Source organism: Solea solea, chromosome 16, assembly GCF_958295425.1.
Source record: "Solea solea chromosome 16, fSolSol10.1, whole genome shotgun sequence".
Classification (NCBI taxonomy): Eukaryota; Metazoa; Chordata; class Actinopteri; order Pleuronectiformes; family Soleidae; genus Solea; species Solea solea.
This window is the reverse complement of record NC_081149.1, coordinates 23,756,669-23,828,757: the sequence shown is the minus strand read 5'-3', so window position 1 is coordinate 23,828,757 and position 72,089 is coordinate 23,756,669. Positions and strand designations below refer to the sequence as shown.

Genomic DNA, 72,089 nt, shown 5'->3' with positions numbered 1-72,089 from the left:
ACCACTGGAGCTGTAAAACATAGAAGATGAAGAAGAAACATTTAATACAATCTACACCAGATTTCTGTCACTCCACGTGGATCAGCAAAGCAGACAAAATCTACATCTCCACACAACCAATTATTGTATACATGCAATAATTCACAACTGAATGATTCTGTACAATTTTAAGTTTAACAGATGTGTGTTTACATTTGCTTACACATTAAACTACATTATGACTGCCACCACTAAACACTTCCTTCTACCTGGCTGGTTGTTGTGGTTCTGTGGCTGCAGCGCTCGGCTCCTCTTTGACCTCCTCCGGGGGGATCGGGACAGCTGCTGGGGTTGGGGCAGGGGCTGGGGTCGGGGTTGTGGCTGGAACAGCTGTCGACGTGGAGCCAGAGTCCTGTACAGGGGGCTTGGGTCCGTCTGGGACTGAGGTTGAAGCAGCAGCTGCAGGCTTAGGCTTTAGCCAATTGAAAAGAAGATGCTGTCAGACAGGCAACTTCATAGAGAGACTGCTCAACATTATGATTAGTAACATAAAGACAGAAAGTATGCAGAGAGCACAGACTTCAATCAAGGCCACTCAGTGTCCCACAGTGTCAGAAACAATGAGACCCAAATACAAGCAAAATTAAAACAATTAATTGGGCTATAACCTACATCCCCAAAAACCATAAACCTCCTTGGTGGAGATCATTATATGTGGCCCAATTATTGAAAACAGACAAGAAAGGATATCAAACCCTCCCCAAAAAAGCTAATTAAAGTCACTATTATCAGCAACAATTACAACAAGATCTCACCTTGGACACCATCACTACAACAAAGTTCTTCTCATCAATTTTGTAGTCTTTAATGGGCGTGTCATCCTGCAGGATTTTACCAGCGTAAATCAGCTTCTGCCCAGACACGGGAAAGTTGTCTTTGCCTCTTTCTGTTTCTATCTTCTCTTTCAAGGCCTTCACCTGGTGATGAAGAGAGGAATCATATTTGATATGCATGGATTTGTGGGAATTGATCCCACAACTTTAATACATGGGCCAGCGAATAAAAAAGGGTCTTTATTTAATGATTATTTTCACAATTAATCAAGCACTTGTTTCGTCCATAACATGTCAGAAAATGTTGGCGCTTTGCAGACTTGAAAATGAGGATGTTCTCAAATTACTCTTTGTCCACAAACCAAAATGATTCAATTTGAATGATTTATTTGTGGATGGAGCAAAGAAAGCAGAAAATATTCACATTTAAGGGGCTGAAACATCACAAAGGCTGTTTTAATTGTTGGAAAAACACTAAAGCCGACTAATTATTATTATTAGTTGGCAAGTAATTATTATCGAAAAAGTTGACAATTAATTTAGTAATTGACTAATAATTGATTAATCGTTGCAGCCCAAGAATAAATTAAACTGTGGACAGACCTTTGACAATCATTTTGTTAGAATAGTAACCCTGAGCAGCAATAAACATTAGCTCATAGGGTATTACATAGCATGACAGTGCTAACTATGACTGTACATTAATGATAATAAAATATTTCCTCTTAGCATTTATCAATGTGACAACTACTTAAGCAGCACAATATAATATTCACTTTATATTTGCCTTCGCTACCTACATTGGCAAAGATGTGGCCATGCTAACAAAACTTGAGCAGCTTCTTGCTGCGCCCCCTGTAATGCTAATGATATTTGACACAGGCGTTAGCATTAGCATTAGCATAAAAGGCAGCTTGTGCTCAACAACCACAACCACGTCCACACGCGAGATGCTACCGAGGAGCAGCAGCGACAAGGTAACCGCGTTTCTAACTTAAAACAAAAATAAATGAACCGGAAATACGTTTGTAGCTGTGACTTTGTCAACAGGCAGCTAAGCTAAGCTACCCCACTAGCCTCTGCTAGTAAGTGAGCTTTCGCGTCATATTGTGCCTCTCTTCCATGTGGCTAACTCGCGTGAAATTCGCACGGTTACTAAGACACATTTGTCCAAAACTACTATAAATGATGTTTTGATTAGTGTTGTCACGTTGCGCTGCTGGGTCTGTGTCAGAGAAGTTAAAACACGGGTCGCGCGGCTCGTACTGTTAGCTTTAGTTAGCCAGTTAGCTGCTAGCCACTCACCGTTTGTTCGGGGTCTATTTCAATTTGAATGGTGTGCTGCTGCAGAGTCTTCAGTGTGATCTGCATGGCGGCGGCGGCTGACGCGGGGTCAGATGTGCTTCCAGGGAGAAGAAGAGCTGCTCGCTGAGCCGTTAATTTGTCTGCAAAGCTGGCGATTCGGGTACGTTAGCAACTAGCCGAGAAATGTGTGTATCCATGAGCACTCAGCAAATCGCCATCTTTGGTGACAAGTTGCTGTTGCGGCGAGAGAAGCTCCGCTGGTTGCTGCGACGAGATCTCGTGATGTGCGACGAGACTATAGCGAGGAGAACTTTTGTGAAGGCCCCGCTGTTGAATTCGGAATTTTTGGTTTGATACGCAATGTTATTTGATGACCCTCAAAGACACTAAAGATCAAAGAGCATGACAGTGGCCGTGGGACGTAAGCAAACCGTCGACTTTGGAATCCTGCTGAGTCAAGCTCCATCTGTTTTCAATGTAAAACAAACTGTTCTGATATAGATAGAGAGAGGGAATATGGAGGACTATGTAGCAGTGCCGTGCACAGGCGTTTGGAGGGGCAGGGGCGAAAATTAAAAGGGCACCTACTGTAAAGATGCCACTTAGTAAACTTATGGCAGTCATGTCCAAATGTTTGAACTGGAGCCACGTGGGCCTTAATACAGTACTGAAATATTCTTCTCAAGTAAAAGTACTGCTATTTTGACAACATTTTACCAAAGTACAAATAAAGGTATGGTTCTAAAATGTACTCAAGTTAAAGTAAAAAAAGTAAATTTACTTCGAGTAAAAGTTACTGAGTTACTTTTTTGTGCACTGCTGGGTAGTGTAGGAGTTTTCTAACAGAAATCAGCATGATGGATGCAAGCTGCAGTTGAACCCTGTAGAAGAAGAAAAGGTCACCTTTTTCTTTCTTTCTTTCTTTCTTTCTTTCTTTTACAGTAAAATGTATCAAACAGCAGAAGTTGACCATTTTATTCGACCATTGTTTGAATATTCTAGTCCCTAACCCTAACCCCCTAAGTCAATGAAGAACAGTTTTGAACTTAAATATTTAGAGATGACTTTGTGGATATGGCCCAGTGGCTTAGATCATTTCATGATAGATAATTACATTTCTGAGTGAAATCAGATTCTGTTCCACACACAAACTTGTCTGGCCACAAGGGGGAGATGATGAGCCAGTTGATGTCCATCATGGACAAACTAAACATCTTTTAATTGTTGCTGCTAACTGAGGACAACATAGGTTCTCCAACAATCTTAGGAGGGTGAGGTGAGGGATATTCAGCTGCAACATCACCAGTAAATGTTACAAAATGTAATTTCTGCAGGACAGCTGTGATTTTTTAACACAGTCATTTTAACAAAGCTTGTCAAGAAAACCTATTAAAGTGTTTGGTTATTGAAGTAAATACATATGTAAGTATAATAAGATCTCGCTCTGTCACACTATTTTTTAATTAATAGGAAAAATAGTAATAGAAATAATAAAAAGGCTTGTTACTGCAGTCCTTCCTAAAAAAAGAATTTCAATGTGATATTGGACAGATTGATAATAACATGTTGTGACCATTTCAAGGTCATTTCAAAGTGACATGAGGTCACAAATGTAACCTGGATGATGAGTAATTTCAGCACCTGATCTAAACCAGGATGAGTCACTGCACACAAAGTCATGGCCGGCTGCCTGAAATGTTACCAAACCAGGATGAGTCACCATTACACGACAGGTATCCACTTACAGGTTATCAAGGCATAACAAAACATCTGATGTCATGTTGTATTACTGACGCTAACTCTCCTGTGGCTGTTGATACAATCCTGCTCTGTGTAAACTCTTAACAACCTGCGTGTAGATGACAGGACATGAGATGACTCGTAATATGGTCCTTAAAGAGGAAAATAATAAAGAGTTGGGTGTTTAGACAGTGGAAACACTACAGTGGTTTTACTCTGGCTGCTCCAGTTTGCTCTCTCTGAATTAGTATATTGTTCCATTATTATTCCATATATCACAAACTACCTAAAAATATGGGGAAACGTATAGATCTTATACAAATTCAGATTTTACCTTTAAAAAAAAAAAAAAAAAGATAACGCTCATCTATTTTTATTTAATGAATGATTTAAAACAATTTTGTGATTTAATTGATTAAGATGACACATACAGTACCAGCGGGCTGAGGAACAGCTTCTGTCCCAGATTGACATATAAGATGTCTTGTACTACTCGGCGAATATTTCTTTATTCTGACCTCATTTACACTTTTTAAAGTAAATATGTTGCTGCTGTGTTTTTGTTGACTTTCTTCACATCACTTTTTGTAAGAAAAGGAAAAATAGCCACAAGAAACATCAAATAAAGGTGATTCGGATCATAAATTGTATCAAATCCATATTAATTGTTACCACATGAGCTTAAATGGTTGTTGAGGCGAGAATTAGTGCACGGAGTAAATGTGTGTCAATAAAAGGGCTTGTTCTGTGGATGTGTAACAACGTTGTTATTGAGAGATAAATAACTTACTTGAGAATTGGTCTGTTGAAAATGGAGACAGGAGATTGTAAGAATGTAGTGATTTGTAGGAATGTAGTGATTTCTAATTCTTTAATGGTCCTGTGTGTGGAGGAGTTAGTTAGAATGATGATTGTGATAAGGGTAGGTGTTCACAAGCTCAGCTTCAGCCTACACCTTTCAGCTCATTTGTTGTGTTTTGTTGCTTTTTTGTTTTACTGGAAATATGGATTTCAATCATGCTACATTTAAGAAGACCAGAAACTAGTGTTGTACATCATGAAACCGTCAGGAGAATATACATCAAGTAGTGGGATCTAAAAGAACAAACATATCTTTCTACACCACTCTCTAGAGGAACAAATAACATTATGTACAGTATTATATATTATCAGTATGCTCTATCACATGTATGGAATGCCCCTTTTTCCATTTTATTTATTTAACTTTATTTTAAATCCATTTGAGGGAATGATGAGGACAGGTGAACGATGAGGACAGGTGAACGATGAGAGCAGGTGAGTGATGAAGACAGGTGAATTGGCATTAATTAAAGTCCCTGAGTGGGCGACATTTGTGACCTTTGACCCATTTTGACTGATATATTATGTGTTCACATATTGCATTTGTCAGCACTTTAATTTGTAAAGTTTTGCCTTTAATTAAAAACTATTCATGTGAGATTTGTGTTCCCTTGTCCTTTTTGCACGACACAAGAAAGAACCTGGTTAAAAAAGTAACTTTTTAAACTTTTAACTTGTACATTTTTAGATCAGTACTTGTACGTAAGTAAAATGTGATCAAAATAGTGGTACTTTTACTTGAGAAAAATATTTCAGTACTCTTTCCACCTCAAAAGTAAAAACCCAGTTTTAGCCTCAGTTTCTCCACATGCAACTTGAAAGACAGAGAGTCATCAATCATAACACCTAGATATTTTTAATACATGTGAACAACCTCTATATCATTTCCCTTAAGAGGTACTTAAGCGTCTTTGAGTGTCCAAAAAAGCGCTATATAAGTATGATGTATTATTATTATTATTATTATTATTATTATCACTAGAGGTACAAATACAGTGTAATATTTCAAAAGAGTTACTGCTTCAACGCTTTATTTTGGCAGTTTCCTAATGTGGTCAGCAGGGGGCAGAGTTTGACAACTCAGACACAGGCAGCACTGCAGCAAACAACTCAACAGAATGGATGGAAAAGCAGGATTCTTGTTTTAAAAAACAAATCTATATAACGCATAACCAATATGTTATGTGTTCTTTTTTTGAGGAGCCGATGATTCATGTGTCGATTGTGATTTGATTGTTTGACACTGGCTCTGGCTGCACATGATGGTTTTACATCATAGGCGTAAGGATGGAGGGTGAATGAGTTCACTCACCAAACTTATGCAACTGTTGAGAGACAGGGGATACGAGAATAGCTCTGGCTGCTCACACGCTGAGCGTATATACTACGTCAAAGCTGAAAGATCAGTAATCATTACAATGTATACTATTCACTAATAGGAGCATAGGACTTACTGTGTAGATGTAGAAACACAAGAATCTCATTATATTCCCTTATTGCAAAAGACTAGGGCTGAGACTTTAGAATGACTAAATTAATTTAATTAACTGTTGGTTCGAGGGTTTTTCATTATGAAACAAAGTGTTCAGATTTTTCAGCTTCTTAAATGTGAATATTTTCTGGTTTCTTTGCTCCACAAAACAAAGAAATCAATAAAACTGAAACATTTTGGTTGACATTTGAGAACGTCATCATTTCCAGGTTTGAGAAACAACCATTTTATGCACCAAAAGAAAGAATATTGGACAGAATAATCGACCGATGAATTTGTTATGAAACTAATCGATTGTTACAGCCCCACTAAAGACAGTCATAGAATACTAGATTACAGTGAAATACAAATAATGTACAAAACTATCCAGAGATTGTTTAAAATGAGGGTCAGTCTTTCTCAGTCTGTGGAAGATCCATATTTGGATATAAAACAACAATAATGTTAAAAATCAGGGGTGTCTGGGGAATTTAAACTTGCAGTATACTAATAAAAATGTAATTTAATGGAAATATGTTAAAAAAAGTGCTGACACAAGCTATTATAGTTTTTTGTTGTTGCCTTAACTATGTTTTTGTATGATTTAGAGTAAGAGATGTCGTCGTAAATGAACGTTAGCTTTTATTGTGGATTAGAAATGATGCTTACTACTGCAGGGATTACAGAGATAGTGTCAGATCTGTGTACGATGAGCACGGTGGCAGCTGCAGTGTCAGCATGGCAACAATCACAACAATAACAGACTACCTGTGTGATTTCATTCATTTTATCCTTTTCTTTGTTCTCTTCCACATCACCTAATCACGTACACACACACACACACATGCAATGCACTGGCTGTGACCACCTCGTAAAACTCCCAGCAAGCATTGCGGCATAAATATTTGATTAAATTACCCCTGACCTATCACTCAGTGGCAAGTTTGCCAGGGTCTTCCCACCTCTCCTTTCTCTCTCTCTCACTCACACACCTTCTTCAATCCGTCTACCTGACACAGTCTTTTCTTTTGTGGATCATTTTAATTTGGGAACTGGGCTGAAATGTAGGAGGAACCATGTAGGAGGAGAGTTATGGCAAGGAAGTGAAAGGAAAGTTGATTTGCGGGAGGAGAGGAGAGGAGAGGAGAGGAGAGGAGAGAGGACAGAATGCTGATGGGAGATTGTCAGAAAGTGGACGTGGGATGAAGGAGAAGAAAAAGGGAGAGACTGGAGGGAAAATAGCAGTGTGTGTGCCCTAAATGTGTATTCATCTGGGTTAATTCTCAAGGACAGAACTATTAAAGTTTTACAACAAACCACCATGTTTTATTGAGACATGCTGCATTTGTGGGCATATGGCTCAACACAGACCTATTTAAAATGTCTTTGTTGTGTGTGTGTGTGTGTGTGTGTTTTCCTCAGGCGTCTTTTTGGCTCAGGCAAAAAGACCGTCTTTTCTGAGAAGCCATGTTGTGACCTTCGTGTATCCATCCATGCATTATGTAGGAAGATAAACGCGACATGTTGCAGTTATGGAACAGATCGTTGAATATGCCCAATAACGGACTTCTGTTTGACTTCATGTCATTTCTCCCACTCGGCGTCTCTCAATCGAAACAATAAGAAAACACCTAGTTTCATCCGTGGACATCGCGAGGTGCAGCACAGTATGTGTATATATCACAACTCCACATTATGATAAACTGCTGACACACACACACACACACACATATAAATGCATACTCGTAAAAACAAAGAGTATGTGTTTAAATTTAGTTGTAACTGGGTTGTTGGCAGAGGAACCACCGACTGCAGGGCCAATCCTCCTCCTCCTCGTCCTCCTCCTCCTCCTCCTCCTCCTCCCTGTTCTGTCTTTGTCCTCTGAGAAAAATCATTCTATTTCTCTGTAGGAACACCCCCACAGTAATGTATCATCTGCATATCTGTGTGTGTGTGTGTGTGTAAACTATAGGGAGTGAAGACATTTTGGTTGGTCCTCACAACGTTAAAGGGCTTTTTGGGGGTTAAGTCCTGGATTTAGGGTTAGGGTTAGAATTGGGTTTAGGTTAGGTTAAGGTTAGAGTTAAATAGTATCTGATTATGGTTAAGGTAAAGGATAAGGCTTTGTTTGTCTGTCCAAATTAATGGAATTGAATACAGTGTCCTAAGAAGAATAGCTGCACACACACAAACACACACATGTGTGTGTGTTTGTGTGTGTGTGTGTCACCAGTGCAATGAGTATGTCATGGATACAACCCACAAGGGTTCTCGTTAATATGAGACCATTGAGACCCATAAGGCCTACACTACACTCACACACACTGTGTAGCATGATTATAATTTATGTCTCTGGTATATTTTCATTTGTGCCTTTTTTATACATAAAAACCATCCACCTAATTATAGCCCTGACTCATTGGAACAATCTCCTCATTCGCCGAGTATAACTCTCAGCAGTGAAAGTAAATCAGCAAAAGTGCCTCTTTTTTTTTTTCTCTTTTCTTTTTTTTTAAGCTTCACTGCTGAACGCTTCCTCCCTTTGCTCCACATCTGAGATGTTTTCACGTGTAAGAAATCAACGTTTTAAATGGTTGTAAACTGACACATACCTGTGGGCGGGAATAAGAGAAGTAAGACAGCATTTTGACAGGTGTAAATACTCATAAATGGTTACATGTAGCTGTTTTCAGATTCTGTTTTCAGCTGTTTTCCATTGAGTTCAATAGGTTTCACCTCTCATCCTCTTCAGTTGTGACTAACTAGTGGGAAGAACCAGGTATTTAACCTCTGAGGCTGATCTAGATCTCAGATCTAGATCTACATCTAGATCTGAGACCTGAAGAAGCCTCTTGGATGAGAGGTGGAACGTATTCACACTCAACTCAAGAGAGTCCAGTCACCCACAGCTGACGACTGAAGAAGTTTATTGTTAAGTTTTATTCTCAGACTGAAGCTGGAAGAGTGACCTTCACCTGAACTCTGGTGAACTCTCTCTCGCTCTCTGAACTGCCGTGTGATTGGTCGATGTCTCCTGTCATAGACGAGACTAGAGGAGGTGCAGACGTAATGAAACGCTCTACCACTGAGCTCATGTGTTTGTTCATGTTACCTGGCAGTCAGCTGGTGTGAAAAGAAACAAAGTCTGTTCACCAAGTTAAATTTAGCTCGTCTATATTTGATTATTCAAGTTTCATGTAAAGCTTCCTTTGGTTACTGTTTGTTACTGATTAATCAGATAACTACAACACTGAACACTGCTGCTTTTGTCATGAATTTGCCTTCAAGACTTTGCACACACTCTGATCTTGAAGAAAAAACCTTAATTCTGTCAAATATTTTCTGTCCGCTGACTCACCTCTAACGTGCTACACAGGCTGCGTTTGAAGGTGACATTCAGGCAGCATTTGCTGGGTCTTGTCGGTTGCCGTGGCGATGACGGATGCACGGCTCCCGCGGTGACAGCTCGGAGGCCGTGCTGGGTAAACACGGATTCCCCTGAGAGCGGGACAACTGGTAATGACACCACAGAGGAAAAAACACAACACACACACACGTGACAGTGATGACACACGGGAAATTCACAGGAGACGCGGCTGCTTTGGTCATTAACAACCCCAGCATCTCCGTCTCTTTCTTCCTCCCCCTCATATTCTCACCTCCGTCTATATTTGTCCTGTCTATCCCCGACCTCATCATCAGACCTACTGTATTCGGCTTTATTCAGCCAGAACTGGGCCATAGAGCACAACCCTGTCCCAGCTCTCACACACACTCTGTGTACACATGTACCCACACTTAACACTCGCTCACACACACACACACACACACACACCAGGAGTCAACGCTAATTAGCTCTACAAACAGGTCTTGGCCTGCTCTGCGCGCGTGTGTGTGCGTGTGTGTGCGCGTCGGGGTGAGAGCGGGGCAGTGTGTTAACTAACTAGTGTGTCACGGATTTCTTTTTCTGTCCTCGTTTACGGAAATGAAGTGTGCCCCGCGAGTGACCCGTATCTCCTGACACATGAGAGGAGGAGGAGGAGAGAGGCAGAGTGTAAGCAGGAACGGAAAGATGTGGGAAAAGATATTATTTTATTTATTTATTTATTTTTTAAACAAAAAAAACATTGCATTTATATGTGGGAGACATCAAAAGGAAAGCAGGAGATGAGGGATTACAACAAAGTGAGCGAGGCTGAGACATGTGGACGGACAGGAAGGCAAGAGAAGAGAGATGAGTTATGACTAATGTTTACCAGTCAGAGTGGGACCTCTCCTTGTAAGGCCATACTCATCGCTCTGAAGCAGAAGTCAGATGGTACACGGCTCAGTGCATACAGTACGTCCTCAGGAACCACAGCTTTAATACCTTCTCCATATACAGCCTTGAACATAAAACCTGCTGTCCTCTTAACGTCTCTATTGTCTTTTATTTCCTCCATTCATCCCATTTGTCCAAAGAATATTAAAGGCCCTGGTATACTTGCCGCGTCGAATATCGCGGACCCTCGTATACTCAAGGTCCTGTAGTAACCCACTTCACCATCGGGTGGCGGTACAAGTCTGGACGCAGGGAATAGGACGCATTCCTACCAAAAATAAAAGAAGAGAACGATGCTACAGATAGCTCAGTCGGGGTGTCCGTCAGTCCGAGGGTCACCAGGTCAAGGCTCGGATGACTATCCTTAGCAACTAATTCTTCTGTTGTCGAAATGTTTTAAGTTAAAATTCAGCGTCGGATAGTTTGACAGCGGAGAAACGAGTGTCAGATAGATTTAGGAGTGTTTTAGATCACATCCATATTGGGGATTTTTGAGTCACAATAGTTTGTCATCTTTAAAAAGTGGGTCCCCATATAGAAGGTTTGGGAAACACTGGTGTACATAATAAAATAAATAGTCTCACCTAGGGCACCAAAAATGCATAGTTCCGGCCCTGCTGGTGTTGCTACCCTGAGTCAACACAGTCGGTGAGTACTCGCCTGATAGAGCAAACCAACCATTTGTGTTACAACGTGACAATGAAAGAATCTCAGGCCTGACTGGTTTTCATGACATAACCTCACATGCATCTTCAGTGACTGAGAACTTTGTGTCTGTGCAGGAGCCACATGTCACCCTAACATGCAAATTCACATCACATTCAGTGCTGTTGGAGAAAATCAGGCTAATAATAAAGACAATAACAATGATCATCTTATAAATGTGCTCTGTTTTGTATTGTTTCACAATGATGGTGAGTTACTGATGGGTACTGACGTGTTACAGTAGAGCCTCATTAGCCTCACACTGAGAGACAAGGGATAGGCTTGGAGGAAGCGTGCCACCTGCACGTATGAAAACAAAACTATTAATCATGGGATGAATTGGAAATCACCCAAAATGTGTTACATGATCATTTGGAAATCACCCAAAAATGACATACAAACAAAGCTGAGAAGTCCCAAAACAATGTAACCAATCAGAGAAAGAGGGTGTAAACCCTCCCCTTACAGGTTTTTAAAAAAGGAAAAAGGGTCAGGGATAAAGGATAAATAGTTGTTTTTCAGTGTACTTGGATGCTCTCACTGGGTGTTTTATTTGTGGATCCCCAAATAAATACCTGTTTGGCCTCAAGTCTTTGTTATTTTTCCAGAGTAAGATTTTTGACTGCTCTAATACTTAAAAAAAGACTTCAACATTTGTCCGAAGTCCACCACGACAGCACCTTTAGAGTTAGTGGCATGTGATTATTATTATGAACACAGTGAACCATCCATTTGAACCTCCTAACAAATGTACAGAGTAGGCGTGTGAGCTCACATATACTGTATTTACATACATTGTTTCCTGGTGTCTAATGAGCTGCACTGCTCCACAGCAGCAGCATCGACTTTTCACACCAGTTTGCCTGATTTGACGTCTTCAATTGAGAGACGTCATAAATCAGGACTGTCAAAAGACAAAGGGTAGTTTTTTTTCCTGCTCAAAAAGGAGCCTCGAACCATGGCTGTCCAAGTGCCACACACCAGCCATCTGGTGTAGCCTAGTTTTAGCACAAGGACACAGGACTGCGTTTGCAAAACCACACTGTTGCTCCACAAGACTTTTCTCTGCAGTGCAAAGATGATAAATAAAGTCTCAGGGAGTTCATCAGGATTATCTTGTCATAGAGGCACAAATTCTGACCTGCGTCGAACACGATTTCTTCTGAAGTTTATTTGGCAACATTTTCTGGTTCTGCAAAGATGGGGAACTCGTGTGCCGCATGGCAGTTTTGTTAGATTCTGATACTGGCCTACTGGTGTCAGATGTTTAGTATGTAAATTGTATTTTAATGAGATGTTTTGAAGTTTTGAAGTCAGTGTTGGCTTCATATCTGGTGCCTCAGCAAACACCCCTCCACCCCCTCAGCCACCATGGTCAGCTGTGCCTCTATAATCTCACCTCACAGTTGATCTGGCTGTGTGTGCTCGTGTGTGATTATTGATCTTGCATCACTGAGCTTGGATTAATGCTGGGTTAATGGACGTGGCGTCAGTGGAGCTTTGAATATTATAATATTTAACTTGAGCAGACAGCATCTACATATGGAGCTAAGAGGCTTGTGGATTTACTGGCTGCTTGTGCGTCTGTGATTATCTGGACTCACTATCGGATATTTTTTCCCATTTTTGAATAAAAACAAATAAGTAAACAAATAAAACACCTGGCTCTCACCAAATTATCTTTGCTCTCTGTTTTTGCTTCATGCAAAACGTCTAATTGGCTTAGCACAGCATGACAACTGCGAGCCCATTGGTTTTCTGTCTGATGGTTACAAATCTGCCCACCAGCACAGTGAAGCTTTGCAATTAACGTGTTTCACATCATTTGGCGAGTCTGTGTCTAAAAGCAGCGCGTACAAATGTTACTGTGCTTTTAATCGGAGTAAAAAGCCATTTCTGTTCTGAGCAGTATGAACTATTTAAATGATGCTAAATGTGAGCGTGAACCAGAGCGAGACGAGCTGGAATTCTTTGTTATTCACCTTTTCACAATTATCTTCAAATATCTAATCCGCCATGAAAACGTGGTCAAGACGATCCACTGAAATTCACACCAAGCATCAAAATAGGGAAGAAAAGATCGAAGTGACTATGAACATGGACTTAAAAAAAATATATATATTGATTGAGATAAGATAGTAGGTTTCTATACACAGTATACAAATACAGTATAGTATAGTATGTACAGAGTGTTTTTTCTAGTTTTTGTTCTCATTTTCTCTGCCTTTAAAATGACTGACTGTAAGTTTTTGAACTCCCGTGTGTCTGGACGGTCTGTTCATGCACAAATGGCGAATCAACATCTTGAATCTGGAGTGGGTTGTTGGTGCCAGATGTCTGAGTATGTCAGACACTGCTGATCTACTGGGATTTTCACGCACAACCATCTTTAGTGTTTACAGAGGGAAAAAAAGAAGAGAAAATAGGCATAAATACTGTGTTGGTGTCAGAGGTCAGAGGAGAAAGGCCATGAAGCAGATGGGCTACAGCAGCAGAAGACCACACTCACACACAGACCTGTTAAAATGATGATGGTTAGATGCTAAAACCTCCCTCACAGTGGTAGTAGAAGTCATGTTAGTTCATTTTTGTCGATCTTTATTCTCACACATTCGCGTCAAGTTCAATTTATCTATAAAGATTTTTCGACAGCAGAAGGGAGACCAAAATTCAAATACTTCTACGAAGCTGAGCAAATGATTTACAGTATTTCACTGCTGCCCGGAGCTGGCGCAGACTTGTAATAACATTTCGGTTTCTTGACAGTTCCATCTGGATAAAGCAGAGTGTTACGTGAGTGTCTAAGCTGCAGCGCTGGTGGATTAACCCTTGCTGCGATAAAGAGTGTAGACGGTAACCCCGAAGACGAGGGAATCCATTACTGCAATCAGCCGATCAGCTCAGTAATCTCCAGGACCGGGCAGGGAGAGCAACAGAAATGCACATGAATCTCACTTTATGAGGAAACCTTATTCAGAAAATTATACATTTCACATTTTGAGTTAAGGGTGTTACAGCAACAGAAAGCTGGAATGCTTTGGAATGCCCAAAATAGCCTAGATCTACGTCTAAGAGATAAAAACCAAACAGACCCTTCTGGTTTGCTTCTGTGGAGCAGTTGCACACAGCTGTTTCTGTGTTCTCTCTGCTATAAAAAGTTTCAAGTCAAATCAGATCATTTATTTCATTATTTCAGCTGCTGAACTGTCCGACGCTAGACGCCACAGATAAATGAACATTTTTCAGGCTGAATGAAAGTATTTTCTTTTGCTATCTCATTGTTTTATTTATTTATTCATTTATTTATTTCGGTCATGACATTTAGATCACTCATCACACAGCAGTGCAATTCACACAATATACATAACCGAAAGGGAAAGCGGGAGAAGCAAAGCTTATCTAGTCCCGCCCCCATTATCATCATACATTTCATTTCATATTTTTTTTTTTTTGTTTGTTTTATGACATTTTGACAAAGAAAACATGTTTCAGCATCAGGTAGCACTCAGAGATATAGTCTAGCTCTAGACAGTCAAGTCAGACTCCATGTGTGTCTCTACATGTGTCCATGATATTCCGTCACGCGTGACATTCTCGACTTGTTGCCTGGCTATTCAATTTCCCAAAAGTCACAAAATAATCCAATCAACAGAGGTCAATGCATCTTTTTTTTTTTTTTTTTTTCCCCTTTAGTCATCCATCTCATCTGTAGGATTCGCCTCGCTTTGCTTCTCCATTCTTTTCATGTGCTCGAGGGTTGTGGAGACGTCGGAGCGCATCCCAACCATGACTCTCTTTGTTATTGCGCTTTCCACCTTCATATTGATCATCATACTTTCCTCCTGGGTAATTCTGTATTGTTAAATAGTCATATCTACATACTACACACTCAGTTTTGCAGATTTTTTCATCTCCTCATCCAGATTATTCCACTGTCTGACCCCCGTGACCGATACAGTAAGGGATTTTAATGTAGTTCTTACCCTTCTCTGCCTAAACCTCATGTTCCCTCTTAGATTGTGTCCAGACAAGTGATTGTTCCACACATAGTCGGCTGCACTGGACATCCACAGCTCAACTGTGACTCTGTTTATGTGTACTGTGTGCTGTGTGCACTCACACAGCTCTTCTCTGAGTGTGTGTGCGCTCACACAGCTCTTCTGTGTGTGTGTGTGCGCTCACACAGCTCTTCTCTGTGTGTGTGTGTGTGCGCGCTCACACAGCTCTTCTCTGCGTGTGTGTGCGCTCACACAGCTCTCTCTGTGTGTGTAAACAGACATTATTTCCCCGTCTTTCCTCTGACTCGGTTCATTCTGTCTCCGTTTCTGTTATTATATCTAATGTTTACAACGTCTTCCTCTGTTTTTTGGTGTTTGCGGGGGAACTTTTTGAAAACGGCACAGAAAAAGATTGTTTGCGAATCTTCGTTTTATGTCCATGTGACTATTGTCTTCCACATATTTGTGATGGAAATCATTGGGAGCATATTGAAGTGTGTCAGTGAACAAATACTGTAGCAACAGACCTCTGATATTTACATCTGTCTTCAGTAATCTAGTAACCTACCGTTCCCTATGTGAAAAGAATCATGGAACACAAAAGCTTCACTATCACACTTTAAACGTATTATTCATTCATAACAGTGATGGCCGTCTTTCTTTTCTCTGTCACTTGTTACTACTATCACCATAGAGAGAGAGAGAGAGAGAGAGAGAGAGAGAGAGAAGGTCTCTGAAAGAATGGATTAAATCTCTCAGATTAGGTGGCATCTGGTGACCTCAGCAGCACAGAGAGCAGTCAGCCTGGTGTGTGTGTGTGTGTGTGAGAGAGAGAGAGAGAGAGAGGGAGAGAGAGAGATTATCAACACCAGCATAATGTGCATTAGAGATTGGTTCTGGTCCACCTTTGTATACAGCATAAGTGTGTGTGTAGTAGTCATAGTAGTGTTGCAGGTGCAATGTTAATCCTAATCCACTCATGAATATATATGCTGAAGGGCAACAGGCCATTAGCCTCATTTTTGTGTGTGTTTATGAATACATACAAACGCACACATGCATACTGGGATGTAGTGGTATGCACGTGTGTGTGTGTGTGTGTGTGTGTGTGTGGCTGTGAGCATGAGAGAGTAATCTGAGAGTGAATGGGGGTTAGAGGGCCATTAACCAGTGCATTAGCTCTGACGGCAGACAGACTGAAGAAACACAGTAAGGCCAGGGGTGTGTGTGTGTGTGTGTGTGTGCGTGTGCGTGTGTGTGTCTGTGTGTGCATGTGTGCATGGAGGAGAGCTGATGGTTTGAGGATTTCAGGGGGAAAAGGACAATGGGGTAAGGATGTAACAGCGAGGGGGGGATTGAGTGCATTAGTGAGAGCATGTGTGTGTCAGTGTGTGTCGTAGGGATTGAGGGGAGCTGACCCATAAAAAGCAGACAGACACACCCTCAGTAAGTCAGAGTCAGCCGTTCCATCATCCCTCCTCACTGTTAAAAACATGAATACCTATAAAGACAACACAAGATAAGAGCAGATAAGCTTTTATTGGAGAAATTCAGTCTTTTTAAGTCAATTTATTGTGTGGTTGCATGTGTGGTACCGGCACATGAGGGTTTTTCTATGATACAGTTCTAGCACGACTCGACTCGACCCGATCGCTATCAGACATGCCGTTTTCCATCACTATAAAACCGCCTCAGCGTGGCCGGGTCGTCAGAGCACAGGTCTGACGTTTGTTTTTTGAAGTAGGAGAGAGGTGAGGAGGGTCAAATAAGATTTATATTTAACCCAACATCTGGAAACATCTGGTCCTCTCCCTCCTCAGAGGACCTCAGACTGTTCCACCAACATCCTAAAATATGTATAGAACTGCAGCTGGTAGAGCTACAGCGTCTGAGTGACTTTCTCTCTTCTTCTATCTTGTACAATCTCTTGTCATGTTGATAGATAGTTCAGTTACTACTGAGGGAAAAGGAAGTGGATTCTCCTTTGTTTAACCCTTAGTACACAGAGTAGTCTGCTTTTTTCCATGACTGTGTTAAAATGTATATACAGAGGCTATAAGAATGTGCAGTATAGAGTGTCTTATATTCTTTTTTTCCTGCACAACTTTTAGGCAATCTGATGAAACATTTTTTTTTCATTTTCACCAACTACAACAACACATTAGAAGACGAAAAAACTTATTTTGTAAAGCCTGAAGATGTGACACACACCCCAGGATGTCCATATAAGGAGTTGTGTATTATTCCAGCGGCAATTTACCAAGTGTTCACCTGCGGCACAGATCTGAGCCACGTGAGCACAAAGGGTTAAACTCTAAAACACAAAGTTAGGGTGGTGTTGAGTCAGTGGGTTGTCTGTCATCTGGAGGGTCGTGGGTTCAAGCTCAGGCTCTGCTAGTCTACATGCAGATGTGTCCCAGGGCAAGACACTTAATCCCAAGTCGCTCCTGACATCTGTGCTGCCAGTGTATCTTGTAAGTTACTATGAGCCCTTTTTGCCACACCACGGCACGACACGGCACAGCACAGTTTAGGTTGGTTTTCCACTACAAAAATAGTACCTATTCAATGTGGGCGGAGTCATCACTGCAGAGCTGTATGAAACTGCCGTGACTTCGTTTTACACGCGACACACACACAAATGAGCGACTACTGACTTGTAAAGCAGTTGTTTTCAGTGTAACTGAATCATTAGAATCATTCAATATTTCCTCCATAAGGACTCCATCTGACTGAAACACAGCGGCAGAGTTTGTGATGCTGGTCGCGATCAGCAGCGCTGTCGCTAAACGCACCAGACTCCTCTGTTAAATATTGAGATTTTAGACATTTCCCTGGTAATTGTTGGAGATTAACGCACGTTTTTAGGATTGTTAAGTCTTTTTAACTGATCTACAGTTCGGCATTGTTCGGCTTGATTCTTGTGTCGGACGTCTCTTCCTGTGACGGCATGTATAGTAGCCTACTTACTCAAAAGTACCCAGTACCAGGTAATGGAAACACAACTTAACCGTGCCGTACCGAGGCGAGTCAAGCTGGTGGAAACACTGTTTAAGGCTTAGTTTAAAGCTATAAAAACCAAATTATGTTTTATTTTAAAGTGATTATACACTCCAGCAAACTGTCAATAAACCACCTTAAGTGTTACACACGGGACCATGTGACATTTGAGTGATAGCCGCTGTAAGTCAGGTGAATTTCTGGCATCCTAAAATCAATTAGCTTCGGGCAGATGGGGCTCATTAACCTAGAATCGTAGCCCATCTGGGAGAGGGGAACAATCGGATTTCAACCCTCCGCTGCCTTGTGCCTTTACCCACCCACAGAAAAGGCTTTGGGAGTAAACCCTGAGGAATAATGTGGAGACAGATTCCCTGAGGCAATCCAACACTGACATCAGTGTTCTGGAAACTTCTGCAATGCCACTGGGACTGAATTATATCAGCCTTTGCCTTTCCTTTGGATCTGTAGAGGGGGGGATCGACTACCAAGCTGCAGTTGGTCCTTGGTAAAACATGCTCAGGTCATCACACATGGTGCTGTGCCTAATGAATAGGGAATGTTATCCAATGGTGAGACCTGACAGATGGAGGCCTCCCTGTCTAAGTCAGAAAAGGCCCAATACCAATGTTAACCCTATACCCCCCTTTGGACCATGTGCATTTGTTTTCAACGGAGCCGGCGACCACGAGCCATGGAGCCATGAACATGCCGGTCGGTATCTGTTTGGAAGCTTCTGTGTTTTTCAATTCTCCCCGTTTTTAATCGGCTGGTCTGATGTAGACGGTTGTTTCCTCTGACAACACTTTTCTCTGCTTCTTTTTTGCCGGCTCGACCACGATGAACGTCTAAAAGCCGGCGACTCTCCTGATTCTGACGACTCTGGGTCGGTGGCACTGACTCAGGCAAATACTGTACATGCAGTGGCTGCTTTTCTGCTAACGTTAGATGGAAAAAGGAGGGGAAAAAACATGCTGGGATAAACAGAGGGGCAGAGCGAGAGACCAGGAGGCCCTGACAGGGTGGAAAAAGTGAGAGTCCTCCTGTGTCTTCTATTATTCATGATTTACCACAAGCAGTGGAGAGAGGAAGGAGAAGCTTTCGATCTCTCCCTTCAATTTAACCATCTGTAAAGCCATGGCCTCATCCTTCTCTTCCACTTTCATACTTTCATCCCTTGTCTTGTAAGTTTGAACTTGTAAGATTTGACAGAGCAAAGAAACCAATGGAAATGTGATGTCTGAAGAGCTGTCGAGGTGCCATTTTTGTGGTGAAACACAGATGCTGGACAATCTTTCTCTGAGCTGAAAATAGCTCCATTGACGACTGCCTGTCCTATTTCAAAGATATTAAGTCTTTTGATGTTGGAATTGAGATATTTTCAGTGTGTGTTTAGCCCCCAATTAGCTACAGTATAACCTGCTGGCTTTCAAATACAAAGATTACTGATGGCCACAAATATTAACCCTTTAACACCTGAGCCTTTTTGCTTATTTTAACCATAAAAGGACCAGAAAATGTCCTGTGAGTAAGTGTTTTTGCCCATTTTTCCAGAATAACTTTAGAATAACTAAAATACTGTATTAACACTTTCTAGTTTTCACCAACATCAGATTTGTGTGTTAAATTTGAGATTTGAACAGTATAAAACACATTTAAAATAACCTTTGTTTGAGGTTTTGTCACAATGTCCAGAAACAGGCAAACCAATTGCAGGAGTGGAAACAAGGCATAAGATATAGATATAAAAACAGTAAAATAGGCAATAAGGTGGAATGAAATAAAATATTCGATAAAAAATAATAATACAATAATAAAGTAGAGAATCTGGAAATATATACAATATACAAATAGTTAGCAATAAAGTGAAGATGAGAACAAAAGTTAAATAAAAGGCGTTCAGTTACTTAGATCTTCATGTCAGTGATCCTCTGTTGGAAACTTGTGGCTGTTTTGCATCCTCAGCTGAGTTTATCTTTCCATACTTTGATCCCTGTCTTTTTTCTCTTTTTTTACTTTTGGCTCCTCCTTGTCTGGGGGGGGGGGGGCACCACATCTGATGATTTGTACGCCAGATTCCCTTTTCCACCCAATAATCTGGGCTGGGACTGGCACTGGGAGTACACTGGATAGTAGCCCCCATGGCTGGGGTCCATTTAGAATGTCCAATTAACAATGAGCAATGGGGATGAGGCACCTGGCTCAGGGGCAACCCAGCACTTGACTAGAACTGATTTGCCAATTCTGCTTAATATTAACAACTTTGGGTTTGTTTTTTTATGTAAAGCCGCTTCCAAATATTGGTAGTTGCAGGTTGCTTGTTGCTAAAGTGTAGTTGCATTTATGGGCGTCTTCCCAGCTCCATGCGTTTGAGAGTTTACCCACAATGATTGGGAACCTGGGAAATCTTGAGGCTTGTCTGATTCTGCCGTCCCTATTATACAGTTTCCGACACTTGTCTGAATGTCCTGGCTTAAGTCACTTTATACTGTCTTCTTTTATTGGTGAGAGAGATATTTAAATATCTAAAAGAGCGGAAATCTGAGTTTGGTTCTGTTTTATATTGGACATATTGGATTGAAGTCCTGGAGCTAAAAGGAAAAAGATGAGCACATAAAAAGTAATGATACATTTGTGGATTCAGGGTGATATTTATGTGTGTGAGCAAAGTTTAATTATCAGAGTTTTACCGTGTATATAATACACTTTGTACAATAGTCTAAAACTGATTGATAGCAAATGTTTATATCCCATTTGTTAAATAAATGTTAAAAGCTAGTTTAAACCTTTACAGGGACAGTTACATTTTTGTAGAAAACAAAGGTCCATGAATGTACCACGTATGGTTCCCAGCCACTATTTTGACGACCAAAGTAAAATGAATATTCATTTTAACATAGGAAATGTGTTGTTTTTCTGGGAGTTACAGTGCAGTCAGTGTTTTTGCAGAGCTGCTGATCACTGAGTGTGTTTTTGAGTAAACTCCTGTGCGACACTAACAACCATTCCTCACTCAAAGTCACTGAGATCATATTAATCCTCTGTTCTGATGTTCTGGAGCTCCTGACCTGTATCTGCGTGATTATATCCACTGCACTGTTACCACATCATTGTCCTGATTGAACAATGGCATGACTAAGCAGGTTTTTAATTAAGTGCACAGTGAGCGTGGAACAAAAAAAGAAAGAAAAAAAAAACGACAACCAAGCTGTCTAAAAATTGTCTACTTTATTCAATAACATAAATGTTTTTGTTTTTTTGTAAAACATTCAATAAAAAAAAACAATCTTTAATTTATTGCTCATCGTCATCTTTACACTAGGACTTGATCGGATGCATAATAATTTTTCCAAAGCACTCTCACAGGGAATAATGTTGCTAGATATTCAGACAGGTTTTTCTGTGGTCATTATAATAGTAATAACATACACACGTACACATGATGTTCTTATTATATAAAAACAAACCAAACAAGTAAAGTTACAGTAGCCAGAGAGCAGGGACGGAGGCAGAAACAGGGAAATGCTCACACACTGTACTTTGCAGTTGTCGTGTTACTGTTGGTCGTGTAAGAACTGGGAAAACCTCAAACCTTTAAATCCCAAAAAAACAAAAAAATGTGGTGAGAGTAAACGTAAGAGCTACAAACAGGTTTTCCTCATGTCTTGGTCATTTTAAAAGTCCCTTTTCTTTCATTTATCATTAAATTACTATACTTAAAAAACATGAACCTAACCTACAATTTACCTAAACTATTAAAATAAAAAAGAAATGGAATAAAATGTAACGTATGAGCTAAACTGGGGTGGAGTTAGAGCGTGTACAGCCCGTCTGTATATGATTTAAAGTTAATGATGCACACATGTTTACTGGACCTCTTCTACGTTCACTGGCGCTGCTTAAGGCACAGTGACACACTTTTACATTACACCACCTCAGTAAATGTTAAACAATGTTCTCGGATGCAAATGTCCAGCAGTTTTAATCGTGACAGTTTAGAAGCACAGCATGGACCGTGGAAAATTAACGGAATAGAACCAAAGTCCTCGAAGCGGCCAGTTCATAGTTTCTACGTCCTCATGTCCACTATAGTCCACACATGACTGACAAGTGAATGTCATCGTCCACCCGCGTCTGTGATGGTACGTCCTGATGCAGTTTCACCATGATACATATCAGCTGCACATGCTTAAGGTACGACAGTATATATTGAAATGGAATAGAACATGCGTCTTTTAGTACAGATGGACGCGCAGGTGTGTGTAGTGGAGCGAGTACTCTCTGCAGACATGGAACGCACAAAGTATGAAGAGGCCTTGAGTTGGCTTAAGGGAACTGGGTCATCTTAAAGAAAATGTATATCATGAGACCCATTACAGTACTGAGATGATGGGAGGCTCCTCCGTCCCAGAGTCATTTAGAGAAGCCCACGTCCCTGCCACTCCTCACCTCATACACGTGCTCGCCAACCAGTGTGTGTGTGTGTGTGTGTGTGATGAAGCTGCATATTTGACCTTTTTAAAAGAATAACACACAGACACACACACACACACACACTCACACAGAGCAGTCCTGAGGTCAGTGGTGTCGTCCCAACCTCGTGCCACGTAGAGAGTATTTACATTCTTAAATCAGCGTCACCGCGTGTGTACAAGGCAGCAGAGTCGATGGTAAACGGGCGAGGTGTCGTCGAGTCGAGAAAGAGGGAGCGCAGACAAACGAAAACACGTGCGAGAGAAAGGTCTTGTCAACGAATAAATAAATAAATAAATACACCACCAAAAAAAACCAGCCTCGGTCAATAAATAGAATAAGTTAAAGGGGTCTGTCTGTACATGTGTGAAGACACGTCCTGTGTGTTGTTTGCTTGCATGTCGAGCGTCTGTGTGTGTCTGTGTGTGTTGTTCTGTAGCTAAGGAGAAGCATCACAAAGCTCCTCCTCCTCCTCCAGAGACGCACAGCTGACACAAACACAAACAGAGCTGCTACGACACTCTGTGACCTACTGACAAGAAGCTCTATCTTTGATTTTTGCCATGCATTTAAAGTAATGACAACATGTGTGTGAAGAAAGCACTGAAAACTGCTGGTGAAGTTCCAGCATTGTCGTTTATTTCCATGTAAAAGCTTTGTTGTCTAGTGTGTAAGAATCAGTGACACCTAATGGTCAGACAGCAGATTGTAGTGATGAAGCACGGCAGGGGACGACAGTACCAGGAACAACGTTGTCTTTCCTTGCTGCAGAAACACGAGGGTGTAAAACGGCCCCTGTCTTGAGTTTATATATAAACGGCTTATTTAAGGCTATGGAAAAGCCAATGTTATTTATTGTGTAGTATATGCATTTTTCTGCATATCTAAACTTAGTGTTACAGACTGGACCTTTAAGATGCCAGTGTGCTTCACATGCAGACGCTTTGACATTGTTGAACAACAACCATCTCTTCCTACAACTTTCTAAACTTTCCCGACATGAGACTCTTTTCACTCTTACGGTCACTTCTCATGTGTACAACCATCTCCAACACTGTCAAAGCCTCAGAGGACATCATTATTATGACACAAAGTACCTACCATTGGTCATTTTAGATCAAAAATGATTTAAATCATGCTTTAATGATCATGAATGCACCATAAGAAACCTTAATATGGACAGTTATTATAACATGTGTATAACATGTATCGTGCTGAATGAAAAATGGCTTGGAAACACATAAAAATGGCATCTGTACTAACTCATTACATGATTGTAGGATATGTATAGTGTTCAAATTTAATCAAATACAAGTGGTGATTTTAAAATGGATTGGCGTCTGATTGAGTAGAAGGTGCCGTGTACCATAAATAAGGTTCACCATGCAGTTTAATCTGTTACTGACGCCCCTAGAAGCAACGGTGATTATCACGTCGCATTTGTGATTTGTGATCTGGCAAATGCAGACGCATCTAAACCCATAGTTTAGTATTTCAAATGATTCCAAATTCTTACGGAATAGTCTAAAAACGTGTTTTCGTTTAACGGCGGGTGATCATTTCGTACGAGGGTGACGCAAAGAGTGGCGCTCAGAAGAGATGAAGAGTCAAAGAGAAGAGAAAGCGGCTTGTGACTGACAGTGGCATAAATACATGTTTTCATATAAAGTGTTGGGAGTACCGTGGCACGAGTAAACTTGCAGTAAAAGGTGTGGCAGTCAGGTGCATGTGTGTGCGTGCGTGCATTAACAGGAGGGTTAAGGTCGAGGGGGGTTTTACATATCAGTGGTTGTACATTCAAGGTGAGAGGTTAGGAGGCGCTGTCCTGCTATGGCCTTCACAGGCGAGTAAGGGTCAGGTTCAGGAGTCGTCTGTAGGTGTGTGTCGGTCAGCATGGTTACAGTTGCACACTCATGGCAGGGTCAGTGGTTTCATCTAGAGAAGGATGCATTTTCCTTTCTCCACCCACGGGTTGTTCTTCATCAGCTCGGGATTCAAAAAGGGATCCTCCGGAACGCCGTCCTCGATCCACTTTACCAAACTAAGAGACAGAGAGACAGAGAGACAGAGAGACAGAGAGACATTTTTACTATTCACGAGGAACTTTATTACCACAAGTCCTCCTCTATCCTCTTTAGTGTTTTCCGGTAGATAAAACCTGTTCATTAGTGAGCTTTAGATGAGTAGAACCAGGATAGCTGGTGATTTCTGTGCCTAACTAAAATGCTAAAGTGACAACATCAACTAATCTACAAAAAAAAAAAAAAAAATTCAAATCAAGTTCAGAGCTTTTATTCTGAAAAAACATGAAATGATTCAAATAGATTCTGTCGCTGTGGAAACGAGTGGAAAGTAAAGCTGGTCACCTACCCTGCCTGGCTGACTGTGCTCTCACTCTCTCACTTTATCATGATAAACGTGAACGTGTGAGTTTCTGAGGACATCCTCAGGTGGATGTTTAACATTGTTATCACATGTTCCTGTAGCCTTTATTTTAAGATGACCTGGTCTGCACTTGATAGTCCCGAGTCTCTTTGACACAGTTCTACGTGTAGTTCTGTGTTTAAAAATAAACATACAATTAAACAATGGCGTCTGAAATGCACGCTGTCTGATTACAGAACACGTCTGTAGAAATAAGTAAATAAGTAACGTCTTTTGGTTTCCAAAGAAACGTAAACTGGCAGCAGGATTGGTCAGTGATGTGTCAGAATTATTCGCATTCATCGTGATCAGAAGATGTTAAACTGGACGACGCACTCAGTCACGGTTTTGGAGGACTTCTCTCGTTTGAAGGCCAGCTGGTACTTGAGGCTCTCCACCTCCTTCTTCATCTGGGGCAGGTCCATCTCGTCCATGCCTGCAGCTTGATGTAGGGCTTCTCTACCTGCACACAGGAAGACGACGATTACAGAGTTACATTCATGCAGCGCACAGTTGTGTTAAATAGTCGTCAGACGGCGACTCTGCCCAGCAGCAACAACAGCAGCGAGTAGATTCAGAACAGAAGCCATTTGATTTATATTGTACAAACAAGTGTGGAGTAAAAGTGGCAGACCCACTTAACACTCCAGGATATATTTAGTCTTTCCCTTTAACAGGACAGAATTTCATTACATTTACAAACAACGTGACCGAGGTTTAGAGGATATGAAATGAATGCAAATCAAAACAACTCTCTCGTTTAAAACAGGAGCAGTTTTTTCCATAAAGTCAGGGTTTACTGATTGATTATCACGTGATGTTTAGACTGATCATTTACTACAAAGACTCATGATAGTGAGCTTCGACTTGAGTAAAAAAGATGAAAATGTTCGTTGCTGAAATGGACAACGTGTCCCATTTGTTCCTCTCAGCTCCTCCTCCTCCTCCTCCTCCTCCTCCTCCCTAACCGTTGTGTGTGCTTCTGAGATGAAGTGGTGAGGAAAGTGAGGCAGTGGCACAACTTAAAGCCGTATATAATCCTTGATAACAATCTGTTACCTGATGCCCAAGAGCTTGTTTCGCTTGTCAGTTGTCAGTACATGGACATAATGTTCAAATAAAATAGGAATATAATTAGTATATGCATATATTGAGTCAACTGTTATATCAGGACACAGTTTGATCTGCTGCCACAACGCAAATAACACACATTCCGGTATTTTCTTTTGCTATCAGAGAACACATTTCATATTTTGAGAGAAAGTTGAATACTCACTTCTTCATGTTAGCATTTAAGCAGCAGTATTTAACTCGTGTCCTTATGTTTCTTTTCTATTTTCACCGTATTTGTTTTTATGCTCATTTTACTTCTGTGTCTTTGATTATTCTTGTCTTTGAAATTCAATGATGTCAAGAACTCTGTGCTGCAATTTGTGCATCAAAGGTAACTTATTGTTATCATCATTATTATTATTATTATTATTATTATTATTATTATTATTATCATAAAGGGGAAGCAATAATCTGTCAAAATGAGCAGTGCATATAATATTAACCCTTAGTGCCACAGGTGCACTCTTGGTAAATTGCTGCATGAATGATACACAACTCCTTATATGGACATCCTGTGGTGTGTGTGTGTGTGTGTGTGTGTTAAAAGGTCACATCTTCAGGCTGTTTTTGTCTTTTGTGTTGTTGAGACAAAGTTATGGTTCATTTTATATCACATATTTTGTAGCGTAGCAATGTTTGTGGAGACGTCACAAAATAGACTTGTTTTTATTTTTATTTTTATTATTGTTCAATTTGTGACATTTTCCGAAAGTCACAAATTCAATGTGATTTTAAATTAAAATTTGAAGTACTTTTTGCTATAACATATCTTTTCATCAGATGCCTATAGGTGGTGCTGGAACAAACAGGATATAAGACATTCTTATAACCTCTGTGTATACATTTTATTATAGTAATGGAACCTAAACGCTCTGTGTTCTAAGGGTTAATAAACATATGACAGTAAAACAGTATACAGCCAATTTGCTCTGCAAGATTCAAAATTAAATTCCATGTACTGAGTAAATCCCTGAGCACATTTCGTTCTAAACTATGGGATTTACTGAATCTAATGTAAGGCAGGAGAGGCTGTAGGACAGCGTGTGCCCACGTCGACATAGAGCACAAAGCCCAATGAGAATTTAGCAGGAAGACACCAGCCCTCCGCTCTGTGTAGGAGAGACAGGCTGTTTGCATACTTACGTCATTAAATGGCCTCAGTGAGGTGAGGGATAAAGAGGAGTGGACTCTCCAACAAATCTCATTTACAGCTGATGGCCAGACTCACGGAGAAGGAGGACACTTGTGTCGTACTCGAGAAATAACCTTTTTTTATTTATTTATTTTTCAGCTGTGTAATGTGTTTTATCATATGTGTTAAATACGCTACTCTTTGTTTTATGATAACAGATCCTACACTTTATGTTATTATGCTGTATTGAGGACTTTATAACAACATGTTGTTCTATATCATGTCATTTACAGCCATAATGTTCAGTTTATTGTACAGCATAGTTGATGAGGGTGTAAATGTGTGTTTTTGTTGTTTAATTTAGCACTGAAATCGTTCAGTCTGCACCGTGTGAGGGGGGCGGAACCTGCTATTTTAGCGATATATCTGTCACAATTGAATGAATGAATGAATGAATGAATGAATATCTTTATTTTGGTTACATTCATATAAAAAGTAAAGATAAAGAGAGATCATTTCACACAAACGTGCCAATAACCGAAAAAGGTTATAGTCTGAAGCTACGTGGCTTATTTCGTGTACAATCCAAGGAAAAACCCAGAAAATCAGAAATGTAGAGAAAATATCTAAAACATTACACTTGGAATTAAAGTGCTGAACTGTCAATTCTCACTGTAAACTGTAATTATATTACATTTCACACTTTTTTTGAACCCAAAAGAGTTTTACACAATTTCAATTTGTCATTGAGTTCTCACTTCAAACATAAATAATCCTCGTAAATTATAATTTCCTTCTCTTCGTTTTAAGAATGTCTGAATGCAAACTGGAAGAGTTTTATTCACTAGTGGTTTTTTTGTACTGATATCTCATCAAAGTCACACTGTTGGTGCTCTTAAGCCCTTACATTGTGTGAGGTTATCAGATCCAGTCTCCAGGTATAGAAGCTACAGCTAAATGCAGGACTGCACTTCCTGTACAACTGCACCGTGGTGTCCAGTTTAGCTGTAAAGTGAACTGAGCCATGGAGATGATTTCCAGGATCCTGTTAATACATTCATTTTTTGCTGCACTAATTTGATACTGTACCTCTTTCTCTCTTCCACTTAATCATCTTTCTGGGCTCAGTAAGTACCAGGAGGTCTGAAATGTTGCTCATGAACAATTTGACACATAATTACGTGTCCACTTATCCAATAATGGTAATTATTATTGAATATTTCCTGGCTTTGGTCCAGAGCACTGCTGCTGCTGCTGCTGCTGTTGCTGCTGCAGCTGAAGCAGCAACACTGACAGAAGCAGAACAGAGCGATTCAGGTGTAATACTGCAGCGTATACATTTGAGCAATCATTAGAAATATAATCTAATCATGCAGGAATATGACTGTGGTGTCACCTTCTAATCCCATCAGCATACTTTTATTCTCAAAAGATATTCTCAAAAGCCTGGTATTGTAAGTGTCGGTGCAGGATTTGTATCATGTCGCTGAATGCGACATGGAGGCGGGGTTACACTGTTACCAGTGAAGTAACCTGTCTCTTAACATTCTGTTTAAATGCCTCTCCCTAATAATGATTCCTAACAATGTCAGAATATCTTTGTAACTCATTCCTAATCTAAAATAAAACTCAATCACACTATAATCTTAGTCCATAAACATGTAAAATGGGGATTATTAGGTAAACTGGACACTGAGAGTGAATGATTGTATGTCTCTATATGTCTCCCTGTGATGGACTGGTGACCTGTCCAAGGTGTGACTCCGCCTATCGCCCTATGTCAGCTGAGATTGGCACAGTGCCCCGCCCCCCTCGACCCTTACGTGGAGGATAAAGTGGTAGAAGATGGATAGATGCATATAATACCTATTTATTGGGAACAAATTAGTATTTGTTATAATTTTTTTTTTTTTTTTTGATGAATACAACCAGGAAATACAGGAAATATGTCTAAAAAAAACTGTAGTGAGCCCCCCCACACAGACACACACACACACACACTGATTCCAGCCTAAATGGAGTGGAACCTTAATTAATGTCATTGAGAACACCTGCGTTTGTCCTATTATTTCATCAATCACATGCTTCTTCACAGAAGAAGAACTTTCAAATCATTAGAAAAATCACAACCTGAAATCACAGCTTGTATCAGCAAGGTCACTTTCAAAGAGGGAAGTAAAACTTTGCTAAAGTTGTGAGTACTGTACTACTGTATTTGTAGGCCATGCCCAGTCTATACTGGTATCTATGATATGTGAAAACATTATATAGCACATTATATGACAATAATTAACAGTGCAAATGGGATTTAAAGGCCAGAAAAGTGTAATACACTCGTGGTCCACTCCATATAGCAATGCTGTCCTCATCCTCATCCTCTTCCTCTGCTGCCTCTGCTTCCTCTGTCCTGCTCTCTCACACTTCACACCCACGCTCTGTGTCCACTGCACTCGCTCAATAATGCTCTTCCCCTCTTGTGTGTGTGTACATTGTGTGTTTGTGTGTGTGTTCACAGTATTGTGAGTCATCTGAGGACTGGGGAGAGATGAGTGCCCGTCTAGTCAGCACTCAGAATTGATCTCATCGAGGTGCTTCAGAGACAACGCTGGTATTTTTACAGGGACATGAAATACTACTTGATATTATGCAGTTGTTTTTTTTTTTTTACCTTTTTTATGACAGTTTAGTGAGCGAAACTGAACAACTACTCCACTGCATTGTCCACTGCAATACAGTGACAGCGGGTATTATTCTTGTTTCAGTGGCTGTGAAGTTCTCTCTTCTGTTTTTTTTGTGTTTTTACCAAATATAATGTAGTTTATCACTGGGAAAAAACCCTGAATCACATTGTTTCCAGTCCTAATGCTAAGCTAAGGTAACCGGCTACCGACTGTTTGTTTGTTTCATGTCAGAAATCCACTTTTAAAGCTGTAGTAGACACATTTTTGGCTTGAACTTTTTATTATGATATTAAAACTGATTGCAGACACAAAAAGTAAAACACTATATGTATTTATATTTGACCGCTATAGCCTTGATTTGACTTTGTTATTGTTTTTGTGACTAAAAAAGTAAGTGAATATCCAGAATATAACATTTTATTTTATTTTTTTTACACAGGTGTGTAAATTATGACACAACACCAACAGTAAGGAAAAGTACTTGTGTGTCATTTGTGTTGTCTTGCTTCTGCTGCAACGACAAACACTCGAGACACGATAAAGGGAAAGTGCGTATAGGATTAAGTGCTGACTGACGTCCCTTCCCTCTCATATCGTGGCCCTTGTGTTATATGAAAATGTGAAATGGCCTCTTTAGAGCTGGTGTTTGTCTATTCTGGGCTACTGTAGTAACATGGCAGCACTATATGATGGACGCTGAAGGAGAACCATTAAAGGACTCATTCTATGGTGCTTACCTTAGAATGATTATAGATTAAGATCATTATGACCATTGATTTTTATCAAAGGATCCGACTGATATTTAAGAACATTTGGACTAATCTGTGAAGGTCTGGTTAAAGAACAGGGAGGTGTAAACGGCGTGGCTCATAAAATATGCACATCTGTCTCCTGAGGTGAGTCTGAAGACAACACACCAACATCTGTGAGTGCACGTGTGTCCTAACAATATTAGAGACAGAGAGGCAGAGTGATGGCCAGATCCTGGCTCAGATCAGGTTTCAGCATCCTCCTCCAGAGACAAGAGGAGGATTGGATGCTTTCCTCTTCATATAGCTCATCCCTGTTTTCTCTCTGTGTGTCTCATTTTACACTTTCACTTATTTTTCTCTACAAGATCCATCCTTTTTTCCCAGCACCCTCTTCTCCTTGAACAAACAAAGATCTATCGTGTTTTAGTTGCTACTGCAGTGCTATGAGTGGTAGCTGTGATAGAAAAACAAAGAAATAAGGCTTTACACGAACAGTGTTTCTTGGAAATGATAATGATTTTTTTACTTTCTAAGGAATGGGCCATATTTTATTTATTGCATTATGACCTTTTATCTCTTTATATGACACAGCACTGGGAAACAGAGCGGATTTTTGTGTCACCGGTATCTGACTTTCCTCTAACATTGACGTGCACATGCAGATGCAAAGTCAAATTTAATTAACTGATAATATTTCAGTATATACTTTGACTGCAGTTACAAAAACAGTAACCCCTGTAGTTAAAGCTGTTTTTTTATTGGCAAACCTCCTGCCCGTGGCTGTCATTAGCATTCCCCTCCATCCTTCCCTGCATCACCTCACGAGCACCGAGTTTTGCCTCCTGATTAGATGAAGTGTCCCGATAGTTGAAAGATTTCCTGTAACTTTCCTGTCACAGTGCTGAGAGTAAGAGGCCGTGTCACTGAGCAGTCTACGATCAATGGCAGAGTCCAGTGACGGCGTCAGAGATGATATTTCTGTAATCATGAGCCTTTATAAACATCCATACTGTATGTACTGTATATACGAGGGGAGGAAGTAACTCCATTAAATGATAAAAAAAAAAATACAGCGGTAAAAGTGAGGGGTGGAGAAGTGGAGGATTGTGAATGGATTCACAAAGGTCCAAATTATGATTATTTAAAAGTTAAATAATGTAATAACTGCCCACTTTATCACAGAAGACTGGAGGCTAATGACTCAGTTTAAATACATGAATTATGAGTCAAGATGTGACTCCAGTTTAATAAATGATACTGGACATGAATTAAACTCTGTGTGTGCACTGTTTTCTTTCAAAAGACTGATTGAAAGTGCATCAATAATCATTTTATAATCCAATCGTAAGGCACCTAAAGTTTCCTACCCCTAGTAAAAAAAAATCAAGTGATGAATGACCACATTTTATCATTCACCTGGTCCTAGATTCATCGTTTAGTTACAAGAACTGCGATACAGTAAATGTCAGGTGGATCACCGCTGTGTTTTTCACTTTAATACCATTTTTATCATTTCTTTTTTGTTACTTTCACGCTTGTGGACACATTCCTCGAACGATAAGAGGCAATTTTGTGTTGTGAATGATGAACGACGAATGCAAGAGGAGGAGAATGATAACATTGTGCTCCTTTATCACTTTACATCCATTTTTACTGCTGCATTTTTATCATTTCCAGCCCTCATGTGTATACCGTCTGCTGTTAATTTACAAAAACGTATTAAAGGTTATGTTTTTATCGTCGCCGCGCCTCCTCCTCTCTCTCACCTATATCAACTGCACCTGTCATTTTCCATTCTTATCTTTCTCTATTGTCTTCTCAAATGACTGTGCCTGTTATTTGCTCAGTCCTCGCCCGTGCGCATGTACATCTCTCCCTCTGTTTATCTTCTGCATCTCTGCTGGCTGCTAATTAAAAAAAACCTGAGACACATCCCACACTGTAAACATTTGACTTTCAGAATTCGAGCCGCGGAGAGTAATTGAGTGTTGGAAATGAAGAGTTTCCTCCTTTCACTTCCCTGGTATCTGTTTTCTGTCCGTCTCCCGTTGTCTTCCACACATGACTCCGCAGTAAGTGCTCACAATCCATTTGTGACAAATTCCAAACAGTAATCTCCCCCCCTCCCTCCCCCCCTCCCTCCCTCTCTCTCTCTGCTGTCAGTTGTTGTTCCTACTGATAAATCCATCCCAACATGACACACGATACCTATAGCAGTCACATTTACAGGTGGTGGTAAAGTACATATGTTAAAACACCAATATATCACTGACAAATGGATCGTGATAAAACTGTGGCTGAGCAGCCTCGTAAACCCCGGGTCTGTTTACTGTGACGGGACGGAGCTCGCTTTCCTCTGGGCTTCACTCGCTCAACTGAAGGATAAACATGTCGCAATTATCTGGCATCCTGCCATTAAACCAAACCAAAGGCATTTGCTTCTCGTTCACACAGGATGTGGTGAGGATGTGCATTATATGTAGCCAGATGTTCATCGTTTTCAAAAAAACGAATTGTTTTGTAACCAATTATAATTGTTTCCATTTATTCTCATCACGTTTTCTTTTACTTATTTACTAGCTTTTGTGATACGCTTGATTGCTCTATGGCGGTCCTTACTTTCAGAGCTTTTCCATTATACAGGTCTAGTACTTCTAGTAGAGGTTCTCCGGGTTCCTCCCACAGTACAAAAACATGCAATATTATGGGGATTAGGTCAATTGGTCACTCTTAATTGACCATGAGAGTGAATGGTTGAATGATTGTTTGTCTCCATGTGGCCCTGCGATGGACTGGCGAACTGTCCAGGCTGTGACCCTGAGATTGGTACAGCTTCCTGTGGAGGATAAAGTGGTAGAAAATGGATGGATGGATGGATGGATGGATGGATGGATGGATGGATGGATAAAATCTCAGTATTTAACAGAGGAGTCTGGTGTGTGTAGCAACAGCGACCGTGACTCATGCAGGAAGTACTGAACCATTCTGTGGACTAACTACTTTCTCATGAACAGATTCTAATGATTCAGTTACACATTGACCGTCACTAGTTGTGTGTTTGTTGTGCCACGTCACAGCAGTTTCATGTTGGAAGCAATCCATATCTTTAAGTGCTCACGCTTGTATTGGAGTAGTATGTATCACATTTAAAATTGACAGAACTGAAGCTTGACTTGAAGGTTATATCTCTATATCTGCTTAAAATATCACGATTAGTTTCTGTATTTTCTGAGTGAACATATACATGTACAGTAGTAATCACTGGACTCACAATCCTATTATGTTATAGGATGTTATTTCATCATTGACAAATTAGATTTAGTCCTATTTCAGTCAGACTAACATGTTTACATGTATTTCAAGTCTGGTTTTAGCTGGACTATCACAATAATTCCATTTTTTTCTACTGTTGTGTAAAGACAAACAACAGTTGAAATAGTTACAATGATCTTTATGCATCAGATCTTATGTAGAAAAGTATTTACATCAATTAACCTGACTGCAGTGATGCTGGTTAGTTCATCCTTCAACATTTTTTCTTTGTTTTCACGCCACTCTGCCTGGCAACAGCCCGTGGCTTATTCCTTGTAGTTGCCCAACTGTGTGTTTGTCCCAGTCTTACGAACACGATCCCTCAATAACACCCTGAGGGAATTCTTTATAAACGTCCAGTTGGACGTCATCGCCCAAGAGAATCCTTCAAATTAACTGTTTTCATTTTGGGTGGCCAGTGGTCCAAGGTCAAAGTGGCCTCACAAGACCTTTAAGTCAACAGGCTCATGTTATAAAGGTCTGACAAAATAACCGTGTAGACTGAAACTGCGTCGGTCAGCAGAGGCAGACGACCACTGGGGAGTAATTCTAGTTTGGTGATGGCTTCAGTGAAATGTGACCTCCTGAACGTAGCCAGCACTCTGCATTTAAGTGTGGAGAAGTTGGGATGAGAGTCAGCAGTACTCTGTAAGCAAACAGCTGATGAATTAGTGTCCTGAGTGTCTCTGGTTCTTGTTTCCTGGATAAACCTGACTTGAAAGTTTGACTAGAAAGGGAAACACTACATTTCTTTGTTGTGATCCAGCATCATCAGCAACATGAGTTTGTCAGAGCTAAGAAAGTCTAGGATGGTGACAGATGCTTCCCCTCTTTAGTGGGTTAAGATGAAGTGTTCAGCAGGGGAACAGTGGCTAGCATTATTGCCTCACAGCATGAAGGTTGCCGCCTTCCTTCCAAAGACATGCAGATCGAGGAGTGTGAATGTAAGCGTGAACATTTTTTCTCTGCCCTGCGTCAGCTGTCCTTGGCTACAGCGCCCCCTGTGACCCTCATGTGGAGGATAAGACTGTAGAAACTGGAAGGATGTACAGGACAGTTTATTTACCCTGAAGGCAATAAGAGCATAGCTGATTTGGGACTTTTTGTTTAGCCTAATGTCGCCATAAAGTGGACTTAATATAAGTGACGCGACACTTTTAATTGACAACTGACTCATTTTTGCAACACTGCACAGAAATGAAACTCATTTATGCTGACGACTGTCTTCTCTTCCTCTCTGGCTGTCTCTTTGGCCTCGTTCAGGCCTGGATGCGGAGGCGATTCCTCTTATGACAGTAAAGGAAACTCTGCTTCCACTGGATCAGTGCATCTCAAACAAGTGGTGTAAAAAAGTTTCACAGGAGGCAGATATACTCTCTCTCTCTCTCCTCATCCTCCTCTTCCTCACATGTACTTCACACACTGGTGCAGTGACATTAGATTAAGATGGAGCGAGTGATAAGGTGACTAATTATTATACTGTTTTGTTATTTGTTACTTGTGTTTTCTGATCACATACCCTGGTACAAACACTAGAACAGTATTTCTGATTTTCCCTGATTAACCACGGTTTGAGAAACAAGGCTCTAGAATGTCATTAAATGTACTGTTGTATTTACATTTCATTACTTAAAAAGTCTGCTCAGTTGTCTATCACAGGTCGTCTGACGTTATTTTCACTGCACTTTAAAACCAGCGGGAGCTCAGCTTCGCTTGATCTCTACGCGACGGCACAGAATTGCCTTTTTTTCACTGCGGCGAGCGAGGCGGCGGTCGGATAAAATCGTCACTTCCAGGGAAGCTCAGCGTGTATAAATAACTTGGCCTGAAATGACTTTCCTCTGTTTGAAGGACCAGCAACCGCCACTGGTCTCCTGTGACCACACATGATCAGATCTGGGCTTCCCTTCCCTTCATTCAACTGCACACTGACGTCTCACGTCTGTTTACAAGAACAAAGTCATGTTTCTAACGAGTCCGACTGCACGGATGTGTCTGATGTGTCTACTTACGCTGCTGTAACATGAAAAGTAAAAGTAACCATGGGGGAAAAAGGAATCATATGGTGATCAGTCATCAGCTCAGGAATGTCATGAAGCCACATGTGTTTACTCAAACTCTCTGGTGAGTGAGATTGGATCTAAATTGGACATAAATTTACATTTCTCACAAAATGCCGGTCTCTTTCTTCTGCCTCTACCTTGTTGTTCACATTGTCAATCTCTTTCAGGCAACGGCCTGCTTTATACATCCCCTTGAAACACCCTTGCAAATTCTGGTCAGGGCAGTTCTGTCCAGTTCTGTATGATATGTAGAGCAATATTTGCATTCTTAGAAAAAAAGAAGAAAAAACACTTCCCTATTCTTTTCAGGAGATTCATAAAACAGCAAATGTGACCTAGAGCCTGAAGGAATTATTAAACACAGTTGCAGCAGAGGCATTAGAATCTTCCCGTCATCATTTTCTTCATGAATTAACATAATGAATTCATCATTACCTTCAAACCATAACAAAAAAAGGCAGTGTTCTGTGAAGTGATGAAAAGTGTAGTAGCAGTAATAAATGTTGAGCACAGCAGCGTGTGGTGTCTGGTTGAGGTTTGGGTGTGTTCACAGTGGTTACTGCGCTGGATCTGAAGCTGTGAGTAGAAACTGGGACACTTTCCATGACGGGAGGTCGGGTTAGCCTCAAAACGACTCTCTCAAGTATCATAAAAGATGTCGAGGTTAATTACATTTTCTTTATTAACATTATTTTTTGACAGCCTCTTCAAATATCTCCCTTCTTGACTTCTGTTTAAGACTGAGTGCAGCATCGTAGTACGTTGTGTCAGTAATTAACAGCTCGTCGAGCCTTGTAAGTGTGTTTTTGTGGGTTTGTGCCGGGAAAAGTGTGGGGGTTGTTTTAGGGGAGGTTACATGTAGGTCACATTGTGATTTGGGTCAAAAGCATCCAGAGATTAACCCTCTACCCTGTGTCTCCTCCACTGTCCTCCCATCCTCTAACACTAATGTGCCATATACATACTGTGTGTGTGTGTGTACATGAGTGGAGCAGGTGGCTACCACAGTTTAATGTGTTGAATTGCTCGATCCGATTCCAAGGGCTGAATATTAAACTGGTGAACAAAAGGTGAAAAAGTGAAAGTGGGTGAGTGAGGTGTGCACAAAATGAAGAGGAGACAGCGAGGGATAAATAAGAGGCAGAAAGACGAGAGATGAAGGAATTCTTCTTGTCTCGACAGCTACTGCATTGTAAATAGAGACTAAAAATAGAAGTGAACAGGCAGAGCTGCTCTGACCAGCTGAGAGTGGCGACTGAGAGGGAACGAGGAGGCACATTGCTGTTAAACTGAGGAGGAAGTGCTGCTGAGGATAATAAATGCCAGACAGACGCTCACAGATGATGTTTGAGCTTTTACAACCGATGCGATGTGTTCGGAACATTAATGAGCTCCAGAGCCACTGGGACTAGTCCAGCTGATATGACGCCGCCATGGCACCGGCTGCATGGAGGGAAACGTTCAGTCGATCAGATCTGATCAATACTGGCCTGGAATACACTGTGTGCGATCAATGTTTGTATGTGTGGACACACTAAAGTGAGGTCCACTAAATGAGCAGGACACTCTCTGACTGCACAGTCCTGATAGAGTCACAGGGTAGTATCATGGATGGATTAGTGGACAGTCTGACCAGCAGGCAAAATCACAGCCAACAGTAATAAAATGGATTACAATCAGACAGGAAGATTTACAGAGAGACACACAACAACCATTACGAGACACACAATTATTGACATGTAATGATTAGAAAAGACAAAAGATGTTTACAAAGAGACAAAATGACCACAAAGAGACACAGAACAACCACTAAGCCACAATATTACTACAAAGAGACACACAAAATGTCTACAAAGAGCCAAAACAACCACTAAGATTCACACAGAGAGAGAGAGAACGACCTTAAAGGGACACAAAACAACCAGTACAAGTCACGAAACAACGACAAAGAGACACAAATTAACAACAAACAATTACAAAGAGACACAAAATAATGACCAACATAATGACAACACAAAAACAACCAATAAGAGACACTAAACAGCTACTATGATTAACTACAAAGAGGAAAAATAACCTCTAAGACAAACACAGTTACTACAAAGTGACACACAACAACCACAGAGGCACAAAATGGCGACAAAGAGGCAAAACACGATTACAACAAGACTTAAAACAACAACAAAGAGATGAAATATACACAAAGAGACACAAAAAAAACCATAAAATGTCTACTGAGATTCACATTATGACTCCACAGCGAGAGAAACAACAACCTGGAAGGTACACAACCATTTAGAGCCATGAAACAACGACAAAGAGACAAAATAACCACTAAGATTCATGATATAACGACACAGAGAGGCAACAACCTCGAGGAGACACTAAATGATTAAGAAGACCCATAAAAATAACCACTAAGTCAGAAAAATGACTACAAACAGACAGATCATTATTACTGGAAACAAAACAATAACACAGGGACGCAATATGTGTCTTTCACAACAAAAAACACAGAATGACTGAAGTGAGGCACAACTGCAAAAATAACATAAAACACAGGAACGAGAGGGGAATTTGGTTTGAATTTATTGATCATTCCTCGATTACACTGAGTAAACTAAGTCTTTACTGCCAAGAAACAGATCTACAGTTCCCTGAAAACAGGGTCAGGCGAGGCCAGAGCAGAGGGAAGCAAGGAAAGGAAGAGGAGGAGGAGGAGGAAGAGGAGGATGAGGTGCAGAGGGGACATGTAATGTAAGATTTATGTAATGTCAGTGGGTACTTGCAGAGCCGGCCCAAGGCATAAGCCAACTAAGAGGCTGCTTGGGGCCCCCTGATCACCAGGGGGCCCCCAATGGTGTGTGGAGAAAAACAATTTTAACATGTTAAAGAAATCTAGACATCTTTAGATTTAGATTTTCTTAATAGTGTTGAGTTTAAGTTATCTGGTTTTATTTTGCAGTTGCTCATTAAGTCAGTGATTTTACTGCCCTCTAATGTTAAAGAAAAAGCAAGAGTGACGCTGTGTACTATAATGAATGCAATTTTTAGTGTTACACAAGAATCAATAATAGTAAATTAGGGCTGCAACCATTATTCTTTTTCAATTAATCGATTACTAAATGAATCGTCATCTATGTTGATCATCGATTAAGCGGCTCGAGTGTTTTTTTCAATAACTAAAACAAGCTTTCTGATTGTTTCAGCTTCTTAAATGTGAATATTTACTGGTTTCTTTGTTCCATATTACAAAGAAGTCATTAAAACCAAATCATTTTGCCTGAGAACATCAGCATTTCCAGGTTTGAGAAACACTGATTGAAATTTATATTATATATTTTACGGACCAAACAAGTACTCGACTGATCGAGAAAATAATCGACAGATTAATCGTTGATGAAAAATAACCGTCAGTTACATCGCTTTAGTCAAGTACCGGCTACTCGGAGGTGGAGGGAGGGGGTCCCTCAAATCAAATCAAAGCAAATATTAGGGCCCCATAAAGGCTTGAACCGGCACTGGGTACATGGCCCACGGCATGGAGCAAAAAAATATGAATTATGTAGTCCAAGATTGTTGTTGTACTTTGTGTAGTACATCTATCTATCTATCTATGTGTTGTGTATCAGCTGCATTAAGGCCTGTGATATACTATAATAGAGCACATGTGACACAGTGGATGACTGTAATTGTATGATGATGATGATGATGATTAGGGATGCACGATATATCGGCATTAATATTGGTATCGGCCGATGTTCGTCATTTTTTAACATATCGGCATCGGTGTAATGAGTAAAACTGCGCCGATTTTAACAACCGATGTTTATACCCGTCTAATTGCTGTTTGTGTATGTGTGTCGGGAAGGGGACAGCGTCAGTGATGCAAGCGCAGCACAAGGTGTGTGTGTGTGGAGGAGAGAGAATGTCAGCGGTGTGGGCGATTTTTCAGGGTGTCAATAGAAGATACGCGAAAAGCATTATGCAACACTTGCAAAGTCGAGGTAATGCGAGGAGGGTTCCGCGTCAAGTCATTCAATACCACAAATTTGATCATGTCATTTGAAAAACCGCCACCCAGAAGTACACAAACAACGGCAGGAAGCTAACGCTAGTAACATTAGGCAGCAGACAAAAAGAAAGCAGCGCAGCTGGGACTCGACCAAAGGAAGACAGTGGCCAGGGCAATAACGATCAAGGTAATGGAAATGATTGCTCTTGACGACCAGCCGAGGGTTCCGACGGTTGATAGCGCATATTGAACCCCGCAACAACCTGCCAAGTCGGCGCTACTTTTCCGATGTTTTGCAATTGAATAAATATCTGGTTGCCATGAATACTGGCAGGTTTGATAAAGTATTTTAACATGTTTTTTTTTTAATTATGGCAGCTCTTAGTAGAGCTCGTCAGGTATTGTTTCTCATATCTGTTGTGTAGTTTTATTGTGAAGGGAAGTGGCGCGGTTGTTGTTGCCGGGAGGAAGGGTTGTTGACTTTATTTACGTACCCAGTATAGACGCCCTTATCTCGGTTACAGTAACTTTGGCAGGGTATTATTTTTATTTATGTTCATGTTTGTAATTTATGATCCAAACTTTCTCACAGGAGTTTAGTGAGTTGAGGGAGTTAAACTGTACTTTAATTTAGTTACACACTTGCTACAAGTGGTAAAGGTTTCTAAAAACCTTTACTTGTAGTTGGTTACTTGTGTCTTATGTGACCTTGTTATTTGGAGGTAAAACATGTTTTGAAAATAAAGAAAGACATTCAAAAATTCAGCTTGCATGATTTTCATTCTGTACAAACTTTTATCATCTCAGAAACTTTTTTTAAAAAACATATATCGATATCGGTAAATATCGGTTATCGGCCATAGCAGCAATATTAATATCGGATATCGGTATCGGTGGAAATAGTCATATCGGTGCATCCCTAATGATGATGATGAGGTAAAGGAAAGAGTCGCATCTCTTACCTCACTGACGCGCCGGCGGAGGCTGTTGCTCTTTCCAAGTCTGACCGGTGCAGGGAGCGCAGAGGAGAAAGCAGCACCGACACACGGAGAGACGTGGATATTTGTTTTTAATTTCCTCTCTATGGAAACAAATACAGAGCAGAGTCCCGGGAAGCGGCGCGCGCGCTCTCTGTATCCACGGGAAAGGACCAGGGATAAAATCCGCAGTCTCCGGAGTGTAGTACAGACGATGACGAGCAGACTGAGGCTCTGTGTGTGTGTGTGGATGAGAGCCGGAGGAGTCTGTGTGTTGCAGAGGATGCGTGTGTGTGTGTGTGTGTGTGTGTGTTTGTGTGGTGTGGTGGTGGTGGGGCGAAAATAACCAAGTGGACAAGTTGACAAGCCGGTCCGGTGCGCGCTCCGCTCTTCACTGTCCGCGTCTCCGCCGGGGATCCAGCTATATGTGCGTCCGCGCGTGTGCGCGCGCACGAGAGAGGGAAAAGAGAGAGAGAGAGAGAGAGAGAGAGAGAGAGAGAGGTGTATCAGTCAGGTAACACAGTGCCACAATCAATGAGGAAAATACTTCAACTTGTTCTCACTGTCTTTCACTTCTCTCTCTCTCTTTTTCTCTCCGTGTGTGTGTGTGTGTGTGTGTGTGTGTGTATACCTCTTGCTTGTCCCAATTGCCAGACTCTGGATTTCTGCCCTAATATGGCCACTTAAGCTGCATCTGATTCCACTGAGAGAGAGAGGGAGAGGGAGAGAGAGGGAGAGAGAGAGAGGGAGAGAGAGAGAGAGAGAGAGAGAGCACATGTGAGGGTTTTATTCCACACACACAGAAAATGCTGCATTGGAGCAGAGAAAGCTTAAGCTTGAAATGATGGAGCAGTTCATTTTTATAGCAGGTCTAACTTCCATGTGAACATACAAATGAGGGACTTTTAATTTGAAATTTGTCAAAATTGATTCAGTAAAATTGGATCGATTTTCAAAATGTTCAGAAGCTTTTAAATTGAAATGTTAAGTCATATATAAGAAATGATGGAGCTATTTGTTTGTATAGTTTTTCCATTTCAGAATTTAGAAAACAAACAAACAAACAAACAAACAAACAAAAAACTAGTTTCCCCTCATATTTACCCTTCATGTTGTTATCAAACCCTCAGCAAGGCATCGATGGAAGAGTGTCTATAAATAACTGTTGCTGTAAGTGTCTGGACTGCATTTACAGGAAATGTACACACACACACACATGCATGGTTCAGGTGAACCATAAGCACACGCAGCACTACAGTGAATTAGTTTGGTTTGATTCAATCGCAGTAGAAAAGCTCAGCACGAACGATGAAAGTGCACCGAGGTTGTTTTTGTGTGTTTTTAAGCCGTTATGAAAGCAAGAAGAAAGTGATACACACTCTATCTCCATCACCATCGCCAGCCACGTGAGAAGTCGTCCCCAGACACTGATCTGGTTTCACTCCATCAATTCTTCTCCCACCCTTAGGAATCCAAGCATCCCTCCCCCAGGCCACATGCTCATAGCTGAATAGTTTATAGTATTTTAGGGCATTTTTTCCAGCATTAATTAACGCTGCAGTAGACAGGATTACTAGAGAAGTAGTTGATTGTGGAGTGGTTTATGTTTTAGGACTGATGCTGTCTGTCCTGAGCCCCTCCCTCCAGATGAGCACAGACAGAAGCAACTGTTTCATCCCTGAAACGCTCCTCCCATACTGACACACACATTATACTCCAGTTCTTATTTGACTCTCATGTTCTCATATTGGAATAACAACCTTTCTAACAACCTTGAAATCGATTAATGACAAAAAATATAGTACCTTTAAGCTTCCATGTATGCATATGTACATTTACAGAATTGTGATAAAACACACTCAAACTAGTGTCATGTATATACTCCTCACTTTCCAGGCTCCATTAGGTGCTGTGAACATTACACGGATGAAGATAGTCTCCTTCACCTTTGTGGGTCACCACCACTCTGTGAAGTCGTGTCCCTGGAGAATAGAAACAACATTTCTATGGGATGGCAGATGATTCCCCACTGTGCTGCTGGAGCCAGAGTGCATGCTGGGAGCAGATGTGGTCAACCACTTACAAAGAAGGTGTGAAAAGACGAGTAAATTGTCTGTTGTGGAAAGACCTTCAAGTGATGGACAGATGGACAGCTACAGAAATGTGCTGTTCTGAGTTACTGTAATGTTTCCATGCACAGTCGATGTCCTTGTCCCAGTATACAAGCAGCAGCAGGGAATCCATTCATTGAATGACCTCTCTTTTCAGTTTCAGGTTTAGCATGAAGCAAATCTGGCACTAAGTGTCACGACCACTGGATTTGTCCAGGCTCTCTTGGTTTGGAAAGTTGTCTTTCAGTTTTCCTTACCTTGGCTTTTTGGTTCCTTGTGACTGCTTTTCTTTTCCTTGTTTCCTGTTTTATTTTGTACTTCATCCTGGTGTATGTACCTTGTTAGGTGTGACTTCCTGTCCTGTCTTCCCTGTTGTCTGCCCCGCCCTGATGTGATTCACCTGTGTCTGATTATCCCTGCCTCCCTCGCAGCACAAATCACATTTTTAAGCATATTCAGATTGTATCGAGCTCGATTTCTTTGGCAGTCTGGACAGTTAAAAAACACGAGATCCAAAGCTGATTTAAACCACATATGGAGGTGGTTTCAAATGTGCTCAGATAGGAGTTCAACGTGTCTTCCTTCGGGATTCCACTGAGCTGTGGCATTGGAAACGCATCTACTTTAGTCAATGTGTCCGTTTGTGACGCGTACTGCCTCCGTCATTGTTGTAACTATAGATCAATCCATGTGGAAGACTACAATAGACACACTCAGATCAGATCTGATCACAGTATATAATGTGAACAGTTGGTCAGGAAGATCAGAATCTGATGTTTGAGCTGCAGTCTAAACAAGGCCGTAGTCTCTGTGCTCACGTCTGTGTTGGTTTCTACTATCAAGAACATAACTGGACACCAGAGTTGCTGCAGAATCATTATTAATAACCCAAATCTGTTCAGTGTTTATTTGGTTGTATATAGGCCAGATTTACACTCGTGTGCTGGTGCCAAGACTTTCTTGTCAACTGAGTTTATAATGTGGGTGAAAGAGAGAGGCAACAATCTTTCTTTCATTCATTATTGACATGATTACAGATTACAAAACACATAAAAGCAGCTCAGCGGACTCAAATAAATAACCATTATCCTCGGGAAAACACAACACAACCATATCCAAATATATTATTCATGAAGCCCGGGGGAAGGAAGGGTTATGATGTTATGTAATGTGCTGAAATCCTAATTGGAGCATTTTGCTTCGATACTGTAGCTGCTGGGTCTGACAATGTACATTTGAATTTAAATTATATAGTGGATGCAAAAAGTAAATGTACATGTTTGGGAGATAATCCGTTCAACGAGTTATTTGAGACATCTTAAGATTGTTCAGCTACTGATGTAGAAGATGGAACACACACTATTAACTTATATTATACTATTATACTATTAACCTGAAGTGATGAGACTGAATCACCTTCATTCCAGTGGAGATATAAACAGGTCATGGTGTTTGTCCTCTGTTGGCTGCTGGGCCTGCACAGTGTGCAGTGGTTAAAACAACTGTGTTTAGCCAAAATATCCCAATGAGAGCTGTGAAACTGAACCAAAACAATAAAATTGGCTACAATGCAACGTGCACAGGGCATTTGTTACCCCATTGGTTCATGCTTGAGGGGCTGCAGCAGTCACAGATACGTGAATCATCACAGTCTGAATGCTGGAAGTGCAGAATACTGTATGATGCACATGGAAATCTGTTGCATGGTCTCCAGATCTGTTTATGGTTATTGGACGAGGTTGATTTGTGACATTTTAAAGCTAATATTCAGTCTCCTCCATCTTGGTACACTATAAAAACTATAGCTTATATACACAGTCAAACTATAGCTGTCTTGTCATTCAATGTCATTCAATAAAGACAAAAATAGTGTGATGGATTTTACGTTGAAAGGGAAGAGGAAAAGTTAGCATATTGTTAAAAAGCAAATGAATACGATGAAATAAGACGAAGCAAATAATGGATGGTGTTTAAAAATCAAGGGACTGTAACGTTACTCCACTTTCCACTGAAAAAACTGTGTGTGAGTGAACGTAGAGCAGGTGTGGACAGATGAGGAAACCACAGCATTCCTCCACTTAGTGCAAGAAGTAAGTATTACTGCAATAATAGATGTGAAGCAGCAATGACACACGACCATGTTTAAACAGCTCTGACGCTCTTTATATGCATCATCAAGGACATTTACATCATGCCTTCTTGTTCCTTGTGACCTGAGCTTTAGCGCCACCTAGTATCTTGGTGAAATAACACCCAGTATTTACTTAAAGCTGCAGTGTGCAACTTTGTGAACCCTGTTAAAACAGTATTTTAACACGCAGTATACGTTGTAACTAACTGCCAGATATTGGAAGTTATTATAGAAAAATGGACAAAAGCACTTACTCACAGGACATTTATCTGTCCCTTTTATGGTTAATTGGACATTTGGGCCATTGAGTTAGGTTTTAGAGGGTTAAATATAGTTTTTGCCTCTGTTTTGGTCTTTGTGAACAGAAATGATGTAACATTATTTATATGCTGCTTCCTTTACCCCTCCCTCGCTCCATGTTGCTGCAGCCGCCGTCTGTCCTGACATAAAACCAATCACTTCCTGTGTGCAGCATGCAAATGTTGCACACAAGATCTAAACCCTGTTATTCTGAGAAACAGTGAGAGAGATAAACTCGCGTGACAGTGGTTTGAATTTAACGGACATTTGCTCATGTTTACACGCTACAGTTTAACAGCAGAAAATGGAAACACCCATTTTCCTTTACTGAATTTTCTAAAATTCTATTAATATTTGAGATGTTTAAGTCCAGAAACATTAGACTGTAGGTGTGAGTGTGAGAGTCCCTGTGATGGACTTGTGACCCGTCCAGCGGTAGACGATGGATGGATGCATGGATGGATGGAGGATGTAACACCTAGCTAATGACAGCCATGGGTAAGGAAGTCCTTGTGAAGCCTTGTAGCAGATTTGCTTTACAGAAAGTCAATCTTCTATTTGCCCTCTCCTTTGCACAGAACAGATCATTCTGCTCCATTTTGTCTGTGTCACCGCAGACCATTCACTCCCCTCCTTTGTCACTCGGACTCGATGGATCTTCAATAGACCTTTTGACTGGATCGTGCATGAAAACAACTAACACTGATAGCAGTGTGTTCCATTTAAGGTTGTCTCTGAAACAACTAGGCCACTCTGCAGCTTCTAGTTCCACACGGAAAGCTCTGGAAACACCTTCTGGTTCAAGGCTTTTGATGAACTGTGAGGTTTTTAATCCAGGAAGTCTCCACAACTTCATCCATTCCCATTAATCTGATGTCATTTATGGTGTGATGTGTTTGATAAACCCCCCCTTGCAGTAAAGAGGGTTTGGATTAGATTAGATTAGATCTCGGCTCTTTTTGTAAACGTGCTATGTGTCTGCATTCTATTTGCTGTATATGTGTGTGTGTGTGTTCGGTGTTGGGATTAGACATCCTTCAGCAGATTAATAATTCTCCATCAGAGAGCGACTGATGGCTCACCAAACACACTGAGCCCAGACATACAACGATGACTAATATGACATCAAATACACACATGGCTGGTAGAGTTGACATCTTGTTGACAGTGATCTGGGAGGAAACATTGACAGTGAATTGATAATTTATGTTTTTTCCCACAAACAAGATTATTTACTTGGTTGTGTTGGAGGCACACACCTGGATAACTAAACACTGAAGCATAATCATTCTTCTTGCCTTCCTTTCAAATCCACATGTTCTCTGTAAACACAGTTATTATTACGATTTTATCTATGCAACAAAATTGCAACAAAACACTTTGAGATAATTACCAAAAAATATGTATCCTCTCTGTCATGTACAGTATAACAAACTATATAAAGTTACTCTCTATCAATATGGATGATAGAAGGTGCCTCTTGAAACATATCCTCCCACTTTTTGGGTTTTACTTGAATTCAAGTTTATTGGATACATCTAGGGACACAGTGGCTTGTATTGTTGCCTCACTGGGGAAGGTCAGTGGTTTGAATCCCAGTTTCGGACATGCAAACAAACTGGACGCACTGAATTGACCGTAGGTGTGAATGTGAGAGTGAACAGTTGTTCATGGACTGGTGACCTTTCCCAGGCGTACCCTGCCTTTTACCACATACGCCTGCTGTGATTGGCTCCGGCTGCTCCTCATGTAGAAGATAAAGTGGTGAAAGTTTACTCTGTACTGTACATCAACATACAGTGTTGTCCGATAACACTGTCAGCTGCTGCACTTTGTCGCTTGCTGAGATGACTGATAGGACTGATCGCCTCTGCTCACACGCTGAATGCTAGAGCACATTTAGAACTGGAGCACACACACACACACACACACACACACAGATGGAGCATCAGTGTTAGCAACAGCAGCACTTAGAGACGAGGTCTTACTCAGCACTGATCATTAATTCATAACATCTCATGATGGAAATCCCAGATCAGAAAAAAATCTGTTTTTTATTCCTAAATAAATAAAGGAAAATGAACTAAATAGATAAATAGATACAGTATATCAACAATAGATTGATATATATAATCGTCCTTCTTTGACCAGCAGCGTCTCGCTCTAAACAGACCTGTGGGAATAATTAAAGCAATCAAAATGAGAATGATAAAACCCTGGCAGTCAATATTTTTGTTTCATCATATAAAAATTGCATGAAAATAGATTAAATCCCACTGTCTTGTTTTCTGCCCTCGGCACCAGCCACCACCACCACCACCACCAGCACCTCCCCTTCATTATGTGTGCCTGGTTGTCTCTTTGTAATCCAGAGAGTCTCTTTGTGGCTGTACACCATGTGGCTCACATGTACTTTGGTCCCTAATGGACCCAGTCAATAGGGAAAAATTGCCACCCTGTTGTCTCTATTCAGGTCAAGTATGTGTGTACATATATGTGTGTGTGCTTGTGTGCATGCACTCATGGTACTTTATCAGTTGTGTATATTCTTTGCAGGCACGACTACTATAAAATATTACATGTGTTTCATTTTCAAATGTGCTTCATTGCGTTTTTGCTTCTTATTTTTTACTTACAATAGCTCGGTTTCCGTGTACTTTTTTTTTTTGCTTGAGTGGAGGTCAACCTCAAAGACATTTTCTCAGCGTCCTATAAAATCTACACAGTGAATCCTAATGAAATCAAAATGTGCTTTTAATTGTCACAGTCGTTTATTTGTTTTTTCCATTTTTGCTTTGCTAATTCGGGAGAACGGAAATACATTTTAGACACAACAGTAATTGATTGTCTATTTTCTTTGTTGTTGTTTAGCAAATGTAGCCAACAATGGAACATTAGCATTAGCACCCATTATTAGTTTTCTCTGATCATGTGTTACACTGACATCTCTAGTGTTGTAGAGCAGAGCTTCCAAAACTTCACAAAACTTCTAAGACACATGCACAGATTTGTACATTAGCAATGATTTTAATATTAAAACATTTCGGGCCAATTACGAATCAACAATCACCATCAATTAATATTACGATCCATAACCAAGGAGCCATAAATGTTGTGTCAATGAATGAATACAACATTAAAATGTGAATAAAACGCAGACGCATCAAATTGTATTTAATGTTTTGTGATTGATTTGTTTGTACTGTTGTGAGAACAACACGTACAAAATAAGACAGTTTAGCTGTTTTTCTTGTTTGACATATTCAAAGTTGATTTTTCATTGGAACATAACTCACATCTATTATAAGTCGCTATTTGCATAACGTAGCAGACAGAAAACAAGCCGAGGTTTGTGTATTTGATGTGGAGTCAGAGCTGCAGGCAAACAGCTGATGGAGATGGGGATGGTGACAATTGTTTGCAATGTTTGAGTCCACACAAATGTGTTAGAGATCAATTAAAGACACTTTAAAGTGTACAATTTTACACAGCGTTATAATACTAGGAGGAAAGGTGGAAAACAGTGACTTACAACTTAAAAGTAGTGTTTTACTTTCATATTCTACACATATTCTGGATAGAGCATGAAAGTGTATAATGTACGATTTGTGAGGATACATGAAAACACATTAGTCAGTGGTCTGTGTGTGTGTGTGTGTGAGTCAGTAAAACACGGCTCGTGCACTGTCAGCTGTCACGGGCACGCTCGTCCCATCAGGAGCAGACAGATGTTTTATGAATGAGGACTGAATCGAGGTGACACAACAAAACCAATTCTGCAGCTGCACATGCAGAGAGACACTGTCGGCTGTTTGAGGCGTCTCATCAGCATTAAAACAGAGAGAGAGAGGGAGAGAGCGAGAGAGATAGAGAGAGAGAGAGAGAGAGAGAGAGAGAGAGTCTCAGTGAGAGACTGTTATACAGACTTGAGACTCTGCCCTGCTGCTGTGATTGACATTAGAACAGTGTATCAACAGTTCATCACCCAAAACATCTGTATCTCAGAGACAGAGGGGCTGTCTGCAACTCTGTGTGTGTGTGTGTGTGTGCATTTGTGTCTGTGTGTGTGTGTGTGTGTGTGTGTGTGTGCTGGCGTGTTTGGAGAATGGAGTCTTTTCAGTGTTGTCCCACACAAAGAAGATAAAACTACTAATGGCCTGGGCTTCCTCTAATGGAGCAGTGAGTGTGTGTGTGCGTGCATGCGTGTGTGTCAACAGAGCTGCATTTTAATCATCTCTTATTCATGGCATGGCTGCATTATGGCATTCAGAGCCGGGTATTCCGGTCTTTCTATTTCCAGCTCCCACTCTCTGTACATGTGGGCACCTATTCACATGCACCTATCCAGGCTGTGGAGCTGGAGCTGCACAGACTGGCCCCACTGATAAAAGATCCACTCTCCTCCCTGCGCCTCATCCTGCAGCACACATCATGACACTTAATGTCTTGTACAGTCACGTCCATGAAGTCATTTTGAATGTCATTTGTTTGCGTGATGTTTGGACTTGTTATGTTATTAATAACACAATGGCTCTTTTCTGTTCAAGTGCTCCAGTAAACTATGACAGTGTAGCAGGGAGCCAGCATGTCATGACATCAGGACCCATTTAATTTGTTTATTTACACCTGTGTGACACCTCAGAACGTTTCTGAGACTGTAATTATTTTATTATTCATTAGCTGTGGTAACAATCAGTTCATTTCCAAATATCACACCAATTTAGATTATGCACATATCATTTTTATATTGTCTGTTAGTTACTTAAAAAGGGCATAAATACAAGATCTGAAAAACAGGATGGGTTTTAGCCCACTGCTCTGACTACATCTGAACATGCAGCGCCCTCTGCTGGTGAAAGCAAAGTGTTATAAAATTAATAATTATAAATATGTAAACTGTACTGTTATTCACCCAAAACAAGGAGGTACATGGATTCTTCTGTTCAGCACCTCCTTGATAATTTTACTCAAACACACACACACACACTTGTTCATACACTGTGACATTAACCAAGGTGTTGGATTTTTAATACAAAGGTGTTACAGTTCAAAAATTAGCTCTCACTTAGTTCAATAATTTGTGTCCAGGCTGCACTTAAAGGTACAGTCTATAAGATTTAGCAGCATTCATTGGTGTAGTTGCATAGTATAGTATAGTATAGTATAGTATAGCTATTTTATCTTCAATTTCTGCCAAATAAAAATAAGCTACATTTTACATACTGGTCCTTGACCAAACATCTTCTCCCTCACCTATGTAATCTGTGAAAACAGAATGACTTCATTTTCTATAAGTGCAATAAATTTATCAGACAGTGAGAGGAAATGTCAGCAAATGCTAAAAGAACACTTGAAAGAAGCACATTACTGTATGTAGTGCAAACTGTCCCTAATTATGTGGCTCTCAACAGTGACTGTAATTTACAGTTTAAAATGTGGCCTTATTATAACATTGTCTCTCTGTGATGTAGAGGAATTTGACAACTAATACTGTGAGAGTTGGCGCAAAACCATCAACGTTTATGGACTTGTTTAAGTAACGTAACAGGATGAAAGAGACAGTAAGAGAAATGTCTCTTAACAAGCAGCCAGCCTATAGTTCAGCTGTTTTTCAGTCCTGATGAGAGGTAACACTCAAAGTTGAACAAATACATTTTTGAAAATTGTATTGAATTAGGAAGTGTTATTTGATATAAATAAGAATGTTTTAGAGACAGTCTGCAGATGCCTTGCTATTCTTCTTCTTTTGGCTTCTCCCTTTCAGGGTTGCCACAGTGAAAATCATCTGACTCCATCTTGTCCCTTGTGTCCTCTTCTGTTACACCAACTGTCCTCCTTAACCACATCTTTTATTTTAGTTTTCCTCCTGCTCGGCAGCTCCATCTTCAACATCCTGCACATGACCAAACCATCTCAACCTGTGCAATTCAATCCCACTCAATCCACACTCAGTCCCAGTGAAAATCTCAGCATCGTTATCTCTGCTCTGCCACGTCCAGCTACGCCTCCTGTCTTTTGTCTTTTCATTTTGCAGACGCCTTATTGTTGAAAGTATTAAATGTCAGCAGTAAAATTATTGAGAGGGAGCAGAATCAAATTTCCTGTTAATCCTCCCTTTTATAGAATGTGTTAAACTTCTATAAACTTCACACCCATAAAGTGCTTTTGAATGTCATTTGTTTGTGTGATGTTTGGACTTGTTATTTTATAAATAACACAATTATAACAGCTCTTTTCTGTTCATGTGCCCCAGTAAACTATGACAGTGTAGAAGAGAGCCGGCATGTCACGATGCCAGGACCCTGAAACTGGAGCAACTAAATGGAACTCATGACATATTTAATTTGTTTATTTACACCTGTGTGACACCTCAGAACGTTTCTGGGACTGTTATTATATTATTATTCATTAGCTGTGGTAACTATCAGTGCAGACGCCTTGTTGAAAGTGTTAAACGTGTCCTCTGAGGCCTAAGAACAAATACAATTTCTCTTAATGTGTTGAGGAATGAGGAAGAGACTAAAACAGTTTGCCTTATCTGTATTGACTGCTGTTGTTTTATCTATTTATTTTACTGTGATGTATCTTATGTGTCTGTATCAAGTAAGACAAATGTGCACAATAAAGGATTTGCATTGTTATCACTGTAGCGTTACATATTCACATTTCCTTTACAGATGAACTGTCTCATTAAAGCAGGTTGTGAAATGTTTTTTTTCCTTCTTCTTCAGCTTAGGTTGAACACACTTAACCACACTTACTTATAGTATCATCTGTGGTCATCATATCAACAAGGTAGGTGAAGAAAAGTCAAAATACTGTTAGGACAGTGAACATAGTTACTGTTAGGATGCTTCTCTTTGTCTTAATTGGTGTTATATGTATGTTCTTAACAGACATGTTGGCATGTTTTAGCTGGAAAAGCACAGGTGTTAATGATAACATTAATGCTGGCTTTGTTCAGTTCATGTAAACATAGGACAGTGTGACAGTGAACCAACATGCAGCCTGAAACTGAAGAAGCTACATGGAACGCAGCCATTATTATTTTTGATGATTTAACATCTGTGATTTTCTTATTGTGATCTGACAAAAACCGCATCCTTGACAAAAGCTTTGAGAACAAAGAGTGTGGATATTTCAAAATGTATAAATGTATCTGTCTGTCTGTCTGTCTGTCAGTACATCACGCCACCGTGCACGTGCGCTCACGGTTAAACGTGACGGTGCCAGTCGCACGATGGCTCGGTAGCGAGAGGGAGCCAATAACGACGCGGCATCGGCGAGAATGCGTGTATATTTGGGGTGGTGCGTCTGCGTTCGGTTTGCGGAATTCACTGACAGCGCCGAGTCCAATGGCAGCCAGGCAAAGGTTTTGTGGGTAGCGTAGTCGCGAGCACGGAGAACGGGGCCTCGCGGCGAGCCACGGCGGCGCGCGCTCTTACTCCATGTCCCACAACACACCGCGGCAGCAGCGCCGTGTGTGTGTGTGTGTGTGAGGCAGAGGCAGAGAGAGACGGGGAAGATTTTTTTTAAGGAATTCGTCTCTGCAGTGTTGGAGCTTCGCAGTTGCAAAAACAAATAATGGTAAGTTCGCAAACTATAAAGACGCACTGTCAAAAAATGTGTTGTTGTGTAGTGAATATAGAACAGCAGAGACTCTCTGGTGGTGGTTTGCAGAGTTTGCCAAAGGCCGCTAGCGACAGTGATTGCTAACACAAAATGTAACATTAGCTAACTTTAGCTAGCAAACAAGCCACTTGAGCTTGTTGGTTATCGCAGTTAGAAAAATGCTTGTTTACAAGATGACACTTGACACGAAACTACGTCGTAACTAGTCATTGGTGGAAGCTACCGCGTACAAACCGTGTGCTTACATTTTCTATGCGTGACCACCAATCCTTCCAGCTGTCAGTGTTAAACTTAAGTTTGCTGTGTGTCTTAATGTGAGTGTTCCTGTGTGTGTCACACTCCATTGTGTTCCTCTTTGGAACATGTTCTGGTATAAAGTCTGGCATTTTGTGGACCAGTGGGGGTCCAAAGCCTGGTCCTAATGAGGCAGAACCTCATTTTTTGGAAGCTCTGGTTAAAGTTTGGGGTAAATGTGAATTGTGGTTATGTTGAGGTTAGTGTTAAGCACTAACTGGTTATGGTTAAGGTTTGTGATAAGGCTTTGGCTAGGCTGTCTTAATAAATGGAAGTCGCTATAGTGTCCTATTAAGAATAGCAGCAGAAACCTGTGTGTGTGTGTGTTCCGCCCCCCTTCTCCGTGTCGACACTCCTCTTTACGGGAATCTCCGGACTTATTAAAGTAGAAAAGAGACAGTAACGCTGTTTGGAGCAGAGCAGAGATCCTGGACAGTTTCACTGGCAGATTATGCTGCCTGTTGCCATGTGAGCTGACATTCCGCATACCTTTGTGCTAACGTCACTGTCTTATTGTCCAGGTCGCTGTTTCTTTTGGTGGTTAATTATCCACCCTCACTTTTTGTGTTTCCCTCATGCTGCTTCAGTGTTTCAGAGGCTGTAGATGTTGATCACTTTTTGGCAAATTTCTACTTTTTAGTGATGATTTAACTTGGGGTGCTATCTCACACAAACAGCTGTTGTGTGGTTCTTCCAGCTTTTTCATCTGTGGCTCTACATGTCTTTGCTGGATCACCAACTTAGCAGAAAGTGTACACCCATTTTGCAGTGCAATGCTGACTAAAAGTATACCCTTTTAAGTTATGCTTGCATTGTAAATATTAGAATCAATCTCTTACTCCTTTTACCAGTGGTACCCCTCATCTGTATCTGAATATCTGACAGTGAGCGTGTCCAAGACTGGAAACATGGGCTTTATTAATATTACTGAAAACTATTAACTAATTGGGTGTGCATGGGGATTGTTCAGTTGTGACTGATATCTCACTTCCAAGAGAAGTCAGTACACATCCTCAATATTAATATACGGTGCTTACATTTCTATTATGCTACTGTATAGTACTGTAATATACAAATTATCAAAGCACTCGGCAAGTACACACTTCCTCCAAGGCCACTCAGTTTCCCACAGTGTCAATACAATCCCCTGTCTTGCAAGATTGAAAACACACAGCAGAAAACATAACTTCTGTTATGACGAACATAGATTCGACTTGACTGACTGAACTTAAAGCTCTCCCTGAACTCCCTTAGTCACTAACTAACTACTGACTAACAACGTCATAAATGGTGCTGTGATTTCTGTGGAAGTGTCATGTTTGATTGTGTTGTTGTTGGGTCAAACCTCCATCCAGTAACAGTGATTCAACTGTAGTGTGATCTCCAAGATGCGCTCATTTCTCACTGCATTGATTCTCACCTTAGGTAGATGCTTAGCTGATGGCCTTTGCCAATAAGTCTTGGTGTTTTTCTCTCCTATGCTGTAAAACATACAGCCACATCATGGCTAATGTAATATATTTGTTCTGTTTCATTTCATCTCTCCATTACTATTTTCCTTTCAAAAACCAATCATTCTACAATCATCTTTGCTCTTTCCAGGCCTAGGTGTCCAGTTACCTGCTAGTCTTTCCTCATGAAGGTGTGCATTCTTTGAGTGGTTAGACATCTTGCTACAGTCAATACTCCAGAGCAGCAGCAGCAGGAGCACCAGCAGCCATCTCCAGCTGCCCTTCCACACCCCCAGCAGACTCCATCAGCGGGGTGAGAGACAGTTGTGTGGACTGGAGGAAGATTTTAATTAGATACCCACAATATACTTGTCTTTTGTGTCATATTCCTGTTGTAATTTCTCTTTTTGTTTAACATAATGGATAGGTATATTATTTATGTCCTCCTTTCTTCACTGCAGAGCAGGATGGAGGCGTCGTTTGGACCTACATTCGCGGCCGTGGCTGCTGGAGCTAAAGGTAATTTAGAGATTCCTCTTAATGTTTTTTTTTCCTCTGCTGTCTTGTTTTGTTGTTGTTTGCTTAATAGACACTCTGTTACTGCATAAATCTGTCATTCTTATGGGTGAACTTGCCTTCATATGCATTTAACAGAAGCGTCCACCACCTACAAGCAACATAGAAGAACTCCCTCCTCCTCCAGCACTCTAACCTACTCCCCTCGGGATGACGACGATGGAATGGTACGTACATCCACTTTACTATTTATTTTTTTTATAGAAAACATTTGATTTTAAAGATATGGGTAAAAAATCACATTGAAGTTTTTCTGATTGTGCAGCTTATGCAGAAGTGCCTCTATATCTGTGTTGTTCTGTAAACTTATAAATACACCCTGACCTATTCTTTCTACTGCTTCCTCTCACCCCCTCAGCCTCTTATTGGTACTCCTCGGAGGTCTGATTCAGCCATTTCTGTCCGATCTCTTCATTCTGAGTCCAACATGTCTCTGCGCTCCACTTTCTCTCTGCACGAAGAGGAGGAGGACACGGTATAATTCACAGCATTCACATACCGTACATATGACCACGTACAGTGAGGTCTAAGCACCTACGACTCCTTTCCCATTCATGGTCTCAGGCATTTAGACCCTACTGAAAATCACAGCAAGCACAGTACATGCCCACAATCCCATTTAGGAATACATACATACACAAGTACAAGAACATTCCATCAAGTGAGTAAATGAACAAATCTGTGTATCTGTGCAGGAACCCCAGGTTTTTGCTGAACAACCGTCAGTGAAACTGTGCTGTCAGCTCTGCTGTAATGTCTTCAAGGATCCTGTCATCACCACATGTGGGGTAAGTCAACTTTATTGAATGGATACAATGTATCACACTGACCTTTCCAGTGTGGTCACTGGAAATGCCCATCTTTCATCAAGGGCAGGTGGCAGCGATGATGATGGTAATGATGCTGCTTGCAGCTTTTTTCCAAGTTTGTACTAGATGGTAATGAGCAGAACTGACTCTATTCAGTAATATATTCAGATGTTAACAGCTTGTTTTTTTTGTTCTTTTAGAGTAGGACGTGCACTGTATTTTAAACAAAGCACACTTTTACTTGTCTGGTTTACGCAGCTCTGCAGCAACAACAAGGCTCTTTTTGTCCTTCTGAATAATTTTCCAGCTTGTTGTTGTAATGTTATAAAGGTTGCTGTATGTGCACACAAACTTAGCGTAGAGTAATTATATCCAAGCACATCTTTTCTGGGAGCTCATCCACTTTGGCTGCATGTTTCACTCAACAAGGAAGCTGAGTTAAAACCTGTTTTATTTAAATAACTTGTTTTTCCCTCCTTCAGCACACCTTCTGCAGACGATGTGCCTTGACTTCAGGTGAGACACTAATGACATAAATAATGGCTATATTTTACGTAGACGCACCAGTGCTGGGACCATAGAGTAGTAGTTTTACTCTAACCTTACCTTCATGTCTGTACTCGTCACAGACAAGTGCCCGGTTGATGCTGCAAAGCTAACGGTTGTGGTGAACAACATCGCAGTGGCAGAGCAGATAGGAGAGCTGTTCATCCACTGTAAATACGGCTGCAGGGCCACAGCCAGTGGAGCAGCTGGAGGGGCCGCAGCCTCTAACGCCACAGTGGCCGGGAAGCCTGGAGCGTTTGAAGTGGACCCACTTGGCTGCCCATTCACGATCAAACTGGCCACACGCAAGTAAGGACTTAAGACTTGTTAGGATGCTGGGTTTTTTTTTTTCCACACACACACTGCAAACATGCAAACAATTGCAATACTTTCTCTGACCGTCTCTGTAGAGAACATGAGGCCAGTTGTGACTACAGGCCAGTCCGTTGCCCCAACAACCCCTCCTGCCCTCCCCTGCTCACCATGAACCTGGAGGCTCACCTCAAAGAATGTGAACACATCAAATGTCCACACTCTAAATACGGGTGAGTCCTTAAAACACTGTACAAGATAAAATTGAATGTTTTTCATTTCTATCTGCTGTTTAGTTGCAAATTGCCTCTTCTGCCTTCCTCTTATTTGCCTATCTCCTCCTCTGCAGCTGTACATTCATCGGCAACCAAGACACATATGAAACACACCTGGAGGTGTGTAAATTTGAGGGACTCAAAGAATTTCTGCAACAGACCGATGACAGGTGAGAAAACATGAAGCTGTATTAAAATGTAACTCTTAATATTTTCTATACATGTTTTTTTTTCTTCATGTCATCAGTGGTGAAATGATGGTTCAGTAAAACTGTATGAACTGTATGAGCCCTAATTTCTCACCCTGTTAGGTTCCATGAGATGCAGTTAACTCTGGCCCAAAAGGACCAAGATATTGCTTTCCTGCGCTCCATGTTGGGAAAACTGTCTGAGAAATTAGATCAACTAGAGAAGAACCTGGAGCTCAAGTTTGGTAAGATTCAGTATAAAGTAAAACATTATGTTTAACTTCCTTATTCAGCCGTCAGAGGCTTGTTTTTCTCAGCCAGAGGATACGTTTTTGCTGGAATTTACAAATCCTCAATCATAGCCCCCAGAATCGTTATAAAATAGTTTCCCATCCCTAGATATGGGGATTGTGGAACGGGAAGAAAAAAACTACATAGCTGCATTATTAATAACTTTGTTTATGTGTTTTATTGTGTGTACGTTTGTATTTCAGATATGCTGGATGAGAACCAGAGTAAACTGAGCGAGGACCTAATGGAATTTCGTAGAGATGCCTCTATGCTTAATGTAAGTGTGTGCACATTTGTCAGAGATACAGAGACAAATGCAAGAATAAAACCTGAAGAAGAATGCTAGTATAACTGGAATAAGGGTTTGGAACATGTGTGTCAGTGAACAGTGCTTGATTGATTTATAAGTCGGTGTATAAAGTACTTAACCTTCATTTTTTGTGTCTGTGCAGGACGAGTTGTCTCATATCAATGCCAGACTCAATATGGGAATCCTGGGCTGTAAGTATCTGCCCGTCTGTCCTACTTTGCTCTTCACCTTTATCAGTGGAGTATGACATTTTGTTAAGTCTTGTTAAGAACTAGGCCCTGTCATATCTCCAAATTCAGTTTCTTTCCTCTATTCTTCACCAACCCAACTCTTGCCTTTTCCATATTTTATAGACTCCACTGTTGTGTAGTTGCTATTTAAAATATCAAGTCTTTGTCTTCTCTGTGCTCGTGTGCAGCATATGACCCCCAGCAGATCTTCAAGTGTAAGGGGACATTTGTTGGCCACCAGGGTCCTGTATGGTGCCTATGTGTCTACTCCACTGGAGACCTGCTCTTCTCAGGATCCTCAGATAAGACTATCAAGGTAACATTAACACATCCCTGCTATAAGTAGCTTTAACCCTTCTCTCTGTGTGTGTGTTTGTTCGTTCTGTGAAGCAGTGCCATTTACACTATAAACACATGTTCTCCCACCTACCTCCAGAAAGATTCTGATACCTTCTACCCACAACCCTGTATCAAAAATATCAAATTATAGATTTGTTTTGTATATACATGTAAATACAAGTGTAAAAGACACATTTGAAGAGTCTTTTCAGCTTTTTAACAGTATGTTAATGACTCCCCTCTCTTCTGGACACCTCAGGTGTGGGACACCTGCACCACCTACAAGTGTCAGAAAACCCTGGAGGGTCATGATGGCATTGTGTTGGCTCTGTGTATCCAGGGGTAATTAAAATTCACACTTGAAGCAAAACACACACACTTTCATCACGAGATTTATGCCAGCTGAGAATAGTCAGACTTTCTTGAAAGCATAACCCCTGTCGTATGCATCTTGTTCCCATAGCAACAAGTTATACAGTGGCTCTGCAGACTGCACCATCATTGTGAGTGACATCACTTTTCTCTTTTTTTGTGTGTATTTTGTTAAAACAATGTTTTTTTTTTACAAAGGCTTTGTTTCAGTCTAGTAATCTTGACACTGTACGTCTTCCATAGGTGTGGGACATTCAGACTCTGCAGAAAGTCAATACCATTCGTGCTCATGACAACCCTGTATGTACGCTTGTCTCATCCCACAACATGTTGTTCAGCGGCTCCCTCAAGGCCATTAAGGTACAGTTATTTTCATGACGTATCACCTTGTCAACGTTATGTCGTCATTATAAAAGCTTTCTATCATTTATTTTGTTTATTTTCAAGTCAATCATTTCACAAAATATCTTCTGCACCCTTTGTGAATAAGAAAGAAAGAAAAATAAGTTTGGATTAAACACTGGAAACTGTGGCAGTATGATCATTACATTTAAAAATGATTACAACAAAACAGGTGTTGAACTAAGTGACTGGTAATGTAAGTATTTGTAAAAAAGTTTTTTTAAACTGCTAACTGGCTATGTACAGAAAAGTAAAACGGACTTTGGATGGAGCCATGAGGTATGCCAGTTATAAATGCGACGAGTCAGACAGCCTGTTAACTATTAATATATATTATATAACTATTAATGACATTTCTAAGTGTAATAGGTTTTAGCGGTTATCTAATGACAAATACAATGGCTGATCTTGTGAGATAAGGAGGCATATTGACACTGGGAAACTGAGCAACCTTGGAGGAAATGTTGTATCTGAAACCTAGTTGCCTGTATGATAGTAATAGGGAAGGGTGTGTGTGTAATGTAACCTTTTGATAGCTTAAGTCACTTATCAGCTGGAAAACGAGTAATGACTCAGATGATGAATGTAAAATGTGTTTTAATAAGGAGGGGAAACGATAAGGAGTGATGACTGTAGCCTTGTCTTTGTTTCCATGGGTACGAGTGAGTCAGTGAAAGGCAGGGGAGGATAGTTGTGCTGTGTGATAGAAGTGCCTTTACACAGGGGCTTTCCTGTGTCAGTGACTTTATGAATTTTACTGTTCACACCATAGTATATTAACCTCAGCTGTGTGTACAGTGAGTGTTTGTGTATGCATTTCATTTGTGTTGTTGTTGGAAAAAGGTCTACTTTTACTAATGTTTGTGTTTGCTTAGGTGTGGGACATTGTGGGCACAGAGCTGAAACTGAAGAAGGAACTGACTGGTCTGAATCACTGGGTGAGAGCACTGGTGGCCTCCCAGAACCACCTGTACAGCGGCTCCTATCAGACCATCAAGGTAGGTGGAGGGAGGGAGGGAGGGAGGAAGGGGAGAAATCACTGATGTGCTCTACATACACACACTTTAAAGTCCTGTTGTCAAGATCTAGCCGAGCAGTTCATGGAAGGCTGCCAATCCTCATGTGTGCTGCAGTTGTTTTTTAGGCTTTAAAAATGTGAAGTGAAGAAGTGTGCAGGTATTTGATTATTTGAAAGTGAGCTTTAAATGTCAGTATGCTCTTTTAACAAGCTTACTACTTATAATAATTGTGCCATTAACATAAGCTTATTATTATGTAGAATTAAAATTAACTGTAGTAGCTCTCACACGATCTTTACTTGGTCTGGTTAAAGCCAAACTCTTGTAAGATGTTGTTACATTGTATATCCCTCCTTTTCAAATACTTCACTTGTGTAAAATGTAAGCAAATTGTTTTAAAAAAGAAATACTGAAGGATAGCATTAACGGTTTAAATCAATACAGTTTTTAATACTTGTCTTTAACTTTTGTGAAGCCAAATGCATATAAATGATCCTATTGCAAGCTTTGTAATTTTAAATGAATCAATTAAAAAAAAGCCAGTCATTTGAAATATGCAGTTCTAGAAAGGAGGAAATGTTGCTTAGGAATTACAGACAACAAACAACGGCTAACCTGCCTCTGAAAATGAAATTGCAAAGCTTCACAGGATTAGCAGCAGCCCCTGAGCCTGATCTGAGACATTCAGATGCAGTTTATGAAGTTTTAGTTTTGTCTGCTGGAGCAGCTGAATCAAGATTAAAAAGCAAAGAAAGTGTTTACACTCCTCCTCCTAAACTTTAAACCTGCGTTTATGTACAGATGCTCAAGTAACTCGAACCATAGCATGTGCCTTATTTATGGGAATAATGGGAATAATTAGCACAGGATGTCACTAAAAACATTTAAACACATACTCTTGGGTGTGTGTCTGGAGCACGGTGAAGTGTGTGAAGCACGGGTTCAGCCAGGGATGGCACAATATTCCTAATACTGATATCTGTCTGATACAATTGTTGTAAATACTAACATATTTGTGCTGATGCCTGTTACTACTTCAAAAACACAGCTATATAACAAATATTCTGCTCACATAAAGAAGTCGCATATGTACAGACGGTGTATTGACGTTTTTATGTGAAATGCAAGCTTGTGAATAGTATTTTAGTATTATATTATATTATATTATATTTAAGTAGTATAGTATAATAGTATTCTTTTCGAATAGATTTTGACCAGTAGTATTCTACTGAGTATTCTATATCCTCATCCTGAAGCTCATACGTGCATCAATGTGCTTTTGTCCCTGTTGTGCATACTCTGTGTATTTTAGTTGGAGTACTGAACTGTGTGTGTGTGTGTGTGTGTGTGCGCGTGCGCGTGCGCGTGCGCGTGCGCGCACGTGCGCGTGTGTGTGCAGTCAATCAAGTCGGTTATTGTTTTGTGGCCAGTAATTGGTTTCTGTATTCTCTGCATAAAAGGATTGTGTGTCTGTGTCTGACTCTCACTATCTTCAAGCATTGCCTTGGTCATTGTACTCGGTTAGCCTGTATTTGCGTCCGTGTGTGTGTGTGTGTGTGTTTCCTGCTGTCTTGCTGGAGTTGGTTGCTAATGAATACCTCAGGGATGCTGTACAGAGTAGCAGAGAGAGATATGGAGAGGAACTGGTTGTGGGAATGAGGGACATCTGTGAAAGAATGAGGAAACACAGATGAAAGCGTAGATGAAATGGTTGTTTTTTTATGATGCCTGTAAGCGCAGCAGTTAGTCTCTTGCCAGTTGTTAAGTCTGAGGAGTCATTTAGAAAATGTTAAGCGACAGAAATTAGCGTGATTATTTCTGCCAATATTCAGTGAAATATGTCCCTTTGAACATTGAGGAATTGAGTAATTATGTCACTTTGACACAAAGCCCACACACACACACACACACACACACACACACACACACACACAGTTCCTCGAAGACTGTGGAGGCCCTGAACGGAGTTTAGTCGCCGTTTGAGGAAAAAAAAGAAGCTTTAAATGCAAGAAATGTCTTTGTTTGCATTTTTAATGTTGAATAAGTTAGAGCAGTGTTTGAATGCTGCATAAAAGAGTAGTTGGCACTGTGTAAGAGCAGCCACTGTAATCTGTCGATATTTTTGCCTTAGTCTAAATATAGAGGGACAGGATGGATGGTGCTTTGTGACGAAGTCTGTGTGCCGAATATAAAACCAAGATGTTTCAGATGAACATGTTGAAATCAATCACAAGTCAATCTCAGCTGTCAATCCTAATGTCTCACTTTGATTTTACAGAATAAAATATATTAATAATCAGAGTGGGGTTTAGTGAAGTTGTGAAAAGTAATATTTGGTTTGTTTAACGAATAATTAAGTGGTAGTGCGAGTCGTCTTTCAACTGGAAGGTTGTGGATTAGATACCTGTCTTCCGCTAATCTACATGTCCATATGTCCTTGAAAGTGTGAGTGAATGGTTGTGAATGGCGACACTGTAGCGTAAAGCAGCTTTGAATGGTCATCACAAAATAAATACGGACCATTTAATTGTAATGGGATAATGTTAAATTGATATAAGCTGCAATAATGGATATTTTTATACTTACATTGGGTCAAAAACTGTGTAAAATGAAAGGAGACACAGCTGTTCTTCAGTAGAGGTTGACTGGGATGTGAATCGTCTGAAATGATGCTGCTGCTGCTCTGTGCATCCTTGACTTTTCAGTGCTGCATTATGATTGTCTAACCAGTCTAACCTAGTGAAGACTGAGTGTGTTGCCATGGTGATTAAACCAGCTTTTTTTTTTTTTGCACAATTCCCATTTCCCTGCACTTGTGTTTTGGTCAACCCTTTCTAGGAAACTCACACATCACAACTCTTTCACTTCTTCTTCTTTTTATACCTCTCTGACTCCCATCTCGTCTCTCTCTCTCTCTCTCTCTCTCTGTCTGTCAGATCTGGGACATCCGCTCTCTGGAGTGTGTTCACGTCCTGCAGACCAGCGGCGGCAGCGTCTACTCCATCGCCGTCACCAACCACCACATCGTGTGTGGCACATATGAAAACCTCATCCATGTAAGAGAGATGCAAGCAAGGGACACAGTTTCCTGCTCCATATTCAACTTTTCACCAGTTTTTATCCCCATAAGTTATAAAGGTAGTTTGACGTAAACACTGATGAAGACGACGATGTTAATGATGGAACTCTTTTTTTTCTGTAGGTGTGGGATATTGAGTCTAAAGAGCAGGTGCGGACCCTTACGGGTCACGTGGGAACAGTTTATGCTCTTGCTGTCATCTCCACTCCTGACCAAACCAAAGTGTTCAGCGCCTCATACGACCGTTCCCTCAGGGTGAGGATGGAATCTGTCTGTCTGTCTGTCTGTCTGTGCACTTGTTTACATGTTTTGTTCAGCATTAGTTGAGAACATTAACATCATTCTAACGTCTGAGTAGTAGTACTTGTACAAGCTACAGCCAGTTAGCTTAGCCTAGCACCAATACTGGAAACTGGAGCTGTTAAAACTGTAGTTATATGACACACTCAAAGCCTCAGGTGCTCCAATTTAATAGTTATTCTTAGAAAAGAAATGTGTAAAAAAGTGTATTGGAGTGGTTCTGTGCACCTGCTGTGTACTCTGTAGTCGATTCGTAATTTCATGCAGTCTATGGTTAATTTGATTTCATCAGGAGGAATGTACCAAGTACTAACGGCAGTGTTTTTAGTGCACCCTCGTTCCACGGGTAACAGTGTGTCTTCAGAGAACACCCCCCTTTTTTTTTTCAGTATTTTGGATTAGCCCAACGCACAAGAGACAGATAGATTAAAGAACGTCCGGTGGTTTTATTTAATGTTGAGCTACAGTCAGTCGTCCTCTAACATCCATGTCAAAGACATCAGCAATGTGGCAGCATTTTCCCGCCAAAAATAGATGGCGGGAAAAAAGTCGAATGTTTGCAAGCAACAGTTTGCATATCTAGCTCAACTACAAACATGGTATATCATATAAAAACGGTTAACTAACTTGTCTGCGTTACATTGCTCTGTCCATTTTGAGTATATGAACATATCAGAATTGGCATATTTCAATGTTTTAGTCTAATAGTCGTTACAGCTCTAGTGTACTGTGCAGCTAAAAACAAAAGAGACCAGGAGGCATGAACTGGTTGGCCAGGCTTTATTTTCTTCTCTCACACACACACACATGCAGAGTCAACTCATCCCATCACCACTTCCTTTCACCCTGGCCTTCAAAATACACTATAACCTTTTGCCGTATAACACTGGGCAGTAAAAATAGCTGACAGTTGTTCTTCCCATGAAATACACATTTTCTCTGTTATCATTAGCTGTAACGGGAAGTAGCCGCAGTTTCACACTTGTGCGGAACAAATCAGGTTTCCGCTACAGACCAGGAAGTCACAGCTGGTTACATTCTGAATAACCCATCAAGAAAAGAGAGGAATTTTGTGTTTACATGCTAAGATGTCATTTGTGTGTGTGTGTGTGTTTGTGTTGCAGGTGTGGAGCATGGACAACATGATCTGTACACAGACTCTGCTCAGGCACCAGGGCAGCGTCACAGCTCTGGCTGTGTCCAGAGGACGTCTCTTCTCTGGAGCTGTGGACAGCACCGTCAAGGTACAACAGATGACTGTGTGTCTGTATCACACGCCCACTGTTCTTCTGTAATCATATCCTCTTTAATCCACCCGCGGTCCCAAAATCGAATCCATTTACGCTTTGTGATTTGTAAAAGACGACAGGGCCAAGAAAGAAGCATCAGTCAGAATCCTGTAGAGAGGGTCGCCCGGCTATTCTTTTACAAGAATACAAGAAAATCATAACATAGCTGTTAAGAATACACCATTATTTTTGCAGTTCCACAAAGTATGGAATCTGTTTTTAAAGGTCATCGAATCAACAGACATGGAATAAGACAGTCAGGTTTTTATGTGACCTAAAGACAAAAGGTGCTCAGGTGTTTGTAATATCATTATGCAACTTCATCTTCTTATAGATGACACTGTATCCGACACACTGGTCCTTAAAAATGGCAACAGACAACCTTTGTCTATAAGAAGTTTTTCTTTTAAAACATTAAAAGAAAACAGCTTCTCATTGGCCAAAGAATAGTGGAAGTCAGATTTATATGTTAACATAGATTATTATAATTACACAGTTTAATGCTTTATTAGGCGGTTTTAGCCAAAAAAATGTGTCTTTATTCTTAATAAATGATGTGTAGTGACTTTGTTGGATCTTTAAGTTAACCCTCTCTCTCTCCCTCTCTCTCTCCCTCTCTCCCTCTCTCAGGTGTGGACATGCTAAAGTCCAGTTGACGTTCACGTCTCGTTTCCCACATGATTTTTTCTTCCTCCACATCCATGTCTTTGTTTGTGATCTAACAGCCACAGACCAATAACAGCCACCGCTTCACAGTAAAGGTGCATCAGAATGTTTTTTTTTTGTTTGTTTGTTTGTTTTACTTTTTAAAACTTCAAAACAAACACAAACAATCCAACATTTTTTTTTTACCCACGATCGCCGGGATCGAGGGTCAGCCCGCGGGTCACGCTCAGCGACTCGGCGCATTACGCGGCAAAATAAGAGGAGAGCTGCCTTACGCCTGCACGGCACTGCGCCAAAACAGAGATTGAACAGGGCGGCTGTCATCAGAGCAGGAAGCAGAGAGGGTCACGGTTCTGTTGACGGCCCCGGCTGCTTCCTGCAGATACACCTGCCTTTTTACACATGTACTTACTTACGATGCCTAATGTAAACTGGTATAACGGCTGGTTTCACAAACACGGAGTGTGTGTGTTTGTCACTCCAGAGATGAATCCAGAATTCAAACTCATTTAGACACATACAGTATATTAACGTCAGATCCTCAGATCCTCACTTTTAATGCAAATTAAGCATGTTTCACAGTTAAATAGACAGTGAAAATGACCTTTCACCACAGTTTGAATGACTACATGTCAAACACAACACTTCCTGTTCCCGTTTCAAAGTAAAAGCACTCATTTCAGTACTGTGAATCAAATGTTTCGACAAGGCTTTTGTTAATGCACGGCTGCATACAGGAGAGTCCTGGTGTTTAGTTTAGTTTAGTTTAGTTTAGTACAGAGTATTAAGAGTATATAAATATATATTTTTATGATTTTCATAGACAAAAAACTAGTTAAAATATAACTGAAATTACTGAAAAGGTAGCTACCAAGGCAGCTGTTCTCACCGTTATATTGAAGTTAAGTTATCTCTGTATGAAAGACACATTTACACACACGTACTGCTAATGTTTGTAAAAGTGGAGTGAATGTGAAACAGAGCTGAAAAGGAAGAATATCTTTATTATTTCCTTTGACACAAACCAACCGAATTGATCATCATCTTAATGAATTGATTGTTAGTTTTTTAAATAATTAAAAGGAACCTCTCAGATTTTTTTCAGCTACTCCAATTGTGATATGAAGCAAATAAAGTGGAAAATATCACAAAGAAACCATTAAAACTGAATTAGAACTGCGTCAGAAAATAATCAACAGTTAAATTGATTATGAAAATAATAAGTTGCAGCAGCCGTAATAAACATAAACACATTCTCCCGCTCCGCCTTCATCACACGTGTCACCCAGTTCAGTTTTGTGAAACCAGCCTTTATTAAAAAAAAAGAAACCACATTTTAATAAGTGAAGACTTTAAAGACAGATGTATAGATTTACTGAGTTTTATATTAGTGCCATGTTAGAGCTGTATTCGGAGCCACTAAACAACAGTCGTCCAGTACAGTGGTGTACAGTTAAACGGACAGTGCCGAGCCTGGACCTGGACCTGGACACGGGCCCGGGAGAACCACTCACCGTGGCCGACATAACCGAGGCACAGACGCAGAGGAGGAGACGACGACGACGGTTCGTGTGCATGTATGTGTCCGTCGCCGTGTTTTTCGACAAGTGCCATATGTGCAGATTAAAAACGTTAGGAAAGACTGTGACGACGCATATTTCTCCCCCCTCTCTGTTTCCCTCCTCCCTCTTCAGCTGGTCAGAGAACAAACGCGGCCACAGACCGACACTTCATGATGAAGTGAAGGCAGGCAGGGGACGAGGTGTAATTAACCCCAAAAACTCCCCGAGGAAAAAGTGTCATCCTGTTTTCCTAACTCGTGTCCCCGAGGACCCACATTGGGTTGAAAATCAATCAGTAAATGACTGCGAGGGTCGTTTTTATCGTTAATTAAATCACATTAGCACATGTAAAAATTTACACACGGAAGATCAGTACGTTTTTTTTTTATTATTATTATTATTATTATTATTGTTATTGCAGATGTTCTCAAGTATTATGCTTTCATTTCAATGCAAATATGGCCGCCACTTCCTGTAGCTTCGGTGAGGAGGGTAGAGAAGGGCGTGAGAGCGTTTCAGTGATGTCTTGTATACTTGTAATCATGTAAGCCTGAGTTGATCGCTGATCAATAAAACTGTTGTAAACTTTGAACACAGTGAATCTGATTTATTTGACCACAGAAAATGAATGTTTGTGTTTTACTGGCCCATCAAAAAAAAGTAGAATAAAACTGTTATTTTAGTAAAACGAAGACTCTAGATAAGATAAGATAATCCTTTATTTGTCCCACAGACAGACTCTAGGGCTTCATACTGCCTTTTCATTAGACTTTGGTCTTATTTATCACACTTAATGTGTCTCTAAAGGGGTTTTCCTCTCCAATACATTATCTCCTGTTATTGCATGATTATGATGACTGTGAAATACTGTTGAAAGCTCTGAAAAAACACCTCTTTTTCACTTTGTCTCTTTAAGCAAATTCCCTTCTTTCACTTCACTTCTTCTTCTGATGACTTACTTACCGTGACCGTGGTTATGTATATATATATATATATATATATATATATATATATATACATATATACATATACATACGTATATGTATATATGTATATATATATACATACAAACGTATATATGTATATGTATATAAAGAAACTTATATTAAAAAGATAAAGCTTATATCTATGAATTATATGAGAACAAAAATCAGTAATTTGTAATAATTGATATTGTATCATAATATTGGCTACAACAATCAGATTTGATACAAATACAGTAGAATAACAATGTTTTTCCTCAACCACAGGCACATAGCAAGCACTACTTACTGCAGGGCTATTGAGGCCACGCCCCCTACATGCACCTTGCGTTCCTCTGTGCATCACATGACCTCACACCTCTGGCTTGCCGCTCATCCATGCAACCTAATTTTCCTATAGACCACAATAGTAAGAGAGATCTTTATATTCTATATTTTTAATTCACAGTTTAATTAAAAAAAAAAAAAAAAATTCTAAAGGCTAGAAAAAGCCCAGAAAAATGACATTTCCCAGAGTGACATCACAGCTGCGTTCACAGTAAAGCCATTTACACACTAATATGAACTTTTATCTTTTTCTAATTAAGGAACCAATGAAAATTTAAGAGAAACTGAATATACTATGGATATGTGGCGGTCACTAATCCTTACACCGGACCTCTCATTACTGGACAGTTTTATCTTTTATTTACATAAAAATATTCTTAATAAAACAATAAAATAAGTTAGATTGAACTGAACTAACGTGTGCTCACATGCTGCCCCCTGGAGGAGGAGCTCTGAACTGTCTGAAAACAAAGGCAGAGTGGGAGACGGTGCAGTTTGTATATAACATTTATTTGTTCAAAGCAAATGGTCATAAGATGCAGTCACTGCGAGCACACCGCTGTCCACGCACGCACACACACACACACACACGCTCACACACAAGTTTCAGAGCAACACGTAACACACACTCAGCTTCTCACACACTCACATACAGTCACTGCAGAGCAGAGGAGACGAGGAGACACTCACTGTCTGTCCAGAGAAGCACAGGTGGGACATTAAATCAAAGCAACACTTTTTTCTTATTCTTAAAAAAAAATAATAATAATAATAAAAAAAAAATATGTTGCTCCACAACATCTGTGTCTTCTCACCATCTGTGGTATTTCACCTTTGTAGCTGACCCCTGACCTCACGCACTCACCCTAATATGTTCAAAATAACAGTAGAGGTCAGGTGACCTCAGGAAGGAGGAGAGAAGGCAAACATATATAAAAAAAAAAGAAAATGAAATATGATTTTCACACGATGAGTCTGATGTATCTGAAGAACGTCTGTGCCGTCGTAAGAAAGAGAGCGAGAAGATGACAAATACTGTTTATCACGAACATTACAGATCAGAGCACCAGGGGTGGTTCTACAGGGGGGGTCCAGCAGGGCCCTGTCTCCCTGTAAACCACCCCAATCATGGATAGTAATGGATAATATCATTGTTTCTTTCTGGCAATGATAAAGCACTAATGTGTTCTGTGAAAAGAGGAAGTATTGTTGTAGTCTGATAATGTACATTAACAATGAAACTACTGCCACACACAAGAGTGAGGAAAGTCAAAGTGAGTGAGCAGAGTTTGAGTTTCTGCTACTTTATTACTAAACACAATTTGTCTCTTTTGTCTCGTGTTGAAGACAAAAACAAAGTCAAAACTGTAAAACTCTCCAATGTCATGATTAGAGCTGCAACTAACGATTATTTTCATAATCGATTAATCTGTCGATTGTTTTCTCGATTAATCGATGAATCGTTTGGTCCATAAAATATCAGAAAACCATAAAAAATGTTGATCGGTGTTCGTCAAACCTGGAAATGATGATGTTCTCAAATGTCTTGTTTTGTCCACAAACCAAAATGATTGACTTTTAATGATTAATTTCTTATCCAGAGCAAAGAAATGAAGAAAATATTCATATTTAAGAAGCTTAAACAATCAGAAATCCTGTTTTAATCATGAAAAAAGCTTCAAACCGATAAATCGATTATCAAAATAGTTGTCGATTAATTTAGTAATCGATTAATCATCGACATGTATACGTGACTGTAATTAAATCAACGTTTTTTTTCAAATATGTTTGTTATAAATAATCAGACTAACGACGACTGTTATCACTAACACCTGTTCTTTCCCTGCTAATCAGGACAAAATGGCTGCTGTGAAAAAGGCCTTTAACGACCGGTTAGCTGTTAGCTGTTAGCTGTTAGTTAGCTGAGCAGAAGCTAAGGACGCTTTTCAATAATACAGTTCTAGCATTACTCAGCTCGGGGTTTATTTTTTTGCTTTTCCATTAGTGACAGTACCTGACACCTGGTGGTGTTTTTAGTACCTGCTCTGTTGAGGTTCAAAGTGAGCTAAGCTAATGCTAAAATGTGACGTCAACAGTTTCAGCCAGAATGTGAACGTCTCTGTCAGAGATACTGTAATTTAACTGTTCAATCAGGTGGACACTGTTTTTTAAAAGATAAATATGATTTAAATGGAATTAAAACTGTAAAAGCTTTTACATTTTTAGCTAAAACTCCAACATTTTTAATCAGGGATGGCTGAATATCACTTTTTTATGTCCAATATGATACCAGTATGACAAACTTGAGTATCGACTAATACCAATATCAGGATGATATTTACGTATGTTTTTAAATCTCGTCTTAAAACTCACTTTTACGCCTTAACTTTTAACCCAGAATGACAAATGTGTGGTCTCTCTCTGTCTTTTACTGTATTTTAGTTTTATTATTTATCAATTTGTTTATTTCTCTATTATCTATTTCTATGAAACAGCACTTTGGCACCAATGTGCTTTTTAAACATGTTATATAAATAAATAGTGGATTGGATTGTAGATCCATCTCTTATTACAACATTATTGCCTGAGTTTAGTGAATCAATTTTCTTAATTTTCGATAATTTCAATCCAGGGTCTTTGTTTCTGCTCATCCCTATTTTTAATATCTAATTTTCACTTTTACTTTTCAATATGAAGAAATATTCAATATATACTGCAGATATACTTGATTGTTGATATCACATATGTTTAATGTGAATACACTCTCAATACATTTGAATAGTTTTAAATAGTGTGAAATATTGAGAGATTATGGCAGAAATTAAATATACTACCCAGATTTCTATGTTTGCATAAGAGTATAACTGCTTAAAAATACAAATGTTGTATATGTACTTAAGCACAGGCCTTGCTTTATGTTGTTTTTATAGCAGCCTGAATGAACAAACCAGCCAAAATTAAAATATAGAGACTTAAATACATCATTTCAATGTGACAAATTCCAGTGCTAAAAATTCAAAGGCTTTTAAAATGACAAATCTAGTGCGATGGATTGACTTCCACACCGTTTGTGAATAAGACATAATAATTGTATGTCGTGTTCCTGCTTTCATTACCGTGACTTGTCAACAATGTTTCGA

At 40.3% G+C, this 72,089-nt stretch overlaps 3 protein-coding genes across 5 annotated transcripts in view; 1 reads left to right on the top strand and 2 right to left on the bottom strand.

The window, feature by feature from the left end:
* Positions 1–2,534, bottom strand: part of rad23aa (RAD23 homolog A, nucleotide excision repair protein a) — a 5,749-nt gene extending 3,215 nt beyond the window's left edge. Inside the window, exons 1-4 of one of the 2 annotated variants that reach the window (XM_058653170.1) lie at positions 2,118–2,534; positions 795–956; positions 249–451; positions 1–10 (exon numbers count right to left, since the gene is read on the bottom strand). The exon at positions 1–10 is cut by the window's left edge and continues 34 nt beyond it. In XM_058653170.1, the coding sequence (XP_058509153.1) occupies positions 1–10; positions 249–451; positions 795–956; positions 2,118–2,183 (441 nt within the window). In that variant the 5' untranslated portion in view covers positions 2,184–2,534. The remainder of the gene's footprint in view (positions 11–248; positions 452–794; positions 957–2,117) is intronic. The other variant, XM_058653171.1, reaches the window with a different exon arrangement.
* A 21,328-nt stretch (positions 2,535–23,862) lies between these two features.
* On the bottom strand, positions 23,863–41,635 carry gng13b (guanine nucleotide binding protein (G protein), gamma 13b). 2 transcript variants are annotated; one of them, XM_058654443.1, is made up of 3 exons: positions 41,141–41,635; positions 25,447–25,573; positions 23,863–24,727 (listed from the first exon to the last, which is right to left on the bottom strand). In XM_058654443.1, exons 2-3 carry the CDS (start codon positions 25,542–25,544, stop codon positions 24,622–24,624), a joined length of 204 nt encoding a protein of 67 aa, XP_058510426.1. In that variant the 5' UTR covers positions 25,545–25,573; positions 41,141–41,635; the 3' UTR covers positions 23,863–24,621. The 2 variants fall into 2 exon arrangements, with proteins under 2 accessions (XP_058510426.1, XP_058510427.1); XM_058654444.1 differs by lacking the exon at positions 41,141–41,635 and adding an exon at positions 26,387–26,495.
* An 11,498-nt stretch (positions 41,636–53,133) lies between these two features.
* On the top strand, positions 53,134–68,231 carry traf7 (TNF receptor-associated factor 7). Its single transcript, XM_058653948.1, has 22 exons — positions 53,134–53,284; positions 55,226–55,387; positions 55,536–55,593; positions 55,729–55,817; positions 56,009–56,125; positions 56,346–56,438; positions 56,942–56,975; positions 57,089–57,314; positions 57,416–57,550; positions 57,667–57,762; positions 57,904–58,025; positions 58,275–58,348; positions 58,524–58,572; positions 58,800–58,927; positions 59,210–59,292; positions 59,414–59,453; positions 59,566–59,682; positions 60,600–60,722; positions 63,680–63,799; positions 63,946–64,077; positions 65,247–65,366; positions 66,042–68,231. Exons 3-22 carry the CDS (start codon positions 55,542–55,544, stop codon positions 66,054–66,056), a joined length of 1,965 nt encoding a protein of 654 aa, XP_058509931.1. The 5' UTR covers positions 53,134–53,284; positions 55,226–55,387; positions 55,536–55,541; the 3' UTR covers positions 66,057–68,231.
* Positions 68,232–72,089: the final 3,858 nt, after the last annotated feature.

Bases quoted from the DNA above. Each gene is read 5' to 3' on its own strand.
- gng13b (XM_058654443.1), bottom strand. From the start codon at position 25,544: ATGGACGAGATGGACCTGCCCCAGATGAAGAAGGAGGTGGAGAGCCTC. The intron at 24,728-25,446 runs GTGCGTCGTCCA...TCTGTCTCTTAG, and splicing joins TCCTCCAAAACCGTGACTGA to TTTGGTAAAGTGGATCGAGG.
- traf7 (XM_058653948.1), top strand. From the start codon at position 55,542: ATGGAGGCGTCGTTTGGACCTACATTCGCGGCCGTGGCTGCTGGAGCT. The intron at 56,126-56,345 runs GTATAATTCACA...GTATCTGTGCAG, and splicing joins ACGAAGAGGAGGAGGACACG to GAACCCCAGGTTTTTGCTGA. The intron at 57,315-57,415 runs GTAAGGACTTAA...CCGTCTCTGTAG, and splicing joins ATCAAACTGGCCACACGCAA to AGAACATGAGGCCAGTTGTG.